General features: G+C 43.2%; 2 protein-coding genes across 3 annotated transcripts; one reads left to right on the top strand and one right to left on the bottom strand.

The window, feature by feature from the left end:
- Nucleotides 1-8,130: 8,130 nt before the first annotated feature.
- LOC139578367 (ral guanine nucleotide dissociation stimulator-like 1) lies at nt 8,131-43,495 on the top strand. Of its 2 annotated transcripts, none has more exons than XM_071405849.1 (17): nt 8,131-8,373; nt 12,413-12,544; nt 16,846-17,054; nt 17,385-17,459; nt 17,636-17,829; nt 19,288-19,421; nt 19,558-19,877; nt 23,653-23,737; nt 23,847-23,936; nt 24,084-24,170; nt 28,608-28,640; nt 28,759-28,880; nt 31,111-31,200; nt 31,451-31,634; nt 31,862-32,110; nt 32,226-32,340; nt 32,445-43,495. In XM_071405849.1, the coding sequence occupies exons 1-17, from the start codon at nt 8,329-8,331 to the stop codon at nt 32,630-32,632; spliced, it is 2,352 nt and encodes a 783-aa protein (XP_071261950.1). In that variant the 5' UTR covers nt 8,131-8,328; the 3' UTR covers nt 32,633-43,495. The 2 variants fall into 2 exon arrangements, with proteins under 2 accessions (XP_071261950.1, XP_071261951.1); XM_071405850.1 differs by having other exon boundaries at nt 12,434-12,544.
- A 3,204-nt stretch (nt 43,496-46,699) lies between these two features.
- Nucleotides 46,700-52,033, bottom strand: LOC139578368 (Krueppel-like factor 9). Its single transcript, XM_071405852.1, has 2 exons — nt 51,667-52,033; nt 46,700-48,580 (listed from the first exon to the last, which is right to left on the bottom strand). The coding sequence occupies exons 1-2, from the start codon at nt 52,007-52,009 to the stop codon at nt 48,357-48,359; spliced, it is 567 nt and encodes a 188-aa protein (XP_071261953.1). The 5' UTR covers nt 52,010-52,033; the 3' UTR covers nt 46,700-48,356.
- Nucleotides 52,034-53,233: the final 1,200 nt, after the last annotated feature.

Genomic DNA, 53,233 nt, shown 5'->3' on the forward strand with positions numbered 1-53,233 from the left:
ACAGAAAGACTCAGCTGTAATCACTGCCAAAGGTGATTCTAACATGTATTGAATATTTATGTAAATTAGACATTTCTGTATTTCATTTTCAATAAATTTGCAAACATTTCTAAACACGTTTTCACTTCGTCATTATGCGGTATTGTGCGTAGATGGGGTGATCAAATTTTCAATCAGGATGTAACACAACAAAATGTGGAATAAATCAAGGGGTATAAATGAAGTATTGAGTATTTTTTAATATATATATATTTTTAAATTTTACCCCTTTTTCTCCCCAATTTCGTGGTATCCAATTGTTAGTAATTACTATCTTGTCTCATCGCTACAACTACCGTATGGGCTCGGGAGAGACGAAGGTCAAAAGCCATGCGTCCTCCGAAACACAACCCAACCAAGCCGCACTGCTTCTTAACACAGCGCGCCTCCAACCCAGAAGCCAGCCGCACCAATGTGTCGGAGGAAACATGAGACAAGGATATCCCTACCTAGAATACAGGCCATGTTCAGCACAGCCCAATGACTGGTAACAAACCCCACCGGGCCTTTCGATAGTGGGTCGTTGAACAATCTGAAGCAATAGCAGATCAAGAGAGTAAATCTACAATGATGATGTGGTTTCCAAGGAAAAACAGAAAAGCTGACCAAGCACTCCGCCTTCCCATTTTGTCTTCTTTTCTTGTGCTTTCTTGTGAGGTTAAAATGTTTCCTTTCTAGCTCACTTTTTATTTCTTGGCACTGCAGTCATGTGTCAATACGCCGTGTCAATGGATGTGGGTCATTATGACACAAAGGAGAACTGAATGTGTCTGTCAAAATACTGTCATTTAATTAACAAACTCCCATAGCTACAGCCCATGGAAGGAAACTGACACTCAATAGTCATTCATAGAAATGTGTTTCTGTGTTGACCCAAAAGTACGGAATAATGGTGACTACTACGCCAACCTTTTTAAAATCAAACAGGGAGGGGAGTGGCGGGGCTGATGTCCAGGTGGGCAGTGCAGGGGGGTGTACAGGACAGTGATTAATATGCAGTATTAGGGTGGTACAGTAATCGTGAGAGTAATAGGAGGCCAGACAGGTAGACCCGCGCTTCTTAATTAGGGCTTATAGGCAGGGGGCAGGGGAGAGGATGGAGGGCTATGGGGATACCCCAAGTCACCGTAATGTCTATAAGACATTAGACATGGTTGTATGAGTCATCATAAAACACAGCCCAGAACTGAGGATTTTTTTCCTTGTTTTGGTGCCGAGGGCAGCTCAAAACTATTGACCCCAGATGAACACCGTGGAACACTCCGGATCAGCCTTTAATATTACCTCTCTGAAAGCTTTGGATATAAGTTGCCTTTAGGCACAGATCTAGGAGAAGCTTTGTTAGAGGAAATGTAAAACTGACCTCCGCATGTAAGAACCTTGTCATCCTACTCTTATAGGCAGTTCTAGGATCAGTCTGTATAAGCCATGGTGTAACGTTGCCTGTGTGCTCCGCAAGATTACTGTGAGACAATGCGACCCCAGCCCAGTGGTCGTCCAAAGGGGAGGGGCTCTGAGTGTCTTAGTGGGGTTTACTGACAGGGGTGGTGTTATTCCTCTGGAGCCTGGCCGGCTATATGAATCACTGTGCTGCTGAGGCCAGGAGGCCACTGGTAGAGCCTCACTTAGGGCTCTGGGAACAGTAGATCAGAGACCAGGCTGAGACGGGCTGCTGAGACAGGAGAGAGGAGAGGCAGGGGCAGAGAAAAGGGGCAAGGCAAGAGAGAGGAGAGAAACACAGGAGGAAGGGGAGAAGACAAGAGTGAGGAGAAACACAATCGATGGGGATAGAGGGGAGAAAAGAGCGATGGAAGAGCATGTAGCAGTAAGGAGAGAGTACAGGAAGAAGAGAGAGGAAAGGAACAGGTGGGGGAGAAAGGGGGAATGCAAAAAAGTGGAGCGGGGAGTAACACATGAGGAAGAAGGGGGAGAGGGGTGGAACAGGGGAGAAACATGGAGGGAGAGGGGGGAAGCTGTAATCTGCATGATTGAACAGTCACAGAGATTCCACCTGTTAGTAGGCACTGACTTTGTGCTCTTTGATTGCTCAGCTTTTAGGTTTTATGAAGCTATGACAGATCATAACCCAAAGTCATACAAACAAGCAACTCCTCTGGCATTATGGCACCTGCACATTACATTGGAAAACCCAGTGCTGACTCTGGAGAAATTCACCATTTTACATACACACTGCCCCCTACTGGACACTGGACAGTGTGGTAAAAACACAAACAAACATGCACACACACTAATCTGCATGCACAGACAACATAATTCACACACAGACAGATACAGCAGGACACACGGCCCACCTACACACAGGCACAAATTGTTCCGGACCCAACGTAGTCACAATAATGACAGTAGTAGTGGGAGTAAAGGCATTGGGAAGTGATCACTCCCTGTGTCTCTCAGGCAGGCAGACAGACAGACAAACATTGGATGCTGAGAGGTACTTCCTAGTACTGCTTGCTATGCAGTGATGCAATGACAGAGTTTCCACTGGAGTCGCTGGCTTTAACTGGTGCCAATGCTTTAATAGTGAGGATGAATCTTCTTTGTTTGCTCATGTCAAGCTTAAGGAAGGCACTCAGTGCTATTCTTCCCATCCAGTCCAAAATATAATCATTCTTCCTAAGTTGCACTGAGAAATCTTCTGATGATTAATTGTTTTGGGCTTCTTCTCTTCTGGCTTAGAGGGCTTCTCTATGAGCTCCTGACCGTGCTGTGAACTCTCTATGACGCATACACACACACACACACACACACACACACACACACACACACACACACACACACACACACACACACACACACACACACACACACACACACACACACACACACACACACACACAGAGACAGAGCGAGAGAGCTCTGATAACACCCACTAAACGGCCTGTTCTCCAACAGTACAGTAGACTTTCTCTAACAGTGACTTCTTGATCCTCATCACTTGAACAGAGCAGCTTCAAACCATCCCACACGGTCTGGTCCCATACGGTAAAAAAACAAAATCTTTGCTCAAATGCATGTAATGCCTGACAATATTCCATAAATGAATGGCTGTGACATCTAGTCTACAGGGTGGCCAAAGTGGTTCCTAATTCAGCTTCTTAAATTACTCTTTAGATATTAATCAATGGAAGATCCTTTTTTTGGCCACCAAGCCAAAACTTTGGCAGTGATATATATATATATACTGTATATATATATATACTGAAAAATATATATAAACGCAAGATGTAAAGTGTTGGTGCCATGTTTCATGAGCTAAAATAAAAGATCCCAGAAATGTTACATTCAAACAAAAAGCTTATTTCTCTCAAATGTTGTGCACAAGATTGTTTACATCCCTGTTAGGTGACCATCACGGTCACCTAACAATCCCCAGTTTACAATTGGCTCATTCATCCCCCTCCTCTCCCCTGTAACTATTCCCCAGGTCGTTGCTGCAAATGAGAACGTGTTCTCAGTCAACTTACCTGGTAAAATAACGGTAAAATAAAAAAAAATAATACAAAAATTCTCCTTTGCCAAGATAATCCATCCACCTCACAGGTGTGGTATATCAAGAAGCTGATTAAACAGCATGATCATTACACATGTGCACATTGTGCTGGGGACAATAAAAGGCCACTCTAAAATGCTACAGATGTCTCAAGTTTTAAAGGAGTGTACAATTGGCATGTTGACTGCAGGAATGGTATGGGAAGGCATAAACTACGGACAACGAACACAATTGCATTTTATTGATGGCAATTTGAATCCACAGAGATACCGGGATGAGATCCTGAGGCCCATTGTTGTGCAATTCATCCGCTGCCATCACCTCATGTTTCAGTATTATAATGCGCTGCCCCATGTCGCAAGGATCAGTATACAAATCCTAGAAGCTGAAAATGTTCCAGTTCTTCCATGGCATGCATACTCACCAGACATGACACCCATTGAGCACGTTTGGGATGCTCTGGATCGACATGTACGACAGCATGTTCCAGTTCCCGCCAATATCCAGCAACTTCGCACAGCCATTGAAGAGGAGTAAGACAACATTCCACAGGCCACAATCAACAGCCTGATCAACTCTATGCGAAGGAGATGTGTCGTGCTGCATGAGGCAAATGGTGGTTACACCAGATACTGACTTTTTTTTTTAAGGTATCTGACCAACAGATGCATATCCGTATTCCCAGTCAGGTGAAATCCATAGATTAGGGTCTAATGAATTTATTTCAATTGATGGATTTCCTTATATGAAGTGTAACTCAGTAAATCTTTGAAATTGTTGCATGTTGCGTTTATATTTTTGTTCCTTATATTTGAAATTGTTATGGTGAGTAAATAATGTACTTTTGATTTCACCAAATTTTTACATTCTGTCATAAAGCGCACATGTTACATTTGATAAAAAAGAAGTTATAATTTCAAGAGTAAAAAAAAAAGATGAGTAAGTGCCTGTCTTCAGCTTAATAAATAAGGAAACAAATCTAGTGCCCTTGTTGTTGTGTGTGTTTTATTATTTTTTTATCAATAGAAAAATATACTATTCATTGTACAATGCCCCGCAATATTTCAAAGTGTAGGTCTAGGTCTTGTGGTATTATATGTCTCTACAGTGGATTGGTAAAACATCTGGGAAATTAATCTCCTTGTGACAGGGGGAATAGAAGCTTGTGTGCAACATTTCTAGCCTGTCTATCTATGGGTAACAAGGGTGACGTGTTACGCTCGACCTGCTCAGTTTTTCACCACAAAACACCAGAAAAACGGCAAAAAGAGTATAACCAGCTCAACTGCTTTTACACTATGATTTGACTATTAGATGTTCAATGTTTCTTTTCAAATAAATATTTTAAAAGGAATAGTTTTAAATATCTGTTTTAAATGTATTTTTTCAGTTTGGGGATGTCTGATCTGTAAAACCCTCTGCTCTGAGATGGCTATAGTTAGTACGTTCTATTTTCTCTGTGTGTGCTGCTGAAGTCCTGTCCCCTTGATGTAGAGTTTGATGGTTCCTCTCCCTCTTATTTCCTTTCCTATCCGTTCCTTTCATTTCCTATCCTCTCCGTTCCTTTCCTTTCATCTCTTGTCCAGTCTTGTCCTTTCCTCCCTGAGTTGTATGTCTCTAGCCCAGCCAGATCAGCCAGTCAGGTACGAGAAACAGCAGGCACTGTGGAGTCCGGAGGCTGCAGGCAGGAAGATTTCCTGGAATGTGCCTTTTTCCCCACAGTGGAGCAAAAGCAGTGCTGTGCACCTCCTGTTTTTGTCCCGCTCCACTCCACGCTGCTGATCCCTGTCCTGATTCTGTGGCAGGGAGACAGAGGGGAGGATGGGGGAGAGTGATGTGGGTCCACAAGAGGGAAGGCTGGAGGCTGGGTGTCCAGGGGTCAAACCAGGGGGAGAGCTGACCCCTCTGTGCAGTACCCCAGTCTGTGCTGTGTATTTAACATATCAGGTCTCAGGAAGAACAGCACCCCTCCTTTGGCCCCTCAGACAAACAAACGTCCTTTTCCACAGACTTGCTCTGGACTATAATATCTGTTGGCGCAGCAGTAAGATCTTAGTACTGTCAGTCAAAATGATTTATCATCCCAATGCAGCTGACACAGTACAAACAGTCTCTTCTTTAATCTGAACACTGCAGCTGGGAAATTCCACTGTAACAGAGTGACACTGAGACTGATTTTTCACTTTAAAATGTATGTCAAACTAAAACCAATGATTTCAAATTTAAACAAACCATACAACTCTGTGCACAAGGAAAACATTTAACAATTTCCACAGACAATTTTACAAAAACACATTTACTTGAAGAACAGTACAGATGTAAAGTTTGGTAACAGAATGGCGATTTGTGCTGTTTTTCTGTTAACATTCTCTTGACATACATTTTAAAGTGAAAGAATGGAGTCTCAGTGTCACTCCGTTACCGTGGAATTTCCCAGCAGCAAACTGCGTCCATTGCATCATAGATCTTAGCCCTCTCTCTCTGCATCCCAAACCAACTCCTTGTGAAATGGAAGATGTGTCCTCATCGGTCCAGTTAATCTGAGCCGTGTCTGTCACCGGGGGCAAACTACCTGCCATCCACGACACCTACAGCACCCGATGTCACAGGAAGGCCAAGAAGATCATCAAGGACAACAACCACCTGAGCCACTGCCTGTTCACCCCGCTACCATCCAGAAGGTGAGGTCAGTACAGGTGCATCAAAGCTGGGACCGAGAGTCTGAAAAACAGCTTCTACCTCAAGGCCATCAGACTGTTAAACAACCATCACTAACACAGAGAGGTTGCTGCCTACATACAGGCTTAAAATCATTGGCCACTTTACTAAATGGATCACTAGTCACTTTAATAATGCTTACATATCTTACATTACTCATATCATACTGTATTTTATACCATCTATTGCATCTTGCCTATGCCGCTCCGTCATCGCTCATCCATATATTTATATGTACATATTCTTATTCCATCCCTTTTGATTTGTGTGTATTAGGTAGTTGTTGTTGGATTATTTGTTAGATATTACTGCACTGTCGGAACTAGAAGCACAAGCATTTCGCTACACTCGCATTAACATCTGCTAACCATGTGTATGTGACAAATAACATTTGATTTGATTCGATTTTAACTCCTTGTGAAATGGAAGATGTGTCCTCGTTGGTCCAGTTGATCTGAGCCGTGTCTGTCACTTTGACAGAAGAAGTGTTGTGAGCAGAAGGATGACATCATTCCCCTCTGAGATCAACACAACTGTCCCCAGGGGAGAGCCAGGGGGCACATCCTATCCCACTGCCTGTCGATGCTTCCCAGACCTATGGAGACTGATGAGGATGGTGGATCAGGCCAGCCTGGGAACTGGCCTCCAGACAGGGTACACAGGGCTTCCCTGGACTCCTGACCCTCCAGACAGGCAGTCTCTGGGCCCTGGCCCCACCTGCAGCCACCCTGAACTAGTCTGTTTGGGGATCAGTAACGTCATGGCTGGCTCCAACTGACACTGTGTGTGACGTTGTGTGTGATGCTGTGTGACGTGTGTTGCATGGGCCAGTGTATGAGAGTCAGAGGACATGGGCCACGGCATGACCAGCCTACTCTCCCACAGAGAGAAACCCCTCACAGGGCTCCCATTGTCCTCTAGCAGCCTAGTACTATTAGTACAGTATATGGCTCACTCAGTGCATTGTGTGGCTGAAGTTATTATATGAGACATACTACTATCGATCATCCTAATAGCTTCATAAAACTCTCCAAATATTTAAACCACCTTCTGATTTCAATCTCTCCACTGACTCACACAAGTGGTTGACTACGTGTGCAAACACATACACAGTGGAACAGTTGTTGACTACTCTCCCACACATACACTATTCACAAACAATACACAGTAGTGACTGCATCGCCAGCCTTCCTTGCATTTTCTTAAAGGTCCAATGCAGACGTTTTCATCTCAATATCAAATCATTTCTGGGTAACAATTAATTACCTTATTGTGATTGTTTTCAATGAAAATGGTCAAAGAAACAAAAATAGCTTCTTAGCGAAGATACATTTCTAAAGCAAGAATGTTGCTAGGACTGTCTGGGGTAGGGAAAAAACTGAAAGCTAGCTGTTATTGGTTTTGAACTCCTTTCTTATTTGCCTAGTTAAGGAAAGGTTAAATAACAACTAATTAACCTCCTGGGGATGTCACCAGGCAGGCCAAAACTCCATTCCATAAAAACAGGCTGAAATTTGAGGTTGATCGTTTCAAACAGCTCTTACACTAAAAGGGCATTATCATCATTTTCACAATTTCACAGTATTGTTCCAAACTCAGTGTGTAAATATATATAAAACACAGGCAATCACTTTTTTTTTTTTTTTTTTTTTTTACTTCGTTGGGCATTTAATCACAAACATTAATGCAAAATTTCCATGAAAATCTCAGTAGTTGCTAAATTATTATTTTATGATTTTTCTCTATTTAGTCAGATTGTATCTAAAATGAAACATTTTAAGGGGAAATGGGAATGAGGGGGGTTATGGGGAGGACCGCGAGTGCAGTAGGCGGAGCTCAGCTATTCAACAGCGGGACGAAGGAAGAGGATGTGTTGAAAGACAGGAGGAGGATGAGGATTCGAAAGCGGGGACAACACAAACAAGAGAGCTGTGACTGATTGTGTGTGTAGTAGAGGAGAGTATATTTTACAGAGCAGGACCGCGCTGTATGTTGGTGGGAACTGGAAACATTTCTTGCCTGGATGGACTGTTAGCATCTTTTGATGCTGTCCCCGGATTATGAGAGAAGCGCTGACAATGAGATTCGCCTGGAAAGATAAAATGGTAAAAAGTTACTCCGTTTTCCGTGCTGCAGACTTTTGTTGATTTTGCGGTTTGAGAGTCAGCTTTTAGGCTTAGGAAAGTAGCGGATAAAGGAAAGGAGGAGGGGACCGCGAGGGGGATACATTTGAACATTTAGTTATATTTGTTTTCTCACCCTCGACGCCATCGTGGTGTACTTTGAATAGTCTTCATTAATATCTTGCGCGTAAACGTTTTGCGTAAAGACGCGCTCTGGAAATCTTACTCTGGCCTAATATGCTAGTTCGTTTTTCGCTGAAGACAAAAACACTTGTCTCCTAGCCGAGAGTGAAATGAGCCCTGAGACGATCTCTCTACCGGTCCTAGTTGCGTCTGGAGCAATCTGAGCACAAAGCCAACACCAGATAAGTCCAAAGACTTGACACCGTTGTTGTTACCTTGAGCGTATTCTTTTCAAATATAGGTAATAAAACCAGTGTGTGTTATGTGATGTTGTCAGTAGGGGGTTTAATACATACTGCTCCTATATTTGCCCGAGTTTAATAGTCTCTTCTGTAGTCTGCATTCCACCTCCACTGGATTGCAACATCCTTCCAAACTGGAGCCTGTCCAGCAAGTCTGAAATGTGAGTTTATATCTTGGGGCCATTTAATATACCTTGTAGTATCTAAACTCATTCTTATTCACAACTGTATTTTTCTCAGATTTGCAATTGTATTATAGGCCTTTTAGATGGGTCCTTTTTAGAGGCTAAAATGTACACTGTATGTAACTGTGCATAACTTGTTTGATCTCTCTTTTTACAACTCCGCCCAGGGCCTTTGGTACACCATGTGCCCCAACTTGGTCTACAAAGCAGGTAGACCTTTAAACCCCTGTCTGAAAAACATTTCTGCCTGGCACAAAAAAAGCAGTCTCTGTGCACATACTGTGGACTCAGCAGGCTGGGCCAGTGAGCAGAAGGACCTCCTGATATTGTTTTGGAGTGGACTAGACTACATAACTCACTGAGTGAAGTATTTAACTCACAGAGTGGCAGCACTGTACGGGAAATTAAATGGGAAATGCATACATGCTGGGCCATTTTATCTCCTGCACTCAATTACTCCTCTGTGGCCTTCTTGCTCTCTCTCTATTTCTCTTTCCACCAGAGCCCATTGCCATCACACACTGTTTATCAGTGTCTGGCTGATTGTTTGGGGTGGGTTTCCTGCCTGGCCCTGTGTGCTTTGTTTTTGATAGAACCGAAACAGCCACTCACAACCGCCCCGGGCTAAGTGCCATTGGCCTTCAGAGCTGGCCATTGAGCCTGTTAACAGCAAGTCGTGACCTTTTAACTCTAGCTGCCACCACTCTGTTTGGGGAGAGAGTGGACTTTGTCCTGCTGTTGTGATGCTGGTGGAAAGTGAGAGTGTGGACTTGGCTGGAGTGCGCTGTCATCTAAACAGCTCCTCTTTATGGGTTTAAAATGAGCCCTGGTCGCCGTCACACTGGATGTGGCTCTGTTGCCTGCCTTCGTCCCTAACTGGGCATATTTTTGAATTTGAGAGGGTAAACTGCTGTTCTGTGTCTGTGTGCTCTGCATAACTGATGTGTCGCCAAGATGGATTCAGAGACAGAGAGTAGAGACTGCACCGTGAGGAGTACGGGTTGAGAGCTTTAACTTCCTCGGTGTCCAAATCACTAAGTACTTAAAATGGTTCACTGACGTGCACAGTCGTGAGAAAGGCGCTGCAGCTCCTCTTCTCCCTCTGGAAGTTAAAGGTTTTACAGCCGCACCATTGAGAGCAACTTGACTGGCTACATCACTGCTTGGTATGGCAACAGCACCGCCATCGATCGCATGGCGCTGCAGAGGGTGGTGCGGACAGCCCAGTACATCACTGGGGCTGAGCTCACTGCCATCCAGGACCTCTATATCAGGCGGTGTGAAAGGAAGGCCATGAAAATCATTATAGACTCTAGCCAGCCAAGCCATAGACTGTTCTCTCTGCTTCCGCACCGCAAGCAATACCGGTGTATCAAGTCTGGCACCAACAGGCTCCTGAACAGCTTCTGTCTCCAAGCCATGAGACTGCTAAATAGCTTAAGGAATGGCTGCACAGACTGAGTTGACCCTTTTATTTTTGTACTGTCTTTATGCACACTCACAGGACTCTACACGCACACTGACACTCCAACACACACATAACATGCACACATTTGTACTGACTACGCAAACACACTCACATACAATCACCATTTACATTGCTGCCACTCAGTTTATCATATATCCTGATGCCTAGTCACCTTCCCCTATACATACACTATACATACACCCTATTGAACACCTTTGGGATGAATTGGAACGCCGACTGCGAGCCAGGCCTAATCACCCAACATCAATACCCGACCTTACTATTGCTCTTGTGGCTGAATGGAAGCAAGTCCCTGCAGCAATGTTCCAACATCTAGTGGAAAGCCTTCCCAGAAGAGTGGAGTCTGTTGTAGCAGCAAAGGGGGGACCAACTCCATATTAATGCCCATGATTTTGGAATGAGATGTTCGACTGGCAGGTGTCCATGGCACAGTCCATCACCACTAAGAGATGCTACTGAAATTGTATATAGTTATATTACTTAAAAGATGGTGCAACACTAATCAAAATGATCTTATTTTAGAACAAATGTGCTTTCTCCCGAGTCGGATAGCGGTCGCTGTCTGCGTTTCTGAAACATCACTGCACTGTTGAATTGGCGCTTTTTCCTAGACCATGTTGCTATGTGCATTATAGCAAAGTTAAACAGCATATTGGGGTTGAGAACAATGCGGCGGAGGCAGCAGCGGAATGAGAAGATGAGAACAGCCCTTGTCTTATTGTCTATGAAAAGTGAGGAGAGGAAACCCCAACTTAATTAGGTCTTTAATCAATAGTCTAACTCTTAAATATGCCTGGCTTTATAAACTATCAATATATCTACAGAAATAAGACAGATCTTGCTTCTGCTGCCTGTTTGAGTGTTTGTTTAATAACCTACTGATTCCGTGAGCACCAAGCCTCACACAACCACATGTCTGATAAAAATTTCACAAATTTGGCTGTTATTAATCTTTGCTTTGATGTAATAAAGGCTTTACACTTTTTTGGTGTTGTTAGAACACCCTGTCTGGTATTATTTATCATTTATTTTGTGTTTACACGCTTCCAAATTGTCAAATTATATTTATAATAATAACTCTAATTTTTCTTGATCTCTTATTATTATTATTATGATCATTATAATAAGTAATTTCATTATCATTAGTAGGCTTAGTCTAGCAGCCTTGTATAACCACCATCACGCTGTAGGCCAAAGAGCGCATCCTGTTTAGTCTTAATACAGTAACTTACTTAGGTCTATATTTCAATATTTATATAGGCTACTGTATCAATCATTCTTTCATGTCATCACGCACCATATGAGTCATTCGTGATTTGAAATGCAATCAAGCATTTTTGTTTTAAAATAAAATTAAGCGACCCTTGAATAATTAGCGTAAACAATAAATAAACCGTTCCATTTCGGAAATTGCATTCACGAATGAATGCTGCTGTTTTTAATGTTTTCAAACGCAATAACAAGGAAACAAATTCCACAAATTAACTTTTAACAAGGCACACCTGTTAATTGAAATGCATTCCAGGTGTCTACCTCATGATGCTGGTTGAGAGAATGCCAAGAGTGTGCAAAGCTGTCATCAAGGCAAAGGGTGGCTACTACATGATTCCATGTGTGTTGTTTCATAGTTTTGATGTCTTCACTATTATTCTACAATGTAGAAAATATAAAAAAATAAAGAAAAACCATTGAATGAGTAGATGTGTCCAAACTTTTGACTGGTACTTATACTTATATAGCTTTATTTTTTTTCTTCATTTTGGATTATGTGTGTATTGTTTTGCTAGGTATTACTGCTCTGTTGTAGCTAGAAACACAAGCATTATGCAGCACCTGCAATAGCATTTGTGTACGTGGCCAATAAACTTTGATTCGTGGTCCTGTGTTCTAATCTAGAGGATGGTTTGTCTTTGTGTTAACAGCTCATTATGGCTCTCCCACAGAGCTCGGTGCAGGACCGGGGGGAGGAGGTGGAGGAGGGGGCCATATACAATGTGAGACTGAAGAGGTGCCAGATCCAGCAGGCTGCCAACAAGGGAGCAAGATGGCTGGGGGTGAGTGGACCACTCTGCTCTTTCACTACAACACACTGATTGAAAGCAAGCGAACTTGTGAGAGACCTTGTCAGGCTCAAACAATAACCCTGCTGAATGCATTATGTCCATAGATAGATTTAATCTTGGACAGATATTGGACAGATTGTATTAATTTGCAGAGTTGTATACAGTTGAAGTCGGAAGTTTACATACACCTTAGCCAAATACATTTAAACTCAGTTTTTCACAATTCCTGACATTTAATCCTAGTAAAAATTCCCTGTCTTAGGTCAGTTAGGATCACCACTTTATTTTGAGAATGTGAAATGTCAGAATAATAGTAAAGAGAATTATTTATTTAAGCTTTTATTTCTTTCATCACATTCCCAGTGGGTCAGAAGTTTACATACACTCAATTAGTATTTGGTAGCATTGCCTTTATATTGTTTCAGGTAGCCTTCCACAAGCTTCCCACAATACGTTGGGTGAATTTTGGCCCATTTCTCCTGACAGAGCTGGTGTAATTGAGTCAGGTTTGAGGGCCTCCTTGCTCGAACATGCTTTTTCAGTTCTGCCCACAAATGTTCTATAGGATTGAGGTCAGGGCTTTGTGATGGCCACTCCAATTCCTTGACTTTGTTGTCCTTAAGCCGTTTTTCCACAACTTTGTAAGTATGCTTGAGGTCATTGTTCATCTGGAAGACCCATTTGCGACCAAGCTTTAACTTCTTGACTGATGTCTTGAGATGTTGCTTCAATATATCCACATAATTTTCTTTCCTCATGATGCCATGTATTTTGTGAAGTGCACCAGTCCCTCCTGCAGCAAAGCACCCCCACAACATGATGCTGCCACCCCCGTGCTTCACGGTTGGGTTGGTGTTCTTCGGCCTGCAAGCCTCCCCCTTTATCCTCCAAACATAACAATGGTCATTATGGCTAAACAGTTCTATTTTTGTTTCATCAGACCAGAGGACATTTCTCCAAAAAGTACGATCTTTGTCCCCATTTGCAGTTGCAAACTGTAGTCTGGCTTTTTTATGGTGGTGTTGGAGCAGTGGCTTCTTCCTTGCTGAGCAGCCATTCAGGTTATGTTGATATAGGACTCGTTTTACTGTGGATATAGATGCTTTTGTGCCTGTTTCCTCAAGCATCTTCACAAGGTCCTTTGCTGTTGTTCTGGGATTGATTTGCACTTTTCGCACCGAAGTACGTTCATCTCTAGGAAACAGAACGCGTCTCTTTCCTGAGCGGTATGACGGCTGCGTGGTTACATGGTGTTTATACTTGCGTACTATTGTTTGTACAGATGAACGTGGTACCTTCAAGCGTTTTGGAAATTGCTCCCAAGGATGAACCAGACTTGTGGAGGTCTACAATATTTTTCTGGGGTATTGGCTGATTTCTTTTGATTTTCCCATGATGTCAAGCAAAGAGGCACTGAGTTTGATGGTAGGCCTTGAAATACATCCACAGGTACACCTCCAATTGACTCAAATGATGTCAATTAGCCTATCAGAAGCTTCTAAAGCCATGACAACATTTTCTGGAATTTTCCAAGCTGTTTAAAGGCACAGTCAACTTAATGTATGTAAACTTCTGACCCACTGGAATTGTGATACAGTGAAATAATCTGTCTGTAAACAATTGTTGGAAAAATTACTTGTGTCATGCACAAAGTAGATGTCCTACCCGACTTGCCAAAACTATAGTTTGTTAACAAGAAATTTGTGGAGTGGTTGAAAAACAAGTTTTAATGACTCCAACCTAAGTGTATGTAAACTTCCGACTTCAACTGTAAGTCTATAGGCTAATTCATTGTGCAAAGTTTATGGCAATAGTTTTGTGGATAGAGCTTGTCAGCTTCATTGTAAGATATACAGTAATACCAATTTGCAATCACAGGGTGTCTCATCCTGCACAGGCCATATAAAAGACAACAGTTTCATGAGTAGCCTACTCAACTGTTTAGCTAAATGGGATTTCCTGATTTGCCGGTTCCAACTGCCATCATAATTCTTCTTTCCCTGCATGTTGCATCCTGTAAAAGCAAGGCATATAGAGGAGTACAACTATGCTACATTAACACATGACAGTACATATTCTGAGTACTGGAGCATTATCCAGGCCGTGAGTGGGAGTAAGTGGGTGTTCTATATATGTGACCTACCAGCTCGATTCAGTTTTAAGTAGCAACATTTTTAATTTTGTTTTTTTACATTGGATAAAAGTATAGACTCAGAGCTAGAAAAGTGTATATCATACACTACAGTTGAGGAACAATGGGAAATTAATTCTGCTTTAAAAGTTGATAAACTTGTAACCCCACTTCTGAGAAAATGGCTATTGAATGTTTCGGTACACCTTCTGGACAGCTCTTTTTTCGTCTACACCCATTCACCATCGTTCACACCCTCTTAAGCCTTAGCCCCACCCATCTCTTTAAGGAGTCACATGTGAGGCCATGTGTTTAACAAAGTCAGTACGGTAGTGTACTAAACAAACAAAGATTTCAAGATTAAGGCTGGTTTATACTACGTTTATCGACATGTCTGTGGACAGTTGTCGCAGTGACATCATGAACATTCTATTGTCGTCCAACATCAACAACAACTTGTTATAAACACAAAAACGACAGACTGCATGACATCTGCAGCCTGGGGTCCAAAATAACATAACTGGAGTATTTTAACACCAATAACCCATCTGTTTAGAAATTAATTTAGTGTATGTCAATCTAGAAAACCAGGCAACTAAAAACAACTTTCTAAACAATGTTTTGGTTTGTTCCTAGCTTGTTAGCTAGCTAGCTAATGTTAAGTTAGCTGGCTAGCCAGCTCAATAATGACCATATCATAGCTGACAATGCCTTAACTTTAGCAAATGTGTATTAATTATTACAGGAATATAAACTCACATCAAGATCATTATTTACAAGTTAATGGTGAACTAATTAAAGAAAATAGCTTACGGTTGTGAGTGTGACAAAATCAAAGCAGGGCATTCTGCCAGAGAATTTTAGAACTTGGACAGTGTCTCGTTGGCCTAACATTATATCCTAATTTGACTTCAGTGCAGGTCATGTTGTTCTTCACAATACTGTCTCTGGTAAACACACACCATATCAAATAAAATCAAAGTTTGTCACATGCACAGGATACATACGGTGTAAATGGTACAGTGAAATGGTTACTTGCATAGTGGAGTCTTTTGTTTAGACATGTAGCTAGCTAGCTATTATACTCTGCTTTCACCGGGCATTCCACTGATTTCAAAACTCGGTCAACTTGTTCCGTGACAACAACATTGTTGATTGCTGTTCCAGAAGACTTTACAATGTCTGGTTCAATGAAAATGTTTTTACCTAAATCCGGGGTTTCCTCATCGTCTGATTCATTTTCAGAGTCAGAGAGTCAGCATGGCACGATCGTCCTCCAGAAAGTGGAGAGCAGTAGCAACACTTTTGCAGTTCTTTGTGATATCTTTCAAAAAAGACGCGATAGAAACGATTACCTGCATTGCAGTGCTAGCTGTCCCACTAGAGATCCTGATTCGAGTCCAGGCTCTGTCGCAGCCGGCCGCGACATTGGTGTGGCTGGCTTCTGGGTTAAGCGGGCATTGTGTCAAGAAGCAGTGCGGCTTGGTTGGGGTGTGTTTTGGAGGACGCACGGCTCTCGGCCTTCGCTTGAAGTAGTGACAAGACATACACCTAGTTTTCTGAAATGAGTCACATATGAGTAAGCCAGTGAAAGCAAGATGTTGTCTTTCTGTGGTTGTTGATGATTGTAATCCCCTCATTTATTTAGTGGGAAAGCAAGATAACGTAAACGGTGAGCCACACTGGTGCTTTGTTTGTTGTGGCATTGCCCATAGGGTACCATCAGAAGAAATGTTATACAAATGCAAATAGTGTGAATGTGCATGTATATCTTTGCTACTCGACAGTCAGTACATTTCCAGTGGCTAGATGTTTGCCAGAGAGCAGTGCTGACTGAGAGTAAAGAGCTAGTGAGTTTGACTAAATGCTGTCCTCTTTGCTTCCCTCTTTGAGCCAGTGGACGGGGTGGAGGAGGGGCACAGATTGGAGAGTTTCCTGTTGTAGCATGCAAGCAGCACCAAGTTCTCCCTTCCTTTTCTCTCTCTCACTCTCTTCACTCCCCTCATTCTTCCCAACAGACACCATACTCGGACACATCTTCTTCGGAATTCAATATAGAGTGCCCTTTGTCTCAACACCTCTCCATCTGTCCCTCCATCTCCCTCTCCCCCATTCTCATCGTTCTAATATCCCTGGTTCTTTCCATCTTGTCGCATCGCAGGCGGAGGGGGACCGGCTGCCTCCCGGCCACACTGTGAGCCAGTTGGAAACCTATAAGATCCGGAGTATCCGGGCGGGAACGCTGGAACGTCTGGTGGAGACCCTGCTGACTGCGTTTGGAGACAATGACCTCACCTACACCAACATCTTCCTGTCCACATACCGCACCTTCGCCAGCACGCACACTGTGCTGCAGTTGCTGCTAGACAAGTACGTCTGGTACTGGGCTGGGGGCCCATGGTGGCTAGAGTGTATAGCAGGAGCTGACAACAGCTGGTCCTGGTGGGACCTAGTGTGTGCCGGCTTTTGTCCCAGCCATAGTGCTATAACACCTGGTTCAATAATCAACATGATTTTGATTAAGTCACGTGTAAGTGTTGAGCTGGGACAAAGCGTGTACAGACTGTGGCTCTCCAGAACCATGGTTGAAGAACACTACTGCTCTACATTGAGAGGCTGAGGAGACTTACTGGTCTCACTGCTTTTAGACTGATGGTAGACAGTGGTGCTGAATTTTAGTTTTTTTTGTCTTTCTCTCAGATATGGAATTCCAGAGGATAGAGAAGGACAGATTGAGCGATGTAGACCCTTTGAAACCAAAGGAGCCATTCGAACGTAAGATTTCTCAATGTCTCCTGCTTGCTTTTTACTTAGTCTGTCTGTCTTTCCATATTGATTCAAGCGCAGTTGTTACTTTGTAGCTCCCCAGTCTGCCATGCTCTCTGTCAGCAGCAGCAGCTTGCTCCCAGCAACCCTCCTTGACACTCTGCCCCCTCCATCATCCCCCTCAGTGCCCTGGCCTCCATCCTGCGAGTCTGGCTGGACCAGTGTCCAGAGGACTTCCAGGAGCCTCCATCCTACCCCTGCCTCCACAGGGTGATGGCCTACCTACAGAGGGCCCTGCCTGGATCGGAGCCCATGCGTAAAGCCCAGAGTCTACTGGAGCAGCTGAAGGCTGAGGCCAGTCTGGATGTAGACTCAGAGGGTGGGTGAACAGTAAGATATCTAGTTAATTAGTACTCTATCCTCCAGAGGTGTGGACTCGAGTCACATGACTTGGACTTGAGTCAGACTCGAGTCACAAATATGATGACTTGCAACTCGACTTTGACTTTAACACCAATGACTCGTGACTTAACTTGGACTTGAACCTTTTGATTCGACCTGACTTGATACCCTCCCCAAGCCCAAATATTAAAAATGATGCTATTAAAAAAGTGTGCAGCGCATCAACTCTTAATTTAACAGATTACAGTTTGAATCTGAACAGCAGCCAATCAAATTGTGCCAGCTGAGAAAAAGTTGCGTGTGGCAGTGCAGAGGAACGTTGGCGAGTGAATTCAGATGGAGCCCTTGGAAAGATGATACCCAAAGTTATTCTTTTTGGATATAAAGACTACGCTGTATCAACAAAAAATGGATTGCAACTTGCAAAACATGCGAGAAGAAAATGGCAGACGGACGCGCAACAACTTCCAACTTTGTTCGACATTTGAAGCTGCGCAAAGAACGGTAAGTCATGACTAATGTGGCCGACAGCTATATCATTCATAACTTTGCCAGTTTGCATGTTGGCTAATGTAACGTTAAATCAATGAGCATCCACACAGTCAGTCAGTGCGGGAACGTGATCATTGCACCCAAGATTGAGCTACAACTGGCTAGGCAGTTGGTAGCCTAAATCCTGCCTGATGTTACTGCTGGTCCTAAAGCCATTGACATATGTTAGCCTACTGTAACCACACACACAGTTTGTGTGTGTGTGTTAAGGTTGGGTGATTGTGAACAAGCCTACACCTGCATTGCTTGCTGTTTGGGGTTTTAGGCTGGGTTTCTATACAGCACTTTGAGATATCAGCTGATGTACGAAGGGCTATATAAATACGTTTGATTTGATTTGATATATCGCCCGAATGCGCCCCCATAGCGATCCTCGATAGTCGATCACTATTGGGGGGAGGAGGGTCTTTCTTATGGCTACTCTTGTATTTCAATGGAAATATAAAGTTTATTTGGAAAGTAATAAATAATATATTTTTTAAAAGCATTCATGATTTGCATAAATGTAATATACTAACTATTACTCTTGTTAAAAATATGAAATGGTATTACATTTGGTGAAGAGCACATTATGACTTGTTTAGGACTCGAAACTCAAAGTTTAGGACTTGAGACTTGACTTGATACTTGTTGGTCTTGACTTGAGACTTGACTCGGACTTGCCTGTCTTAACTTGGGACTTGACTTGGAACTTGAGTGCTAAGACTTGACTTACTTGTGACTTGTAAACCAATGAATTGGTCCCACCTCTGCTATCCTCTCTCAATTCTTTAGTCTTTTTATATTTGTGTATCTCTCCCTTTCCTTCCTTTCTCTCTCTAAATACCTTTCTCTCTGTTTGGCCTTCCATCATTAATCTGATCATTACTCCTACTCCTGATAGGTTTTTCTGGTGGTTTCCACGGCAACAGCTCCTTCTGCTTGGCTGAGGATGAGGGAGTAGAGATTGATGTCCAGGAAGGCTTCCTGTCATTTGATGCAGACTTGGTGGCCGACCAGCTGACCTATATGGATGCGGTAAGAGAAAGGCTGAGGGAGAGAGTCTGTGTGGGAGTATGGGTTGCCAGGTTGGATTGTTTGTTTTTTTACAATGCAGGATAAATATAAGTTATGTGTTTTAATACTAATTGTTTCATTGTTTGTCTGTTTCCAGTTGTTGTTCAAGAAGGTGATTCCTCACCACTGCCTGGGCTCCATCTGGTCCCAGAGGGATAAGAAACAGAACAAGCACAGTGCTCCCACCATCCGTGCCACCATCACCCAGTTCAACGCTGTGGCAGCATGTGTGGTCAGAACCATACTGCACCGACAACAGATCCGCCCACACCTCAGGGCACGGGTCATCAAGCGCTGGATAGACATCGCTCAGGAGTGTCGCATGCTTAAGAACTTCTCATCGCTGCGTGCCATTGTGTCTGCTCTGCAGTCCAACCCACTCTACAGACTGAAGAGGGCCTGGTCCTGGGTGCCCAAGTGAGTCTTTCTTTCACAACCTGGGTGCATAATGATTAGTCATTATGTTGCGGTGACCGTATTACTGGCAGTCATGAGTCATGACCGTATTAAAATTCCATGTGACCGTTGAGTGACTAATTTACAGCAAAGAATAGTTACAGGGGATTAATGAACCAATTCAAAGCTGGGGATGATTAGGTGGCCTTTGGTCAGATTGGGAATTTAGCTAGGACACTGGGGTTAACACCCCTACTTTTACAATAAGTGTCATCTTTAGTGACCACCGAGTCAGGCCACCCATTTAACATCCCACCTGGAAACCCACACCCTACACAGGGTAATGTCCCCATTCACTGCCCTGGGATATTATATAGACATTTTTAGACCAGAGGAAAAAGTGACTGACCAGAACCAACCCTGCTTAGCTTCAGAGGCAGTGGGATTCAGGGTGGTGTGCTGCTGGCATATAGGCATAGGCGATGCTGTTGGTTCATTGCCTAGTAATTGTGCATATTTTATACATTCATAATGAATAGGCTGACACATTACCTTTAGCTACAGAATATCTCACCATCGGGAGTTTCCATCTCCTCTCTCCTTCCTTCCTTTCTCCAGTGCGAAGAGATAGGGACTGTCAACAGTTTAATGAAATGTGTTTCGTTGTGAAAACATTTTACTGTTGATGTTTCGAAACAGATTTCACTAGGTTTCCCAAATGAAGCACTGGGTAAATGCAGGAACAGGGTTGGAGAGTTTGGGCAGAATATCACCTGTCACGCAGCAAGAGGCTGCATGCTCCTCAAACAGTGGTTGATGCCTGGAGTGAAATTACCGGACTAGCCTGAAAAACAAACCAGCGGGAAAACGGCCTCCATTCATTATTTCAGTGCATATGGATGACATGTCTTTTTGTTCCTGTCCCTGTCCCTGTTCCTGCCCATTTGATGATAGGCCATTCTAAATCAAAACTAATTTAGCATATTAGTAAAGACAAGATTAAAGTTAGAATAGAGAAAATATGATCACTTGATAAGAGTGATTGCGGTTTATTATCTATGCATAGTCACTTTACAAATGACCTTGACTAACCTGTACCCCCGCACATTGAATCGGTACCGGTACCCCCTGTATATAGCCCCGTTTTTGTTATGCCATTTTCTTGTTCCTTTTTTAAATAGATTTTTTTACTTTGTTTAGTAAATATTTTCTTAACTCTATTTCTTGAACTGCATTGTTAAGGGCTTGTGAGTAAACATTTCACAGTAAGGTGTTGTTGTATTCTGTTGTATTTGGCGCATGTGACAAATAAAATTTGATTTGAAAACCGCATGTCCAGCCTGAGACAAACAGAGCTCAAGCTTTTTTTGCTTCTTTCTCAAATCATCAATAGCCTATAGTCACCTCATGCAGCCCATGTAAGTTTAGATTTTTAAGACATTCTAAGGTTTGTATCATTAGCAACTAAAGTTGCCAAATATCTCTAAATGTAGCATATATGACCTGTTTCAAATGATCACGTTTATGCTCAACATAGCCACTTCATATGCGCACTCACGCCGGAGTGGGAAAAATATCCTTTCTATTTTTATTCAGCTACGTTCAATTATTTTCTTCTTACTACAAAATCATATAATAGCCTATAAAATAATGTCACGGGACTTATAAGCATATCGTGTCAGCTAAATGAACAAGCCTATGGCATGGTGCATAGCCAGATTACATACAGTAGGCCAACTCATATTCTGTTCCTCTGAAAAAATCAAATTTATTTATATAGCCCTTCTTACATCAGCTGATATATCAAAGTGCTGTACAGAAACCTAGCTTAAAACCCCAAACAGCAAGCAATGCAGGTGTAGAAGCACGGTGGCTAGGAAAAACTCCCTAGAAAAAAATCAACTATTCATATCATAATGTTTCTTTAGACTTGCGTAAAAAAAATGGATTTATTGTGATGGTGTATATACAGTGGGGAGAACAAGTATTTGATACACTGCCGATTTTGCAGGTTTTCCTACTTACAAAGCATGTAGAGGTCTGTAATTTTTATCATAGGTACACTTCAACTGTGAGAGACGGAATCTAAAAAAATCCAGAAAATCACATTGTATGATTTTTAAGTAATTCATTTGCATTTTATTGCATGACATAAGTATTTGATCACCTACCAACCAGTAAGAATTCCGGCTCTCACAGACCTGTTAGTTTTTCTTTAAGAAGCCCTCCTGTTCTCCACTCATTACCTGTATTAACTGCACCTGTTTGAACTCGTTACCTGTATAAAAGACACCTGTCCACACACTCAATCAAACAGACTCCAACCTCTCCACAATGGCCAAGACCAGAGAGCTGTGTAAGGACATCAGGGATAAAATTGTAGACCTGCACAAGGCTGGGATGGGCTACAGGACAATAGGCAAGCAGCTTGGTGAGAAGGCAACAACTGTTGGCGCAATTATTAGAAAATAGAAGAAAATAGAAGAAGTTCAAGATGATGGTCAATCACCCTCGGTCTGGGGCTCCATGCAAGATCTCACCTCGTGGGGCATCAATGATCATGAGGAAGGTGAGGGATCAGCCCAGAACTACACGGCAGGACCTGGTCAATGACCTGAAGAGAGCTGGGACCACAGTCTCAAAGAAAACCATTAGTAACACACTACGCCGTCATGGATTAAAATCCTGCAGCGCACACAAGGTCCCCCTGCTCAAGCAGGCGCATGTCCAGGCCCGTCTGAAGTTTGCCAATGACCATCTGGATGATCCAGAGGAGGAATGGGAGAAGGTCATGTGGTCTGATGATTCAAAAATAGAGCTTTTTGGTCTAAACTCCACTCGCCGTGTTTGGAGGAAGAAGAAGGATGAGTACAACCCCAAGAACACCATCCCAACCGTGAAGCATGGAGGTGGAAACATCATTCTTTGGGGATGCTTTTCTGCAAAGGGGACAGGACGACTGCACCGTATTGAGGGGAGGATGGATGGGGCCATGTATTACGAGATCTTAGCCAACAACCTCCTTCCCTCAGTAAGAGCATTGATGATGGGTCGTGGCTGGGTCTTCCAGCATGACAACGACCCGAAACACACAGCCAGGGCAACTAAGGAGTGGCTCCGTAAGAAGTATCTCAAGGTCCTGGAGTGGCCTAGCCAGTCTCCAGACCTGAACCCAATAGAAAATCTTTGGAGGGAGCTGAAAGTCCGTATTGCCCAGCGACAGCCCCGAAACCTGAAGGATCTGGAGAAGGTCTGTATGGAGGAGTGGGCCAAAATCCCTGCTGCAGTGTGTGCAAACCTGGTCAAGAACTACAGGAAACGTATGATCTCTGTAATTGCAAACAAAGGATTCTGTACCAAATATTAAGTTCTGCTTTTCTGATGTATCAAATACTTATGTCATGCAATAAAATGCAAATTAATTACTTAAAAATCATACAATGTGATTTTTGGGATTTTTGTTTTAGATTCCGTCTCTCACAGTTGAAGTGTACCTATGATAAAAATTACAGACCTCTACATGCTTTGTAAGTAGGAAAATCGGCAAAATCGGCAGTGTATCAAATACTTGTTCTCCCCACTGTAACATTTATTTATTCTACTTTTTTAAATGTAGATGTTTCAAAGGTGTGCATTAGCGGCTTGTATGCATGGAGGCCTGGAGACCGGAGCTCTTTTGCATGACAATAACCAGCTGACCAAAATGTCATGACTGCCACAGCCCTAGTCACAACTCGTGATAGAATTCCTATGCATTCCCAATTTGTTCTAACCTTTCTCTATGTAATTCCCCCAGAGACAGCATGTCTACGTTTGAAGAGCTATCGGACATCTTCTCAGATCACAACAACTACCTGACCAGCCGAGAGCTGCTGATGAGGGTGAGACTCTGCTCTGTTAATACCATCATATGAGAGGGTTTGGTTTTTGGTGTAGTGATTGTGTGAATGTCGAATCACTACTACAATCAATCTACTTTTTCCCATACAGGAGGGCACCTCTAAGTTTGCCAATCTGGAAGGCTGTGCTAAGGAGCACCAGAAACGCACTCACAAACGACTCCAGCTGCAGAAGGAAATGGTGAGAGATGGAGCAAGCTACAAGCCACTGTCAGTTTGAGGCCCAGTTTTTTTCCGTTTCAGGAGGGGAGTCAAAGTGAGATAAGCTTGGCTGTGCCTGCTGATGTATCGGTATGATTTTGAACCATTGCTCTGTCTCTCCTCCCAGGGTGCCATGCAGGGGACGATACCTTACCTGGGCACCTTCCTGACAGACCTGACCATGTTAGATACTGCCCGGTCAGACCTAGTAGAGGTGAGCCTTACTATCATCCTACTCACTCATTCTGTTTGGATGTAGACTTCTCCTGTGTGTGTTGTAGGGATTGGCATGAGTACTCAAATGGACGTCAAAACCCGATCTTTAAGCAGAGATCTTTTTCTTTCTTCAAATACTGTAAAACTATTTGGTGGAATGTGCTTTGTGGCTTGTACCAGAAAAACAAATGTTATTTTGTCTTAAAGACAACGTTCATTTGCTTTGTGTCCATTTGTACATGTGCATTTGCGGGGCACAACAAAAAAGAAACCAAGGCAAGCAGCACACAGTTCTTCTCCCTAAATTCCCATTCACCTCAGTGTCTCACTCCCTCAATTGCATTCAGACCGCTCCCTATACACACACATGCTGAGTTTCCACACAATCTCCTGTTAGGCCAACAGAAATAAATGCCTGTAATAACAGTAGGACGGTGGGGGGGGAAAAGGCCTCTAACTTATGGGATACACAAGCTACATTCCTTGCCAAATGATGACAGTTTTATCACAAATTCAAAATGGACAACAATGAGCTGCTGTTTTGGAATAATTGTGTCACGTCTGTTTTCCACAACTTTGAGAACTGCTAATGCCATTTTAGAATTGGTTAGCCTAGGCTATAACCTCTCTAAACATAGATAGGTTCCACACTGAAAATAGGCAAAAACATTAGTTTGATAAAGACAGAGCGTATTTTCATCAGAATCATTAAAACTAGGCCGACTCACCAAATGGATGTTGTGGCTGACTATTTTTATTCGACCTATTAACTAGGCAAGTCAGTTAAGAACAAATTCTTATTCACAATGACGGCCTAGTAACAGTGGGTTAACTGCCTTGTTCAGGGGCAGAACGACCGATTTTATACCTTGTCAGCTCGGGGATTCGATCTAGAAACCTTTCGGTTACTGGCCCAACGCTCTAACCACTAGGCTACCTGCTTCCCCTATATAGAAGAAAATGAGACCGATTTTGGTTTGTAACCCTGACATTTATTTTCTTTCAATGCCCCAAACTAAGCCCCGTTTCAAATGATCCCTCTTTGAGAATAACTGTTTCAGATCACCTCGCACTGGCAACTTTTTTCATTTGTAAAAATATTTTATTCTGTTATTGTCTTGACTGTGATAAGGGCTTGGGAAATAAGAGTCTTGTCTGCTACATTAACAAAACATGTCTGTCATTGCACAGCCGTAGGCTTCTTCAAGTTAGCACCACTGCTGAGGTTAGTGCCTTTTTTGAAGACTGTGTTCCACAATATAATATAACCAGTTGATATTAGGCTTTACATAAATTCGTCGGAAATGGCAATATCTTTTTATTCTGAATATACAGTGCATTCGGAAAGTATTCAGACCCCTTGACTTTTTCCACATTTTGTTACGTTACAGCCTTATTATTCTAAAATAGATTACATTTTTCCCCCTCATTAATCTACACACAGTACCCCATAATGACAAAGCGAAAACAGGTTTTTAGAAATGTTTACAAATTTATTAAAACTAAAAAATGGATACCGTATTCAGAACCTTTGCTATGAGACTCGAAATTGAGCTCCGGTGCATCCTATTTCCATTGATCATCCTTGAGATGTTTACAACTTCATTGTAGTCCATCTGTGGTAAATTCAATTGATTGGACATGATTTGGAAAGGCACACATCTGTCTATATAAGGTCCCACAGTTATCAGAGCAAAAACTAAGCCATGAGGTCGAAATAATTGTCTGTAGAGCTCCGAGACAGGATTGTGTCGATGCACAGATCTGGGGAAGGGTAGCAAAACATGTCTGCAGCATTGAAGGTCCCCAAGAACACATTAGCCTCCATCATTCTTAAATGGAAGAAGTTTGGAACCACCAAGACTCTTCCTAGAGCTGGCCATCTGGTCAAACTGACCAGTTGGGGGAGAAGGGTCTTGGTCAGGGAGAACCCGATGGTCACTCTGACAGAGATCCAAAGTTACTCTGTGGAGAAGGGAGAACCTTCCAGAAGGACAAACATCTCTGCAGCACTCCAATAATCAGGCCTTTAAGGAAGAGTGGCCAGACGGAAGCCACTCCTCAGTAAAAGGCACATGGCAGCCACTTGGAGTTTGCCAAAAGGCACCTAAAGGACTCTCAGACCATGAGAAACAAGATTCTCTGGTCTGATGAAACCAAGATTGAACTCTTTGGCCTGAATACCAAGCGCCATGTCTGGAGGAAACCTGGCACCATCCCTACGGTGAAGCATGGTGGTAGCAGCATCATGCTGTGGGGATGTTTTTCAGCGGCAGGGACTGGGAGACTAGTCAGGATCGAGGGAAAGATAAATGGAGCAAAGTACAGAGATCCTTGATGAAAACCTGCTCCAGAGCGCTGAGGACCTCAGACTGGGGCGAAGGTTCACCTTCCAACAGGACAACGACCCTAAGATCACAGCCAACACAACGCAAGAGTAGCTTCGGGACAAGTCTCTGAATGTCCTTGAGGTTGCCCAGCCAGAGCCCGGAACCTGATCGAACATCTCTGGAGAGACCTGAAAATAGCTGTGCAGCGACGCTCCCCGTCCAACCTGAGAGAGCTTGAGAGGATCTGCAGAGAAGAATGTGAGAAACTCCCCAAATACAGGTGTGCCGAGCTTTTAGCGTCATACCCAAGAAGACTAGAGGCTGTAATCGCTGCCAAAGGTGCTTCAACAAAGTCTGAATTCTTATGTAAATGTAAGATTTCAGTTATCTGAATTTTTTCCCAAACATTTCTAAATACCTGTTTTTGCTTTCACATTATGGGGTATATGTGTGTGTGTAGATTTATGAGGGAAAAACAGACAATAGATTTTAGAATTGATTAACAAAATGTGTAGAAAATGAAGGGGTCTGAATACTTTCCGAATGCACTGTATATGAGGCAATTTGGATTAGTTATCTCTAATGGTTATGATAAATTAGGCATTGTTGTGCACTGTTCGCATATGCATAAATGCGCACATTTTTCCAGTGTGGATCTTGCCCTTGTGTTCTAAAAATAGATTTTTAAAAAATAAATAGAAACTCAGTACTCGAACGGTCAAAATATGTCAAATGCCCTTCCCTGGTGTGTTGGTACTGCTGTTTGCAACTAGAGCATGAGTTTCCATTAGCATTTTAGTATTTGTTTGGCAGTTTTTAGAGTAGTCCACCACCACTGTTTGTTTAGCCTGCGCACTGTGGTACACTACATGGCTCGTAGAACATCTCATTCCAAAATCATGGGTATTAATATGGAGTTGTTCCCCCCTTTGCTTCTATAACAGCCTCTACTCTTCGGGAAATGCTTTCCACTAGATGTTGGAACATTGCTACTGGGACTTGCTTCCATTCAACCACGAGCATTAGTGAGGTCGGGCACTGATGTTGGGCGATTAGTCCTGGCTCGCAGTCAGCGTTCCAATTCAGCTCAAAGGTGTTAGATGGGGTTGAGGTCAGGGCTCTGTGCAGGCCAGTCAAGTTCTTCCACACCGATCACGACAAACAATTTATTTATGGACCTCACTTTGTGCACGGGGGCATTGTCATGCTGAAACAGGAAAGGGCTTTCACCAAACTGTTGCCACCAACTTGGAAGCACAGAATCGTCTAGAATGTCATTGTATGCTGTAGCGTTAAGATTTTCCTTCACTGGAACTAAGGGGCCTAGCCCGAACCATGAAAAACAGCCTCAGACCAATATTCTTCCTCCACCAAAGTTTACAGTTGGCACTATACATTGAGGCAGGTAGCGTTCTCCTGGCATCGGCCAAACCCAGATTCGTCCGTCGGACTGCCAGATGCTGAAGTGTGATTCCTCACTCCAGAGAACATGTTTCCGCTGCTCCAGAGTCCAATGGCGGCGAGCTTTACACGACTCCAGCAGACGCTTGGCATTGCACATGGTTATCTTCGGCTTATGATGCGGCTGCTTGGCCATGGAAACCCATTTCATGAAGCAACCGACGAACAGTTCTTGTGCTGACTTTGCTTCCAGAGGCAGTTTGGAACTCGTTATTGAGTGTTGCAACCGAGAACAGACGATTTTTACATGCTATGCGCTTCAGCACTCGGCAGTCATGTTCTGTGAGCTTGTGTGGCCTACCACATTGCGGCTGAGCTGTTGTTTCTCCTAGATGTTTCCACTTCACAATAACAGCACCTACAGTTGACCAGGGCAGCTCTAGCAGGGCAGAAATTTTACAAACTGACTTGTTGTAAAGGTGGCATCCTATAACCGTTGAAAGTCACTGAGCTCTTCAGTACGGGCCATTCTACTGTCAATGTTTGGCTATGGAGATTGCATGGTTGTGTTCTCGATTTTATACACTTGTCAGCAACGGGTGTGGCTGAAATAGCCGAATCCACAAATTTGAATGGGTGTCCACATACTTTTGTGGTGTATCTGCGTTCTGTCTGTCACACTGTTGCGTTTGTGATGTCTGCAGGGGGGGCTAATCAACTTTGAGAAGAGGCGAAGGGTGAGTCTCATTTTTAACCTGTTCTAAACCACTAATTAGGTAAAGGGGACAAGTCATTGTTAGTAGTCAGCTTTATTGATATGACTGACCTTGATCTCACTCTGACTCTCTTATTCAGGAGTTTGAGGTGATAGCTCAGATCAAGCTGCTGCAGTCTGCGTGTAACAGCTACTGTCTTAGTGCTGATGATGCCTTCCTGCGCTGGTTCAAGAACCAGCCCCAACACAGCGAGGAGGAGAGGTACAAACAACATCCTCATTCACGCTAATGTACACAGTGCCTTCAGAAAGTGTTAATAACCCTTGACTTTTTCCACATTTTGTTGAATTTAAAATTGATTAAATTGCACATTTTATGTGGCCTACCCCGTAATGTCAATGTAGAATTATGTTTTTAGAAATGTTTACAAATTAATTAAAAATTAAAACCTTTAGTGTTTTGAGTCAATAAGTATTCAACCCCTTTGTTATGGATAGCCTAAATAAGTTCAGCAGTAAAGATTTGCTTAACAAGTCACATAATAAGTTGCATGGACTCACTCTGTGTTCAATAATAGTGTTTAACATGATTTTTGAATGACTACCTCATCTCTGTACCCCCAAAAATACAATTATCTGTAAGGTCCCTCAGTCAAACTATGAATTTCAAACACAGATACAACCGCAAAGACCAGGGAGGTTTTCCAATGCCTCGCAAAGAAGGGCACCTATTGGTAGATGGGTAAATCTTTTTCAAATAAGCAGACATTGAATATCCCTTTGAGCATGGTGACGTTATCAATTACTCTTTGGATGGTGTATCAATACACCCAGTCACTACAACGCTACAGGCATCCTTCCTAACTCAGTTGCCTGAGAGGAAGGAAATCACTCAGGGATTTCACAATGAGGCCAATTGTGACTTTAAAACATTTACAGAGTTTAATGGCTGTGATAGGATGGATCAACAACATTGTAGTTAGTCCACAATACTAAAATAATTGACAGAGTGAAAAGGAAGCCTGTACATAATACAAATATTTCAAAACGTGCATCCTGTTTTCAACAAGGCACTAAAATAATACTGCAAAAAAAATCGGCGACGCAAATAACACTTTCTTTTCAGGACAAAAAATTATGTTTGAGGCAAATCCAATAACAATAACCTGAAACAAAAGGCCAAATCTACCCTGGATGTTTCTGAGTGGGCTAGTTAGTTTTTTGACTTCAATCTACCTGAAAATCCTTGACAATGGTTGTCTAGCAATGATCAACAACCAATTTGACAGAGCTTGAAGAATTTTGAAACTAATAATAGTCAAATATTGCACAATCCAGGTGTGGAAAGCTCTTAGAGACTTACCCAGAAAGACTCACAGCTGTAATCACAGCCAAAGGTGCTTCTACAAATAATTGACACAGGGGTGTGAATACTTACGTGAATTAGATATTTCTGCATTTAATTTTAAATAAATTTGCTAAAATAAAAAACAAACATGTTTTGGGGTATTTTAAATTTTAAATTCAGGCTGTAACACAGCAGTGTGGAATTAGTCAAGTGGTATGAATACGTTCTGAAGGCAGTGTGTGTGTGTGTGTGCATGCGCGTGCGTGTATTCCTGACATTTAATCCTAGTAAAAATTCCCTGTCTTAGGCCAGTTAGGATCACCACTTTATTTTAAGAATGTGAAATGTCAGAATAATAGTAGAGATAATTATTTATTTCAGCTTGTATTTCTTTCATCACATTCCCAGTGGGTCAGAAGTTTACATGCACTCAATTAGTATTTGGTAACATTGCCTATACATTTTTTAATTTGGGTCAAACGTTTCGGGTAGCCTTCCACAAGCTTTCCACAATACGTCAGAGCTGGTGTAACTGAGTCAGGTTTGTAGGCCTCCTTGCTCGCACACGCTTTTTCAGTTCTACCCACAATTTTTCTATGGGATTGAGATCAGGGCTTTGTGATGGCCACTCCAACACCTTGACTTTGTTGTCCTTAAGCCATTTTGACACAACTTTGGAAGCATGCTTGGGGTCATTGTCCATTTGGAAGACCCATTTGCGACCAAGCTTTAACTTCCTGACTGATGTCTGACTGATGTTACTTCAGTATATCCACATAATTTTCCAGCCTCATGAAGCCATCTATTTTGTGAAGTGCACCAGTCCAGTCTCAACGTTAACAGTGAAGAGGTGACTCCGAGATGCTGGCCTTCTAGGCAGAGTCTCAAAGAAAAAGGCATATCTCAGACTGGCTGCTAAAAAGAAAAGATTAAGATGGACAAAAGAACATAGACACTGGACAGAGGAACTTTGCCTAGAAGGCCACCATCCCGGAGTCGCCTCTTCACTGTTGACGTTGAGACTGGTGTTTTGCTCTCTCTCTATGCTTTGCTCTCTTTCATTCTGATTGTTTGATTCATTATGCTGAGGCTAAATAGGCTAGTAGCAGTGATGTCATAATTATTCTCTGTTCATCTCCTGCAGCCATGCTATGTCTTGTGACATTGAAGGAGTGGGAGACAGCAGTCCAACCTTACCCAAACTTCGCAAGAGCATGGTTAAGAGACTCAGTCTGTAAGTACACACTGGAGGAATTAAAAAATGAAGGAAACTGTACTTTACATTTAGATTTACAAGAAATCTACCCTGAAATATAGACATTGTATTGTTGTAGAATTCCTAGGACTATCAGATTTGGAACCTTAGCCTTTGACATAATATTTGTTATGTTTTAACAGGAAACAGTTATATCAGTGTGATGTTAGATCTATCTGACCCATTTGCTCTTTTTTTTTTAACCTGACCATTTTCCCTCTGTCACCAGACTGTTCCAAGGAGCAGACTCAGCAGGCTGTTCCCCAGTGAGGGAAACACCTCGGTCGCCCCCTACTGGCAGCTCAGGGGAGAGCATGGACTCAGTCAGTGTGTCGTCCAGTGACTCCAGCCCTTCAGACAGCGAGGGCCTAGGCATGACACCTAAACACACTTCAGATGCACAGCAGAACAAGGTAAAGCACTAACACCCACTCCCCTATTGTCATATTACTTCAAGTATATTTTACGAGCTAAGTTGGTGAGGGATTTACACACTCCATATTTTTCATTTACTTTGTTCTGTATTGTCACATTTTGTTTTCATATCATGTGTAAATAATTCTAGGTATAAACTAGTTGTTGTAATTATGTCAGCATTGAGTCTGTATGTGTGCTAACTAATGTATCTGTTTGTGTCCAGGTGTCCGAGTCTTGCTATTGCATTTCTCTCCACTCCATGGACACTACCTTGTCCTCAGCCAGTGTTCCTGTGACTCCGGCCTCACCCTTCCTCCCTGGCCCACTCTGCATGCACCATCGCTTGGACTCCCTGACACCCATGTCCCCCTCCTCTCCCCTGCCCCCTGCCTACAACACCCAGGCTCAGGACGCCTGCATCATCAGAGTCAGCCTGGAGCAGGGCAATGGCAACCTCTACAAGAGCATCATGGTACGGCTCAGCAGGAGATTAGTACTTTGATTCAGATGGCCAAGACATTTTGAATAAATGTATGGAACCCTTTAAAGTGGTTTTTGATTGGTACATGGTGGTGTTCCCTCCCCAGTTGACGAGTCAGGATAAGACTCCAGCAGTGATCTCTAGAGCCGTGGCCAAACACAACCTGGAGAGTGAGCCTGGGGAGGGATACGAGCTGGTGCAGGTCATCTCTGACGAAAGAGGTACAAATATTCTCCCTGTCACTCAAATATCACACACTGTCTTTTATACTCTCATTTGTAATTACTGACTTGTGATATTGTGGGGAAAATCCTTCCTTTTCCAGAGCTGGTGATTCCAGACACCGCCAATGTGTTTTACGCCATGAACACCTCAGCCAACTTTGACTTCCTGCTGCGTGTGCGAGGCACTGCTGGGCGGTCGGTCCAACTGAGGAGTCGCTACGCCTCCACATTCCCCCGCGCCCAGCAGCGCTCCAGCCTGTCGCTGCGCCTCAGCAAGGTCACCCTGTGACCCCCAGGGGCACTATGCCTGGAGGGAACCATTTTATTTTTTGTCATTTAGCAGACACTCTTATCCAGAGTGCATACATTTTCGGACATCCGACTGGATGGGCTGGGAGTGGTGGTGGGAGACTGAAAAGGACCAGACATGGGGGAACGAATTGAAGTCAATGAGTTTAGACTCTGAATTCTCTATTCCAACATCCCCTTTCCCTAATCAGACCCCCATCTCTTAGTGCTCCCTCTCCCAGCATCCCTTTCAGTAGCAGCCTGTGGCCTTCCCTTTCTGGCACTTCCCCCAAACCCCTATGGACTATTATGGATGTGTAGTGGGACAGTGGTGCCATATAGATGTCTGTGGCAGAGCGAGACAGTCGTCGTCCCTCCTCTCCACATGAAGAGGTTTTGCACAGGTAGGAAGAGTGACTCCAGCCCCCATCAGTATTGAGCTTTTTATCGACTCTTTTCTTTCCTGTGGAGCCTGTATGTTTCCTATTAGAGGGAGATGGGAGCCTGGACAGAGAGCGAGACTGAGATGTCCTGTTGCCTTTATTAACGGTGATGAATGATCGGCTCCTGTGTCAGTGTTAATCTGTGTGATTGATTGACAGGAGCTGTGTGATGCCTTCTTTGTTTCCATTATTTCATAGTGTGCACTGTGTGTACCTCGCGGGACTGCACCTCTCATTGTTAGCTGTGTGATGAATGCCAGTATAGAGGCATTCTGATAGGTTACTACTTGGTTTTAACAAGTTTTTGTCCTTTTGATATTGTTTAGCTGTCCTATCTCACCTTTAGGGTGTGGTGACAAATAGGATGGGTCTATGTGAGGCCCGGATTGCGCTGCCTGACGCAGTGATTAGCAGTCCTAATAGAGATGCACTTGTTAGTGGCTAGGTGATGTCAGGAGGTGGGAAGTAGGTGGAATGAGTGACATTGACATTTTAGTCATTTAGTAGATGCTCTTATCCAGAGAAATGTACAGTAAGTGCATTCATCTTAAGATAGCTAGGTGGGACAACCACATATCACAGTCATAGTAAGTACATTTTTCCTGTATAAAGTAGCTATCAGAAAAGTCAGAGCAAGTGGGGGGGAGTGTTAGTTTATGAAAGGTAATATATTGTGGGGGAGGGGGATTATTTAAGATACTCTTTGAAGAGGTAGGGTTTTAGATGTTTTTGGAAGATGGGCAGGGACTCTGCTGTCCTAGCTTCAGGAGGAAGTTGGTTCAAACATTGTGGTTCCATTACAGAGAAGAGCTTGGACTGGAATGAGCAGGAGCTGCTCTCCCGTAGGGGTGGGAGGGCCAAGAGACCAGAGATGAAAGAACGGAGTACTTGGATTGGGGTGTAGGTTTTGAGCAGAGCCTGAAGGTAGGGAGGGGTAGTTCCTCTTGCTGCTCCGTAGGCAAGTATCATGGGCTTGTAGTGGATGCAAGCTTTGACTGGCAGCCAGTGGAGCGTGCGGCCATGGGAAGATTGAACACCAGGCAGGCTGCAGGATTCTGGATAAGTTGCAGGGGTTTGATGGCACAAGCAGAGATCCCAGCCAACAGCGAGATGCAGGCAGGCCTTCTCTGGGAGGAAGAGCAGCTCTGTCTTGTCGAGCTTGAGGTGGTGGTCTGACATCCATGCTGAGATATCTGCCAGGCACGCAGAGATGCGTGTCGCCACATGGGTGTCAGGAGGGGGAAGTAGAAAAATTGTTGAGTGTCATCCGCATAACAATGATAGGAGAGACCATGTGAGGAAATGACAGAGCTGAGTGACTTGGTGTAAAAAGAAAAGAGAGGGCCTAGAACTGAGCCCTGGGGAACACCAGTAGTGAGAGTATGTGGTGCAGACACAGGTCCTCTCCACTCCACCTGGTAGGAGCGACCTGCCAGGTAGGATGCAATCCAGGAGTGTGCAGAGCCTGAGATGCGTAGCCTTGAGATGGTGGAGAGGACGATCTGATGGTTCACGGTGTCTAAGGCAGCGAATAGATCTAGTAAGATGAGAACTGAGAGAGTCAGCGTTGGCAGTGCGGCAAGCCTCCATGACACAGAGGAGAGCATTCTTGGTGGCGTGACCAGTCTTGAAGCCTGACTGGTTGGTTCAATAAGATCGTTCTGAGCAAGAGAGTTGGTCAGAGACGGCACGCTCAATTGTTTTAGAAATAAAAGAAAGAAGGGATACCGGTATATTTTTTTTTACATAGTGTTGGTTTCTAGAGGAGGGTAGCGACTCTGGCCATTTTGAAGTCAAAGGGGAATACAGCCAGTGGTCAGGGATGAGTTGATGATTGAAGTGAGGAATATAAATTGTCTGGAGAAAGGAGGTGGTGATGGGGACGAGTGGGTAGATTGTCGGGCTGCCGGACCTCACTAGTCTCAGGATTTTATCTGGAGAGAGAGTGGAGAAAAAGGTCAAGGCGTAGGGTAGTTCTGTGTGAGTGGGACCAGTGGACTGGTGGCTGAATGAATGAGGAGCGGATGTCGTCAATCTTCTTTTCAAAGTGGTTGACAAAGTCGTACGCAAAAATGGAGGGGGGGGTGGGGTATTGAGGGAGAAGGTGGAAAAGGAGTTTCCTAGGGTTAGAGGCAGGGACGTAAAATTTTGAGTGATATAAAGTGGCCTTAGCAGCGGATACAGAGGAAGAGGAGGAAGTAAAATGATGATAGGTCATTTTAGTTTTCCTCCATTTTCGCTCAGCTGCCCGTAGCCCTGTTCTGTAACCTCGCAATCAATCAATCAATCAATCAATTTTATTTTATATAGCCCTTCGTACATCAGCTAATATCTCGAAGTGCTGTACAGACACCCAGCCTAAAACCCCAAACAGCTAGTAATGCAGGTGTAGAAGCACGGTGGCTAGGAAAAACTCCCTAGAAAGGCCAAAACCTAGGAAGAAACCTAGAGAGGAACCAGGCTATGAGGGGTGGCCAGTCCTCTTCTGGCTGTGCCGGGTGGAGATTATAACAGAACTATGCCAAGATGTTCAAAAATGTTCATAAGTGACAAGCATGGTCAAATAATAATCATGAATAATTTTCAGTTGTCTTTTCATAGCCGATCATCAAGAGTTGAAAAACAACAGGTCTGGGACAGGTGGCGGTTCCATAACCGCAGGCAGAACAGCTGAAACTGGAATAGCAGCAAGGCCAGGCGGACTGGGGACAGCAAGGAGTCACCACGGGCGGCAGTCCCGACGCATGGTCCTAGGGCCCAGGTCCTCCGAGAGAAAGAAAGAGAGAAGGAGAAAATTAGAGAGAGCCAAGATTTTCAAAATGTTCATAAATGACAAGCATGGTCAAATAATAATCAGGAATAAATCTCAGTTGGCTTTTCATAGCCGATCATTAAGAGTTGAAAACAGCAGGTCTGGGACAGGTAGGGGTTCCGTAACCGCAGGCAGAACAGTTGAAACTGGAATAGCAGCAAGGCCAGGCGGACTGGGGACAGCAAGGTGTCATCATGCCCGGTAGTCCTGACGTATGGTCCTAGGGCTCAGGTTCTCAGAGAGAAAAAGAGAACGAGAGAATTAGAGAGAGCATACTTAAATTCACACAGGACACTGGATAAGACAGGAGAAGTACTCCAGGTAACCAACTGACCCTAGCCCCCCGACACATAAACTACTGCAGCATAAATACTGGAGGCTGAGACAGGAGCGGTCAGGAGACACTGTGGCCCCATCCGAAGAAACCCCCGGACAGGGCCAAACAGGAAGGATATAACCCCACCCACTTTGCCAAAGCACAGCCCCCGCACCACTAGAGGGAAATCCTCAACCACCAACTTACAATCCTGAGACAAGGCCGAGTATAGCCCACAAAGGTCTCCACCACAGCACAAACCAAGGGGGGGCGCCAACCCAGACAGGAAGATCACGTCAGTAACTCAACCCACTCAAGTGACGCACCCCTCCTAGGGACGGCATGAAAGAGCACCAGCAAGCCAGTGACTCAGCCCCTGTAACAGGGTTAGAGGCAGAGAATCCCAGTGGAGAGAGGGGAACCGGCCTGGCAGAGACAGCAAGGGCGGTTCGTTGCTCCAGAGCCTTTCCGTTCACCTTCACACTCCTGGGCCAGACTACACTCAATCATATGACCTACTGAAGAGATAAGTCTTCAGTAAAGACTTAAAGGTTGAGACCGAGTCTGCGTCTCTCACATGGGTAGGCAGACTGTTCCATAAAAATTGAGATCTATAGGAGAAAGCCCTGCCTCCCGCTGTTTGCTTAGAAATTCTAGGGACAATTAGGAGGCCTGCGTCTTGTGACCGTAGCGTACGTATTGGTATGTACGGGAGGACCAACTCGGAAAGATAGGTAGGAGCAAGCCCATGTAACGCTTTATAGGTTAACAGTAAAACCTTGAAATCAGCCCTTGCCTTAACAGGAAGCCAGTGTAGGGAAGCTAGCACTGGAGTAATATGATCAAATTTCTTGGTTCTAGTCAGGATTCTAGCAGCCGTATTTAGCACTAACTGAAGTTTATTTAGTGCTTTATCCGGGTAGCCGGAAAGTAGAGCATTGCAGTAGTCTAACCTAGAAGTAACAAATGCATGGATTAATTTTTCTGCATCATTTTTGGACAGAAAATTTCTGATTTTTGCAATGTTACGTAGATGGAAAAAAGCTGTCCTTGAAACAGTCTTGATATGTTCGTCAAAAGAGAGATCAGGGTCAAGAGTAACGCCGAGGTCCTTCACAGTTTTATTTGAGACGACTTTACAACCATCAAGATGAATTGTCAGATTTAACAGAAGATCTCTTTGTTTCTTGGGACCTAGAACAAGCATCTCTGTTTTGTCCGAGTTTAAAAGTAGAAAGTTTTCAGCCATCCACTTCCTTATGTCTGAAACACAGGCTTCTAGCGAGGGCAATTTTGGGGCTTCACCATGTTTCATTGAAATGTACAGCTGTGTGTCATCCGCATAGCAGTGAAAGTTAACATTATGTTTTCGAATAACATCCCCAAGAGGTAAAATATATAGTGAAAACAATAGTGGTCCTAAAACGGAACCTTGAGGAACACCGAAATGTACAGTTGATTTGTCAGAGGACAGACCATTCACAGAGACAAACTGATATCTTTCCGACAGGTAAGATCTAAACCAGGCCAGAACTTGTCCGTGTAGACCAATTTGGGTTTCCAGTCTCTCCAAAAGAATGTGGTGATCGATGGTGTCAAAGGCAGCACTAAGGTCTAGTAGCACGAGGACAGATGCAGAGCCTCGGTCTGACGCCATTAAAAGGTCATTTACCACCTTCACAAGTGCAGTCTCAGTGCTATGGTGGGGTCTAAAACCAGACTGAAGCATTTCGTATACATTGTTTGTCTTCAGAAAGGCAGTGAGTTGCTGCGCAACAGCTTTTTCTAAAATTTTTGAGAGGAATGGAAGATTCGATATAGGCCGATAGTTTTTTATATTTTCCGGCTCAAGGTTTGGCTTTTTCAAGAGAGGCTTTATCACTGCCACTTTTAGTGAGTTTGGTACACATCCGGTGGATAGAGAGCTGTTTATTATGTTCAACATAGGAGGGCCAAGCACAGGAAGCAGCTCCTTCAGCAGTTTAGTAGGAATAGGATCCAGTATGCAGCTTGAAGGTTTAGAGGCCATGATTATTTTCATCATTGTGTCAAGAGATATAGTACTAAAACACTTAAGTGTCTCTCCCGATCCCAGGCCCTCGCAGAGCTGTGCAGATCCAGGACAGCTAAGCCCTGGAGGAATACGCAGATTCAAAGAGGAGTCCGTAATTTGCTTTCTAATGGTCATGATCTTTTCCTCAAAGAAGTTCATGAATTTATTACTGCTGAAGTGAAAGCCATCCTCTCTTGGGGAATGCTGCTTTTTAGTTAGTTTCGCAACAGTATCAAAAAGAAATTTTGGATTGTTCTTATTTTCCTCGATTAAGTTGGAAAAGTAGGATGATCGAGCAGCAGTGAGGGCTCTTCGGTACTGCACGGTACTGTCTTTCCAAGCTAGTCGGAAGACTTCCAGTTTGGTGTGGCGCCATTTCCGTTCCAATTTCCTGGAAGCTTGCTTCAAAGCTCGGGTATTTTCTGTATACCAGGGAGCTAGTTTCTTATGACAAATGTTTTTCGTTTTTAGGGGTGCAACTGCATCTAGGGTATTGCGCAAGGTTAAATTGAGTTCCTCAGTTAGGTGGTTAACTGATTTTTGTCCTCTGACGTCCTTGGGTAGGCAGAAGGAGTCTGGAAGGGCATCAAGGAATTTTTGTGTTGTCTGAGAATTTATAGCACGACTTTTGATGCTCCTTGGTTGGGGTCTGAGCAGATTATTTGTTGCGATTGCAAACGTAATAAAATGGTGGTCCGATAGTCCAGGATTATGTGGAAAAACATTAAGATCTACAACATTTATTCCATGGGACAAAACTAGGTCCAGAGTATGACTGTGGCAGTGAGTAGGTCCAGAGACATGTTGGACAAAACCCACTGAGTCGATGATGGCTCCGAAAGACTTTTGGAGTGGGTCTGTGGACTTCTCCATGTGAATATTAAAATCACCAAAAATTAGAATATGATCTGCTATGACTACAAGGTCTGATAGGAATTCAGGAAACTCAGAGAGGAACGCTGTATATGGCCCAGGAGGCCTGTAAACAGTAGCTATAAAAAGTGAATGAGTAGGCTGCATAGATTTCATGACTAGAAGCTCAAAAGACGAAAACGCCATTTTTTTTTTTGTAAATTGAAATTTGCTATCGTAAATGTTAGCAACACCTCCGCCTTTGCGGGATGCACGGGGGATATGGTCACTAGTGTAACCAGGAGGTGAGGCCTCATTTAACACAGTAAATTCATCAGGCTTAAGCCATGTTTCAGTCAGGCCAATCACATCAAGATTATGATCAGTGATTAGTTCATTGACTATGACTGCCTTTGAAGTGAGGGATCTAACATTAAGTAACCCTATTTTGAGATGTGAGGTATCACGATCTCTTTCAATAATGGCAGGAATGGAGGAGGTCTTTATCCTAATAAGATTGCTAAGGCGAACACCGCCATGTTTAGTTTTGCCCAACCTAGGTCGAGGCACAGACACAGTCTCAATGGGTATGGCTGAGCTGACTACACTGACTGTGCTATTGGCAGACTCCACTAAGCTGGCAGGTTGGCTAACAGCCTGCTGCCTGGCCTGCACCCTATTTCATTGTGGGGCTAGAGGAGTTAGAGCCCTATCTATGTTGGTAGATAAGATGAGAGCACCCCTCCAGCTAGGATGGAGTCCGTCACTCCTCAGCAGGTCAGGCTTGGTCCTGTTTGTGGGTGAGTCCCAGAAAGAGGGCCAATTATCTACAAATTCTATCTTTTGGGAGGGGCAGAAAACAGTTTTCAACCAGCGATTGAGTGCTGAGACTCTGCTGTAGAGCTCGTCACTCCCCCTAACTGGGAGGGGGCCAGAGACAATTACTCGAGGCCGACACATCTTTCTAGCTGATTTACACGCTGAAGCTATGTTGCGCTTGGTGACCTCTGACTGTTTCATCCTAACATCGTTGGTGCCGACGTGGATAACAATATCTCTATACTCTCTACACTCGCCAGATTTAGCTTTAGCCAGCACCATCTTTAGATTAGCCTTAACGTCGGTAGCCCTGCCCCCTGGTAAACAGTGTATGATCGCTGGGTGATTCGCTTTAAGTCTAATACTGCGGGTAATGGAGTCGCCAATGACTAGGGTTTTCAATTTGTCAGAGCTAATGGTGGGAGCCTTCGGCGTCTCAGACCCCGTAACGGGAGGAGTAGAGACAAGAGAAGACTCAGACTCAGACTCCGACTCGCTGTCGGCTGAATGAGCGACACCGGTTGAGCATTCCAACAGCATTTCCCTCCAGAAGCCATGAGAAAGTTGTCCGGCTGCGGGGACTGTGCGGGGGGATTTATACTAACGTTACTATCTGTACTTACTGGTGGCACAGACGCTGTTTCTTCCTTTCCTACACTGAAATTACCCTTGCCTAACGATTGCGTCTGAAGCTGGGCTTGTAGCACAGCTATTCTCGCCGTAAGGCGATCGTTCTCCTGTATATTATGAGTACAGCGACTGCAATTAGAAGACATCATGTTAATGTTACTACTTAGCTTCGGCTGTTGAAGGTGTTGACGAACCATGTCCAGATAAAGCGTCCGGAGTGAAAAAGTTGAATGAGGGAAAAAAGTTGTGATGGAAAAACTAAAAATATAAACGGTAATTAAAAACAAAAACAAAACAAAAAACGTAAAGTTGTCAGCTAGCAAAGTAAAGTAAAGTTGGCAGCAAAACGCACAGCAACAAAACGCACAGCAACACGTCTGCAGATTCAGCAATAAGTCACTCAGCCACGGAGTAGGAGAGGAAGGCCGAGCCGGCCGCGAGAAAAGTGGATAGCGCAAGTCATAGGATGCGAAAAGTGAGGAGAATAGGGTCGAAGATTAGAAGGGAGAAATTTATAGGATAGAAGAGAAGAAAGTAGTGGGAAAGAGAGTGAAGATTGAGACGGCACATTAGCATCTGGGTAGGGGATGAGTGGGTAGAGTTGGAGGAGAGGGAGACAGAAAAGGAAACACAGTAGTGATCAGACCTGGAGGGGGGGTTGCCGTGAGATTAGTAGGCGAACAGCCATCTGCCATCAGTCATCTGCTCCTCTCCTTTTCACCGCTGAACAAAGTTAAGTGTCGTTTTGTTTCTCTTCTATGTGTTTTTTTTAAGGGGAAAACTTGAAGAGGGTAATGGAAGACAATGTTTTTAAATATGTGAATTCAGATGTCAGAAAAAAGCCAGTGCCAGATTTGCTGTGATGCATTTGGAATCGTGACAGAGGGACACTCTCCCATTCTTAATGCTCAGTGTTTGCACATTACATTCATGAGTACTGGGGCTTATTCAGGACGGTGCAGCGTTAAGGTCTATCCACAGATCACTCTATCATTTACTGTGTGTGTACTCTTGGGTAGAGTCAGATTTTCTGGAGCAACGCGCACCTTTTGGTAACATGATACCCTCGCCGGTCCATGTGTTCCTAGAATAGCAACATTCACAAGTGTGCGACAGCAGATATTTTCTTGTAGTCTTCCCATTTGTAGTAAAGCAAAGAAGAATCACGTTGAAAACATCACCACTGAGTTAATAAGAAAAAATAAAAACTGCATATTTGAAAAATAGCTACATTTACATTACTTAATTTTGTGCCTGCTAGTTGGTTGTTTAAAAACAGCAAGCAAGCTAGCCTTTTAGCTTCCCACATCTTCCCCATGTGAAATAATCAGATTTGTAATTAAATAATGAGGGGGTTTTCTGGATCAAAAAGTGGCTTAGGGCCTCCCGAGTGGCGTAGTGGTCTAAAGTACTGCATCGCAGTGCTAGAAGCATTACTACAGATCTGGGTTCATTCCTGGGCTGTGCCACAACTGGCCGGGGCCGGAAGTCCCATAGGACGGCGCACAATTGGCCCAGCGTCGTCCGGGGTAAGCGAGGGTTTGACCGGGGGGGCTTTACATGGCCCATCACGCCTTAGCGGCTCCTTGTGGCGTGCCTGCAGGCTGACCCCGTAGTCATTTGAACGATGTTTCATCCGACACATTGGTGCGGCTGGCTTCCGGGTTAAGCTGGCGGGTGTTAAAGAGCGTGGTTAGGCGGGTCATGTTTCGGAGGACGCATGACTCCACCTTCGCCTCTCCCGAGCCCGTTGGGGAGTTGCAGCGATGAGACAAAATCGAAAAAGGGGGTAGTACATTCTTTTCTTCTAAATCTATTAAAAAAAGGGGGCATTAGGTGGTGGACGTGGCTGTGGGCGCTTTCGGCCTGTCGACGCGGCTGAATGTAGTCGGGGCCCTGAGCAAGAACATTTTAGAGCCTCCTTCTTGGCAGCGGAGAAAATGTTGCTGTTTTAAAGTAAATTTCTTACAATTCTAGTTACAAATTCTTCCATAGAGCTTAGAGAATGTGCAGTTAATAAACAGCCTTTCACCACTTTCATCACTTTTGTTTCTACGGATTTATAGCAGCACTGGTGCTTATTTCTTACAGCAGTTTAAATTGATAGATGTCAAGTTAACTATTTTGTGAACTTTGTGCCGAAAGAGGAACAAAATCTATGTTCCTGGTTCCATTTCAACCAGTGTGGCGCAAGAAATAATACGTTCCGTTTCAAACTTTGAGTGGAGAACATCTGCGTAGCAAGCAACGTGGACAGGCCTACATACTACACAGAGCCACACATTCTGTGACAAAAAACGACATTCACGTACGGAGTTATACTCCGTTTGCATAAACTGTAAAGTGTGCCGAGCCTTTTACAGGATGTTCAGTTAGAAATGTACTGTGCAGAACAGACTGTCATTCAGAATAGGCATTCTATCTACAACATTCTGAACAGCCAGCTCCCTGTGCACCGAGCCTCACCCAAACACTCACCCCCAACACTAGCCCACACTGACACTAATTCAGTTCCTCCTGTGCCTAGGCCTCTACACACCGACACTCACCCCCCTTTTAACGGAATCCCACAGATACCGGCTCCCACACACTGCCTAACCAGCATTAACACCTCCACCCCACCTGTCTAACCCACACAGTGAAACCGGTCCCTACTGTGGTCCCTACCATATACACTCCTATGTTTCATACCTATTCTCTCCATCACACTGGTTATTACTATAACGCTCATTCTCTAATACTGACATTCTGGCCATCTCACTGAGCAGTGTACTGGTCTGTTATTGGTCATTCAGTACTAAATGCTGGGCAAGATGTACTGTGGTCGATTCTCCCTGTGTTGATTCTCATGCAACACTTGTGAATTTTCTCTCATGAACTCAGTTTCTGTGTGTGTCTTCACTGCCAAAATTATCTACCTAAATAAATGATCATTACTATGATGTTGTTTATTTGTTAGACCCTTTAACAACTTATAAGATTTACGGAGTTGAACGATACTTCCAATTATTATTCTGGTACAAACAAGTAGCATAAATGGGTTATTACTATCTACTTGGTCATTTCTTTACCATAAATTAGTGATACAATAGCTAGGTTTCCATTCAATGGATGACAGATTTTCATGTGAATATTCTCAAATCTGCATAAAAACAAAATGCGCATTTTCCCACCAGAGATGTGATTCCATCAAATTGACATGTTTCATATAAAAGGCTGTGCATTATGATGTAGTGCACTTAAATACCTTTTGCCGTTAAATTCCCATGTACCGAATAAAAAAACAAACAAGTTAAATGGGTTTCCATCACGTTCAACTCTACTGATGGTTTTCTCACCAAAAATGTGCCCACTCTGGTATTGGCATGTGCACTCTAGCCAGCAGGGTGCAGTATAGCCTACATTAGATTTTTATGGACAAAAGAGTGAGATGTAGTTTTATTTGTCAAACAGCAGCCCAGCATCGATGATCATGTCACCAGAATAAGACCCTCGATATTTATTGGAAAGTCACATCAAGCTCATCACCTTGCACTTTCACCACCCTGTGAAGTTCATCATGATGAGATTCGAACACACAACCTTTGTTAACGCCCACCCATTCTCCCCAACCACCCTCCTATCGTTTCTGTCTTAAAACTTCTTATGGCTGCGATCCCGTTAACGGGATCCATATGACAACAGCCAGTGAAAGTGCAGGGCGCCAAATTCAAACAACAGAAATCTCATAATTAAAATTCCTCAAACATACAAGTATCTTATACCATTTTAAAAGTAATCTTGTTGTTAATCCCACCAGTGTCCGATTTCAAAAAGGCTTTACAGCGAAAGCACCACAAACGATTATGTTAGGTCACCGCCAAATCACAGAAAAACACAGACATTTTTCCAGCCAAAGACAGGAGTCACAAAAAGCAGAAATAGAGATAAAATGAATCACTAACCTTTGATGATCTTTATCAGATGACACTCATAGGACTTCATGTTACACAATTTATGTATGTTTTGTTCGGTAAAGTTCATATTTATATAAAAAAATCTCAGTATACATTGGTGCGTTATGATCAGTAGTTCCAAAAACATCCAGTGATTTTGCAGAGAGCCACATCAATTTCCAGAAATACTCATAATAAACGTTGATCAAAGATACAAGTGTTATACATGGAATTTTAGATCCACTTCTCCTTAATGCAACCGCTGTGTCAGATTTCAAAAAAGATTTACGGAAAAAGCAAACCATGCAATAATCTGAGGTCGGCGCTCAGAGCCCAATCAAGACAAAAATATATATTGTGCAGTCAACAGAAGTCAGAAATAACATTATAAATATTCACTTACCTTTGATGATCTTCATGAGAATGCACTCCCAGGAATCCCAGTTCCACAATAAATGTTTGATTTGTTCGATAATGTCCATCATTTATGTCCAAATAGCTTGTTAGCGCGTTTGGTAAACAAATCAAAACTCACGAAGCGCGTTCACTAGTTGCAGGCGAAATGTCAAAAAGTTCCGTTACAGTCCGTAGAAACATGTCAAACGATGTATAGAATCAATCTTTAGGATGTTTTTAACATAAATCTTCAATAATGTTCCAACCGGAGAAAAAGCAAATGGAATGGGAGCTACCTCTTATGTGAATGCACATGACCAGCTCCTGGCACTCTGCCAGACTTCTGACTCAATTCCCTCTCATTCAGCCCCCCTTTACAGTAGAAGCCTCAAACAAGTTTCTAAAGACGGTTGACATCTAGTGGAAGTCTTAGGAAGTGTAACATGACCAATATCCCACTGTATCTTCAATAGGGGCTGAGTTGAAAATCGACCAATCTCAGATTTCCCACTTCCTGGTTGGATTTTTTTCTCAGGGTTTTGCCTGCCATATGCCTGCCATCATTCAAACAGTTTTAGAAACTTCAGAGTGTTTTCTATCCGAAATATACTAATAATATGCATATATTAGCAACTGGGACTGAGGAGCAGGCAGTTTACTCTGGGCACCTTATTCATCCAAGCTACTCAATACTGCCCCCAGCCATAAGAAGTTAACCGACTGTCTTTATCTGTGATTGTAATGCACTGTATACAAAATCGTGTACTGCACACAAAAAAATACTTTTCCACATTTCCAATAAGCAATTTGTGTGTTTCACAATCTGTGATACTGGGTTGCTTGATACACACTGGAAACTGTTGTGTGAAACCCAGCAGCGTTGCAGTTCTTGATGCACTCAAACCGGTGCTGCTACCATACCACATTCAAAGGCACTTAAATCTTGTCTTACCTATTCACCCCCTGAATGGCACACATACACTGTTCATGTCTCATGGCTTAAAAACCCTTCTTTAACATGTCTCCTCTCCTACACGGATTCAGATTGAAGTGGATTTAACAAGTGACATCAATAAGGGTTCATAGCTTTCACTTGGCCAGTCTGTCATAAAATGAGCAGGTGTTCCTAATGTTTTGTACACTGTAAATGTACAAATTGCCCTTTTGAATAATCTTCTACAGAACAGTAAATTACAATTCACATTTGTCAATACTCGCACTATCAATGTTAAATGAATCTTTCTATCCCATGTGTGATCATTGAAAACATCTCACGATCAATACATTTATTTTAGAAATCAATGTTTCAGATATAATTATCAAATGAAAGAAACATGACATTTAGCAGGCACTAGTTTGAATCAAGTCTGTCTTGAGCATTTGGCCATAGGTTCTCATCAACATAATTCGCTTCTGTAACATGCTCGTTGTTCATGCACCTGAGGAAAAAACTTTTGGCAAGGCGAATCCAAGCCTGTCATAGGTCTGGATTGACGTCATTGCTTGCCTCATTCATGACCTGGAGGAGGGTGGTACTCTCATGGGGGTGTCGATCATACACCTTCCACCTGTATTGTGGTCATGTATTTTAGTGGTCCTGTGTGGGTTACGTAGTAAGAGCATGGCACTAGCAACAGCAGAGTGGTGGGTTCAATTCTCACTGGGGTCACCTACAATAATGTGTGGACTCACTTGTTGCTTTGGTTAAAAACTTCTGCTACGTAAATTGCATATGTTACGGTATTACAGTACTGTGTTGGCCAATGCAATATTAGAAAGCAGTTTGAAACACCACACAAAGACCCCAGCAACTTCATTTTGGATACATGTTTACTGTATAGGGGATGCATTACATACAATACATCTGATCTTAATATCAGATTTATTTGAACTTACTGAAGTAAAATCATTCATAATATTACATTACAGTATATCATACTTTATGTTCATACCTTAAACATACATTCATTATTCTCAAAATGTTGCAGACAAACCATTATATAGGTTTACCAAATGGTTAAGTGATTATCAATTAAGAACAGTCTGATTAAGTCAATTAAATGTATTTAAACAAATGAGAAGACAATCATATCAAAAGTAATGTGAGCATTGCATTGTGAAAGGAAATTACTTCATATGAACATGTATTTCTAGATGAAAAACGGACTGTATGATTGCGTTGTACTTAGTCAATCGAATAATGTGCTAAGACTTGTGAAACTGCCTTTTTGATGATCTGTTTTGAGTTTGGTACAAAGCGTTGTGAAAATGTACAACATACTTGTGAAAATTGCACCAAAGGGATAAAATAAATCATAAAAAAACTTAGTGCCATTATTGATCTCAGAGCTCAGTTTAACACACAAACGGTTTAACATATCTATAGTACAGTACCAGCAGTAAGTTTACCAAATATAAGAACTGTTCCATAAACAATTGCTATCCACAGTAATCTTACTATTATCTCCACTATACCAAAAGCTATAAAACGTACAAAACTTAAACATTACCTATTATCTTAGCATTAACGAAACCTAACCAGTGGGTATTGATCATCAATAATACAAGATGAGTTATCTGAGACAGGCTGAGTGAAGTAGGCTACAGTAGCCTGGTCCCATCTGTATGTGTGATTTAGCCAACTCTGCTGTGCCACGTGTGGTCCTTGTCAAGCCAAACATGAATGTATGGCATCATGACAATAGTCAAAGGAGTTGTCTTAAGACAGATCTGGGACCAGGGCATGGCTACAGAACCTCTTCCTCTCCTATCCCGCACCTTTGCTTCCAGTGGAGATCCATTGGTCTGACCAGGGGTACAATCATTAGTCATATTCAATTGCAAAACGTTTGGTCTGTTGCAAAATGTTTTGCAACGGTTACCGTTTACTCCAGGAACTAAACAGAACCAAACAGGAAGGGGCCTACCTGAATTTATCCAACAGAAACTTGTTTTCATTTCAAAACATTGTCTGTTTGGAGTAAACTGTTGCAAAATGTTTTGCAACATACCAAACATTTTTCTATTAAATCTGACTAATGAATACACCCCAGGCCCCCCCCCCCCTTTATGTTAGCCCTTGATCATGACTCACAGTTCAATTACATAGGGTTAGGGTTCCCACACAGCATTATTTCTATGTTAGTGCTTGTTTACGGAAAAGACTGAGTGGACTACCTGTGCCCATTAGCAATCTGTCTCCGAACACTTGTGTGTAAACAGAAGAAGGACGCCACAAACGTGTTGTCACTGAAAAAAAACATACAGTCAGCTGCAACTGTTAAAACCAGTTAAAACAGTGAGTATTTGTGAAATGAAAATAAAGGGATTTATGTTTCTAGAACCGTATTGAGAATTGAGAATCAATTCACATTTAGATTGAGTATTTGGCTGTTTTGGCTTCCAGAGCCAATTTGCCTTTAAACAGCATGTAATGTCCTTGGACTATAAGGAGTACAGTTAGGCTCCTTTAGTCCATTATTGGGTTGCCCTTGTGGCTGATCATGGATGGTTCGAAGCCAGGGTGGCGGCGGGCATGCTTAAGCAGGTGGTCGCTTCGCATGAAGCGCATGGCACACAGTGGGCACTGGAACTGTTTCTCGCCCGTGTGAGTCCGCAGGTGGCGGATTTGTTCATCAGAACGGGAGAACTTCTTGTCACAGTCGGGCCAGGAGCAGTTGTAGGGCTTCTCACCTGGGATGGGATGAAGAAACCGTTATTATTCACAACCAACATACTTGCTACTCTGTATGCGATGCACACACATGGTAAGCATAGCCTCGATTGCTCGGTCATCCATTACATTGGACTGTAGGCTAATAGATGACCAATGGAGGCCAACATGCTGACTAGACCAGGCGCGCCCGCATCCACCATTGGGCGCATGTTGATTCTGTCCATCCACACCAGACGTGATCAGGACACGCAGGTTTAAATAGCAAAACTAACTCTGAACCAACTATATTCATTTGGGGACAGGTCAAAATATCTGAAGCATTCATGGACATTTAGCTAGCTAGCTTGTACAATTTCCTCTTTTTTGCTGGATCTTTATATAATTTTGCCCAACTTTGAGTCAAACAAAATTGTGTTCTCTACTTTGACAATTAATGAACAGATAAAAGGGGAAGCCTAGTCAGTTTTTAGTAATCTCTCCTCCTTTAGTTGCTTTCTTCTGTGGATTTTATATGGCCGTTGGCAACCAACTGGACTGGAGTGTGGATAGGTTTGCCAACGGTCCCGTATTAGCCGGGAATCCCTTATATTGGGCTAAATTGGTTTGTCTCATACAGGACCTCCCTTGTCCCGTATATTCATCCGATCACAGTATAGCGTAAATGCGCCAATTCCTGCAAAGTAATTTGTTGTTGTTCGGTCAGTTTGGCATGTCAAGGAAATATGGATAAACCTGAAAGAAGACTGTGCAGCTACAACAAACAATGGGAAGCAAAAAAGATGTGGGTTAAGTGGTGACTCGACGAAAGCTTTCTGTACTTTATGCCGTCGGGAATTCTCAAATTGGCCATGGAGGGGAGAATGACCTAACTCAGCATGCATCCACATAAATGCACAAGAAGGCCATGCTAGCTAAACGTGCTAGCAATATCGGCACATTCTTTGTGACGTCTACTGCGGAAAATGACAAAAATCACAGCCTCGTATGTGTACCATACAGTTAAACATGGACTCAGCTACAACAGCACCGACTGTCTTGTTAAGCTCAACGGTGCTTTGTTTCACGACTCAAATGTTGTGAAGAAGATGCACTTGGGAAGAACGAAAGCTGAGATGATTCCAATGAATGTTTTAGGACCAAAGACTGTGTGGGATATTTTGGAAGATCTGTCCCTGACCGAAGGTGAGCTCATGTATTTCTCAGTGACGCCTCCAACAAGGGAAATAGACATGTCTCCAGTGTGTGTGAGATATTTCTCTCTGTCTGATGGAGTGCAGTGCAAGTTACTTGACTTTTATAAAGACAGTGATGAAACTGCAAATGACATAGTTCATCAGAGCTTGATGTGTCTGGAAAAGCATGAACTGGAGATTGGCATTATCTGCTGCATAGACTGGGATGTGCAATGTCAACTTTGAAAAACACCACTCCGTTTACCAGTTATTGAGCAGTGCCAACAATCGCATTCTGAAAGCTAATTGCCCAGCTCACATAGCTCATAATGCCTGCAAGCACACCTGCGATCAGCTGTCAGTGGATATTGAGGCAATTGTTTTAAAGATCTACAGCCACTTCTCAGTATCTGCTTCCTGAAGAGAGGAACTGCGTGCATTTTTTGCCTTTGTTGAGACATGAAATTCTGCGACATGTTTGCACACGGTGGCTCTCTCTTCACCCAGCTGTCGATCGTCTCCTGCAAAGCTGGCCAGCTCTTACTTCGTACTTCAGGTCCCTTGGGGAGACCTGTCCCGTGGCACTTAAGAGTACTTTTAAGTATGAAGAAAAAACGGAAGCTGCTGAGATTTATCTGTGCTTTCTCCACAACGTGGGGTGTGTTTTTGTCCAACGCGTAAAAAACCTGGAGGAAACAACACTCTGCATCACAGATGTTTACGAGGAAGTCCAAAATGAAGATGCTTCAGTGGAAACAGGACCGCGCTTTTGGATACCAGACCAAGCAGCTGATGGACAAACAAGTGTCAGCACAAATGTCCAAGTAGCAACAGGACTTACGTTCTATGACACTGTCATTACATACATTGACAAGTGGTTTGATTTCTCACCAGGAAATGTAATGGTGAAACTGAAACCGATCGGCCTCTATGAGGGGCTCTCCTTCACTGACCTGGAGCAGGTGCTGATTGCCCTCAAAATGACAGAGAGAGTCAGTATGGACCAACTCTATGAAGAGTTCAGTGCTATCCGGGAGGAAATCCAGACAGGATACCACAAAATCCACCAGTGAGAAGTAGGTGGCAGTTTTCCAAAACCTAGGAAAAACCAACTTGATCAACGTGTTCAGAATTGTCTCATTTGTCCTCAGTGTGCCAGGCTCAAATATCTTTGTAGAGAGGATTTTCTCTGATGACCATTAAATGATCACACTCAAGAAAAAGATGCAACACAGAGCTGATCAAATATTAACTTCAAATATCTGTGACCTGTGACTTGTCATGTAAGGGTTCTCTTTGGCTATGCAAAACTGCTTGAATCAGTCAAGAGCAGCAAAAAATATAAATGGAAAAAGACTTGGTGGGTGACTCATGCCCCTCTTTTCCTCTTTTGCATTTGAAATGTTTTCTTTTTTGCTGTAAAAGGTCCAAATTGTGATTTCTTTGATAATTTATTTTGAGGTTTAGTCACAAGCTTACATAATGATACAGTTTTAGTAAAGTTATAGACCAAATGGAATATAAAAATGCATTTCCTTTCCAATTGAATAAGAATATACTGTATATTCATTCACACAACACCATACCCACGCCGCCGTGGCACCGTGCACTGGCACGCCACCTTTTGTCCGTTATTTGGTAGTGAAAAAGTTGGCAACCCTAAGTGTGGACCTTCATCTTTCAAATCACCCACATTGGTATATGTTCCTAAAAAACAATGAGATGGGAGAGACAGGACTTGCAGCACATCAAGCGTTTAAAATAGAGCCACGTTCTACTTTAGCTCTTGGCTACACAGACGACCATTGACTCGTGCGAGCAATTTGGATGAAATGATTGAATAACATGTGTACATTTATTTAGCAAAACTCGCGCACGCATCCAGGCCGGTGTGGTCAGCATGTAAAGGTACTGCTAAGCTTCGCACATACCTGTATGTGTCCTTATATGCGACTTCAGGTGAGACAATTTTCCGTAGGCCCTGACACAGCCATCAAACGTACAAACATGTCGCTTCTTTTTAACAATTGGAGAGTGCGATAAACCGTGTCGCTCACCACCTGGCATGAGCGATATGCGCGCGAGTATGGATACAGGCGTCGGTGTAGAATTTGGGGTTGGATTGGTGGAATCGGACATCGTGTTGTAGCCGCTTTCCCCGCATGAGATGTTGATGTCTGTATCAATTCCTCCAAATGAAGAATTACTATAATCCTGCAAGGCCAACATAGGCTGAAACCTTCCATGCTCATCAATAACCCCGGCAACGGCCATGATGTTGAATCTTCTATTTCTTCTTCTTCTATGGGACTATGTTGGTCCCTCAAACATACGTTAGATGTGCATGCCGCCACCTACTGGATGGGGGGAACACTGCAACTATCATAAATAATCTGGGAAGGGGGAAAAGCATACTCCTAATTTTCCACAAGTAAACAAAAAACTAAAATGTACTCTTTCAGTCGGATTCAAATGTATACTCAGATCTTTACACAGCTTCAGGAGCATGAAAGAGGGAGACATCATTCAATATTCCCCGTAATGTTTAGGCCGTGAAGTCCTGGAGATCCAAAAATCTTTTCACTGCCTTCACAATTAATGTCTAGTTTCTTAAATGGCACTGGACAAACTAATACAAAATCTATCACTTGTGCAATAAACCAACAATGTCAACCTTCCTCAATTTCTCACACATTGCACCAAATGTGGATCAAGCAGGGTCTGACTGGGACGAAAAATCGACCCTGGCATTTCTAACACACCAGCCCATTCTTTTCCATGAGGCCTCCATTATTAGCCAGATAATGATCATTTTGAGCAAAAAACCCAAGTTAGACAGGCCCGCTGGGCTAAAAATGGATCAGACCATCTGGCATTTCGGGCTGCTTTTTATTAAATGCAAGTCATCATATTTTTCAACAAAACACTGAATTAATGCATAATAATTGCTCAATGTGCATTTTCTCCTTTGCCAAGATAATCCATCCACCGCATTTCAAGAAACTGATTAAACAGCATGATCATTACACAGCACCCTGCTGGGGACAATAAAAGGCCATTCTAAAATGTGCAGTTTTGTCACACAACACAATGCCACAGATATCTCAAGTTTTGCGGGAACATGCAATTGGAATGCTGACTGCATGAATGTCCACCAGAGCTGTTGCCAGAGAATTGACTGCTCATTTGTTTACCATAAGCCACCTCCAATATCGTTTTAGAGAATTTGGCGGTACGTCCAACCGGCCTCACAACCGCAGACCAAGTGTAACCACGCCAGCCAGGACCTCCACATCCGGTTTCTTCACCTGCGGGATTGTCTGAGGAGGGCTGGGGGGATGCTGAGGAGTATTTCTGTCTGTAATAAAGCCCTTTTGTGGGGAAAAAACTCCCCCTGTCCAGTCATGTGAAATCCATAGATCAGGGCCTGATGAATTTATTTCAATTGACTGATTTCCTTTTATGAACTGTAACTCAGTAAAATCTTTAACATTGTTG

Source organism: Salvelinus alpinus, chromosome 6, assembly GCF_045679555.1.
Source record: "Salvelinus alpinus chromosome 6, SLU_Salpinus.1, whole genome shotgun sequence".
Classification (NCBI taxonomy): domain Eukaryota; kingdom Metazoa; phylum Chordata; class Actinopteri; order Salmoniformes; family Salmonidae; genus Salvelinus; species Salvelinus alpinus.

What these genes read in the sequence shown, in the direction of transcription:
- LOC139578367 (XM_071405849.1), top strand. Translation starts at nt 8,329, where the DNA reads ATGAGAGAAGCGCTGACAATGAGATTCGCCTGGAAAGATAAAATG. An exon ending in AGCTGACCTATATGGATGCG is followed by an intron (nt 19,422 to 19,557) that starts GTAAGAGAAAGG and finishes GTCTGTTTCCAG; the next exon opens with TTGTTGTTCAAGAAGGTGAT. An exon ending in GCCGAGAGCTGCTGATGAGG is followed by an intron (nt 23,738 to 23,846) that starts GTGAGACTCTGC and finishes TTTCCCATACAG; the next exon opens with GAGGGCACCTCTAAGTTTGC.
- LOC139578368 (XM_071405852.1), bottom strand. Translation starts at nt 52,009, where the DNA reads ATGGCCGTTGCCGGGGTTATTGATGAGCATGGAAGGTTTCAGCCTATG. An exon ending in GCATATAAGGACACATACAG is followed by an intron (nt 48,581 to 51,666) that starts GTATGTGCGAAG and finishes ATCCCATCCCAG; the next exon opens with GTGAGAAGCCCTACAACTGC.